The 71,472-nt window shown below is 44.3% G+C and overlaps 1 protein-coding gene and 1 pseudogene across 4 annotated transcripts; one reads left to right on the top strand and one right to left on the bottom strand.

Moving 5' to 3' along the window:
• The first annotated feature begins 32,945 nt into the window (after positions 1–32,945).
• Positions 32,946–47,665, top strand: LOC100451396 (golgin subfamily A member 8M-like). 3 transcript variants are annotated; one of them, XM_054532497.1, is made up of 20 exons: positions 32,946–34,021; positions 35,666–35,785; positions 36,687–36,746; positions 36,929–37,009; positions 37,864–37,902; positions 38,168–38,215; positions 38,304–38,388; positions 38,484–38,593; positions 39,631–39,717; positions 39,824–39,931; positions 40,127–40,214; positions 40,602–40,867; positions 41,123–41,191; positions 42,440–42,515; positions 42,947–43,038; positions 43,292–43,354; positions 43,605–43,705; positions 43,788–43,888; positions 43,984–44,139; positions 44,225–47,665. In XM_054532497.1, exons 1-20 carry the CDS (start codon positions 33,974–33,976, stop codon positions 44,398–44,400), a joined length of 1,974 nt encoding a protein of 657 aa, XP_054388472.1. In that variant the 5' UTR covers positions 32,946–33,973; the 3' UTR covers positions 44,401–47,665. The 3 variants fall into 3 exon arrangements, with proteins under 3 accessions (XP_054388472.1, XP_054388479.1, XP_063572202.1); XM_054532504.1 differs by lacking the exons at positions 39,631–39,717; positions 41,123–41,191 and having other exon boundaries at positions 32,948–34,021; XM_063716132.1 differs by lacking the exons at positions 32,946–34,021; positions 35,666–35,785; positions 36,687–36,746; ... (1 more) ...; positions 37,864–37,902; positions 41,123–41,191 and having other exon boundaries at positions 37,966–38,215.
• Positions 47,666–51,271: 3,606 nt separating this feature from the next.
• On the bottom strand, positions 51,272–52,896 carry LOC103889709 (putative GED domain-containing protein DNM1P34; annotated as a pseudogene). Its single transcript, XR_008513490.1, has 3 exons — positions 52,821–52,896; positions 52,163–52,308; positions 51,272–51,418 (listed from the first exon to the last, which is right to left on the bottom strand). The product of XR_008513490.1 is annotated as a putative GED domain-containing protein DNM1P34 (transcript).
• Between the last annotated feature and the right edge of the window lie 18,576 nt (positions 52,897–71,472).

Below are 71,472 nucleotides of genomic sequence, written 5' to 3'. Positions count from 1 at the left end.
TTAATGGTTATTGAGTTTGGTATGACATCTGAAGATACGAGTATAGAATTTTTCTTCCTATCTCTATTAATAGGTGGATTATATTAATGGAATTCTTAAAAATAAATCTCCTTTGCATCTTCAGAAGAAACAACTTGGTGCTCTCTATAATTCATTTTTGGAGTCTCTTTCCTAATGTTTTTTTCTAGAATGATTCCTCTATTTTTTCTTGCCACATTACATTGACTCTTGGAGAGTCCAGGCTGTTTGTCCTGTAGAATGTTCCACATTCCAGATTTGTCTGCTTGCTTTTTCTTGGTATTGCCAACTTATTCCTCTAGTCCACACATTCCATATAAAGTGTAAGTTAGGTCTGGAAGCTTCATTAGATTCATGTTAAACCTTTTTTTTTTTTTTGATAAGAACATACCATAGGTAATATTGTGTACTTCATATTTCAACTCATCAGGAAGCATGCAGTGTCAGGTTTTATTAGTTGTGCCTACTTTGACCATTTGATTAAAGTGGTGCTGCCAGAGAGCTCCATTGTAAAGGTACATCTTTTCCTTTGCAGTGCCACTTTACCATTCATGTGATGTTTGCAATAAGAACATAATATTAAAAATCATGTAGATTATAACTGCTGTTTTAACATTTTTCTAATATAAAACATACAATTTTAGTTCAGGAAATGTTAATCATTATATTATCATTAATCGCCATTGCATTTTCTCTTTATTTTCAACAGATTATTACTATTTTTATTTTTGAGCTGGAGTTTCATTGCGTTGTTCAGGCTGGACTACAATGGCACAATCACAGCTCACTACTTGGGCTTAAGCCATCTTCCCACCTCAGCCTCCTAAGTAGCTAGTACTACAGGTGTTTGCCACCATGCCCAGCTGTTTTTGTTTGTTCTTTTTTTTTGGAGAGATGTAGTCTTCCTATGTTGCCCAGGCTGGTCTTCTTAGTTTTAAAAATATCATTTTAGCCAAGCTTTATTGAATGCTTACTGTGTACCAGGTGCCAGGCTGGTCTTAAACTCCCAGGTTCAAGTGATCCATCCATCTGAGCCTCCCAAAGTATTGGGATTACAGGCATGAGCCATCACACCTGGCCTCAACAGATTATTAATTCACTATCACTATGATTGTTTTTGAAATTAATCTAACTTAATTTTTGTTTTTTGAGGCAGAGTGTTGCTCTGTTGCCCAGAGTGCAGTAGCATGATCATGGCTCACTGCAACTTCACACTCCTGGGCTCAACTGACCCTCCCACCTCAGCCTCCCTAGCAGCTGGGACTACAGGTCCCTGCCACCATGCGTGGCTAATGTTTTAATTTTTACTTTTAGTAGAGATGGTGTCTTGTATTATTTCCCAGGCTGGGAAATAACTTCTGGTGACAAGCAATCCACCTGCCTCAGCCTTCCAAAGTGCTGGGATTACAGGCATGATCCATTGCACCTGACCTCTAATTAATTAATTAATTAATATATTTTAATGTATATTTTTTATTTCATTTTCTTTTGGAGTACAAGTGGTTTCTGATTACATGGATAAGCTGTATAACAGTGAAGTCTGAGTTTTTAGTGCACTGGTCACCCGACTAGTGTAGATTGTGCTCAATATGTAATTTTTTAATTTCCTCTCCCCTCCCTCACTTGTGAGTCTCCAGTGTCCATTATAACACTCCGTATGCCTTTGCATACCCATAGCTTAGCCCCCACTTATAATTGGGAACATAAGATATTTGGATTTCTATTCCTGAGTTACTTCCTTAGAATAATGCTGGCCTCTAATTTAATTTGAAAAATTTATTTTACATTCTATGTCGTCATTTTTTTTTGTGGGATGGTCACACTTTATGATTCAGTTCTTTAAAAGAGTGAAATATCATAAGAATTAGTGACTTAAGTATATTGGTACTGTGTTCTTTATCTTTCTACTGAGTTAGTTATAGAATTGAATTTTATGTTAAAAGTGGATATATGGTGATTGGAAGCATTATTTAACTTAGTTCTTTCTGAAAAGTGTGTGCTTTTGGAAACTCTAAACATAGCATATGACGAATCCGTTTCAAAGGCTGTGAGACTGTGGGCTCCACTTTGGGCTCTTGCTCCATGTTAAGATGCACAATGGCACTACTTCCTGTTCTCTGTCTCCTAGCTTGACTAGTGTTGCTTTTCATTTCTAGAACAACTACACAGTGTCAGTTCTGTCATTCTCCTTATTTTCTATAGTCCTCATTTTCAATTTATAATCTTTTTTAAGAACAAACAGCACTTGTTGCACTTTCTGAGATGTATGAATTATATATACATATATACAGACTTATTTTTCCCTATAGTTTTTCCATGTAGCATTTATTATGATTTTGTAAATATTCTAATTATAAAAATAACATGTGGTCTTCTAATTATGGCAATTTAGCTATTGAAATAATCTTGCAAATTATGTGTGATCCTCCCACATCAAAAGAAAAAAAAACACAAAAACAAACATAGAGGGTGGGCTCAGTGGCTCACACCTGTAATCCCAGCACTTTGGGAGGCCAAGGCGAGTAGATCAACTGAGGTCGGGAGTTTGAGACCAGCCTGACCAATATGGTGAAACCCTGTCTCTACTGAAAATACAAAAATTAACTGGGCCTGGTGGCATGTGCCTGTAGTCCCAGCTACTCAGGAGGCTGAGACAGGAGAATTGCTTGAACCTGGGAGGCAGAGGTTGCAGTGAGCCGAGATCACAACACTTCACTCCAGCCTGGGTGACAGAGTGAAACTGCATCTCAAAAACAAAAAAACACAAAACAAACAAACCTAAAAATGCAAGGTAAAATGTAACAAAAAGACTTTGGAATACACATGGGAATGAACAAGAAAGTGAGGGAAATTTTCAAAAGTCAGAAATGGGGGCAACTAAAATCCTGAAATGGTAACACTTTAAGGCTGCCTGGGACAAGATGAGATGGTAGTTATTGCTGTTGTATAATAGTTTTGAGGTCTGATGCAATTTAAGAATAGAAGATGAGGTCTGAGGTTTGCCTGAAACAGTTAGGTGGAGCTGAGAGCCTTGAAGGCTATTCTTTTAATAAAATGGGGAATTTGAAAAAAAAAAAAGCAACTCACTTATTACCTACACAGAGAGATAACAAAGAAGTTTGTTTGTTTATTTATTTATTTAAGACTGAGTCTCACCCTGTCACCCAGGCTGGAGTGCAGTGGTGCAGTCTTGGCTCACTGCTACCTCTGCCTCCTGGATTCAAGCAATTCTCTGCTTCGGCCTCCCGAGTAGCTGGGATTACAGGCACCTACCACCACACCCGTCTAGTTTTTGTATTTTTAGTAGATACTGGGTTTCACCATCTTGGCCAGGCTGGTCTTAAACTCCTGACCTTGTGATCCACTCGCCTTGGCCTCCCAAAGTGCTGGGATTACAGACATGAGCCATGGCGCCCAGCCAGTTTGTTGATTTTTATCTTCAACTCTAGAAAGAGGGAAAAAAAGTCTTCCATATAAATTTTCAACTGCAGTTTTTTGTTTTCAATTTTCGTCATGTTTTGGGGTATGAAATTATACTTCTCCCAAACTGGGAAATTAACATAACAACCACACCTGGGCTTCTGGTTCTGGTAATGGTCGAGGAGCTGTATTGGGCTTACCCTCTTGCTAATAATAATAATAATAATAATAATAATAATAATAAAAGATCTGCATGGAATATAAAAACAAATGTAGATGGAAACTGGAGGCAACACACTACTTGAAGGAAGGGAAGTGACCTGGCTGAGCTGTACATTTAACTGGTTTATCCTGCAGATGCGCTAAGTTCACACCAAGGGAATAGAGTTTAGGCAGGAAGTGACTTCTTCCTGGGGCAAGGAGCTGAGGTTGGAATTTGTCCCTGCTGGGAAAGAGTGGTGGAGAATGAGTAGGGAAAAATCATAGTGAGAGCAGAGTCACAAAATATGTGTACAAGTTCCTCTACAGTCATTGGCTAACTTTGACATTGTGCATGTGCTGAATGACACCCTGTGGAAGCCAGCAGAAAGCAGCAGCTGGGAGGTTAAAGATTTGAGCAGAAATTCCAGCAGTTGCTCGAGCTAGGGAGATAGAGTTTGGAGGTGAAGTCTCACCAAGTTAAGAGGGGCTTGGTAAACACCTTGAATTTTCCATTGAAAGTGAGAAGGGCCATGCCACACTTTAGGACTAAGAATCATGTAACGGGACTAAGGGTTACATCCTAGGGCTAAAGGAAAAACAAGAAAAGACTAGTACTAACAAAAGGGAAAAGAAGCCTTCACAGGATTGTGGTGACTGGCCAGACGCTACTTGCCAGAACACAACTCAGTGCTCTGTGGAGGAAAATAAGGTTATCGAGAGTCTTTAGTATATATTATCCTGAAGGTTCAGAGGAGAAACTCTTGGTGACTGTGACTTAGATAAAGAGATTTTAGACTTAACACCAAGAGCATCATCTATATAAGAAAAAAGTTAATAAATTTGTCTTCATCAAAATTAAAAACATTTGCTCCACCATAGACCCTGTTAAAATGATGAAAAGACAAGATAGACACATGGATAAAATCTTTAAAAGCTACATATCTGACAAAGGACTCATATCTGGAGTATGTCTCAAACCTCAACGCAAAAAACATTCAATTAGAAAATGGGCAGAAGACATGAGAAATATTTTACCAAAGAGGCTATATGAATAGCAGATGAGTACATGAGAATATATTTGTCATTGTTACCTGTTAAAGAAAAGCAAACTAATTCTGCAACTATATGCCTATTAAAACAGTATAATAGTGGCAGTACCAAGTGCTGTCAAGGATGCTGAAAAACTAGCTCTGTACATTGCTGATGGGAGTGTAAAATTGTACAATTACTCTGGAAACATTTTGGCCATTTGGTAAACTAAACATTTACTTACCATATTTTAACTCCATATTACATATCCATATGAATATACATATTACATATTCACTTTGAGCTTTTTTTCAGAGGTATGAAATCTTATGTTCATGCCAATATCTATATATGACTATTCATCCTAGCTTTATTTGTAATAAACTGAAACTGGAAACACTAGAATGTCACTCAGTTTGTGAATGATTAAACAAACTGTGTTACATCCTTGGAATGGAATACTGCTTAGTAAAGTGAAATGAACTATTGATACCCAACAACTTGGATGGCTTTCAAGGGCATTAGATGAGTGAAATGTCATATTAATATACCATTCTTGAAATGACAGTGTGAGAAAACAGATCAGTGTGTATTAGTCCATTCTTATGCTGCTATGAAGAAATACCCAAGACTGGGTAATTTATAGGGAAAAGAGATTTAATTGACTCACAGTTCCACGTGGCTGGGGAGGCCTCAGGAAACTTACAATCATGGCAGATGGCACTTCTTCACATGGCGGGAGGAGAGAATGAGTGCCGAGTGGAGGGGGAAGCCCCTTATAAAACCATCAGCTCTTCTTGTAAGAACTTACTATTGTGAAAACAGCATGAGGGAAACCACCCCCATGATTCAGTTATCTCCACCTGGTCCCAACCTTGACATGTGCAGATTATTATGATTCAGGGTGAGCTTTGGGTGGGGACATAGAGCCAAACTATATCACAGTTGTTGCCAGGGGTTAGGTATATTGGGGGAAGAGGGAGAGTTTGAGTGCATAAGGATTACATGAGGGAGATCTTCATCATGATTGATTGGTTCTGTACTTTGATTGCAGAGGTGGTTGTGTGAATCTACACATGTGGTAAAGTGATGTAGAATTATATATGCACATTGTACCAATGGCAGACTTTTGGCTTTGATATTGTTCTATAATTATGTAAGATGTTACCATTATGGGAAACTGGAGGAAGGGCATATGGGACTTCTTTGTACTGCTTTTTCTATTCCCTGTGAGTTTATAATTATTTCACAATAAAAGTTCAAAAACACTTATTGGATGGACATCACAGAACATAATAAAAGAAAGAATCAGTGAATTATAGGTCTGTTTAATAGAAATGACTCAAACTGACACACAAAGCAAAAAGAATGAAGAAAACAGAACACAGTGTCTGAGACTTTGTGGAATAATATGATATAAAATTATCTAACAGTCACATGATTTGATTCTCAGAAGGAGATGAAAGAATGAGATAGAAGGAATATTTGAAGGAATAATTGTTGAAAATGTTTCCAAATTGATGATAATGTCAGCTCACATTCCCAAGAATCACATTGAACCCTGACCAAGTTAAACCAAAGAGGACTACATCTAGGCTTATCATAGTCAAACTGCTTAAAATCAAAACTACAGAGAAAAATCCTAAAAGCAATTAGAGAAATCCTATATAGTCCATGTTGGGAAACAGTTGTATGAATGTGTGCTGACTTCTCATTTGAAACCATAGATGCCATTAGACAGTGGAACAATATTTTTAAAGTATTCAAAGAAAAAAATTGCTATCCCAGAATTCTATATTTTGCCAAAGTATTCTCAAAAATAAAAAGGAAATAAAGAATAAAATGGGTAAATTAGTCTCCAAACTGAGAGAATTTGACTGGAGATGTTAAAATGAATTTTTCATGTTAAAGTTAAATGAGCAAATATAAACCTGGGTTTACAAGAATAATTGAAGAGTGCTATAGTGATAAATATGTTGGACAATAAACAATTTTTCATAACTTGTTAAATCTATTGTTTAAGGCCAGAAAAATGGATTGTGTGTTTTATAACATAAGTAGAAGTAAAATATATGACAGCAATTGTATAAAGGGTTGGAGGAACATATGTGACGTGTTTAATGTGAATTTTATCGTATCTCTATATTTTATGTGTATATTGTTTTATGTATATATTGTATGTGTGAGGTTTTTTTTTTCTTTTTTTTTTCTGTTATTTTTTGAGAGAGTCTCACTCAGTTACCCAGGCTGGAGTGCAGTGGCATGATCTTGGCTCACTGCACCTCTGTCTCCTGGATTCAAGTGATTCTTGTGCCTCAACCTCCTGAATAACTGGGATTACAGGTGTGTGCTACCATGCCTGGCTAATTTTTAATTTTATTTTTTAGTAGAGTTGGGGTTTCATCATGTTGGCCAGGCTGGTCCTGAACTCCTGTTCTCAGGTGATTCATCTGCCTTAGCCTCCCAAAGTGCTGGGATTATAGGCACCAGCCACCATGCCCTGTATAGCCCATAATACAGCTAATATTGTATATGTACTTACACGTATGTGAAATAGTATAATGTTGATTAAAGGTTACTTCTGATAATTTATGCATACTATTATAATTGGAAGACTATCCAGAAAATAAAAAACTGAAAAACGAGAGTAATTACTGAATAGTGAGTAGAAGAGATAAAAAGGAATACTTGGCTGATCATAGTGTGGTGGTGTTTACAACTGATTGTAACTAGTTACAGATTTGTTTCTTCTCCACTCCCACTGCTTCACTTGACTAGCCTTAAAAAAAAACAAAACTGATCTGTGGTCTGTATCCCTGGCTTTATGGGATGTATACCTCTCCAGTGTCCCCAGGACAGGAGCTTGGAAATGCCATAAAACCTGGAGGACACTACAAAACTGTCAACGTCAGGCTAGCAAATGTGATAGGATTAAATAGGTTTTTATAAAAGTTTGATAAGTTTTTTTAATAAAAGAAAAAGAAGAGCTATCTAATTATCTATGGAGAATAATATAATCTTGGTACAAAACTGGAACAAGGATGTCCAAGGAAAGTTCACGATGGAACAGTCTGAATGGTGAGTCTTTGTCACAGGAGAGGGCACAGGGCAGGGCTTAGTGCTCGGCCTCTGGAGCCAGGCAATCCGGATTTGTATTCCTGCTGCCACTACTTATCTTCCCTGTGACCTTCGGGAAAATGACTCGCCTTCACTGCACCTTCACTTCCTCATCGATAAAGGGGGAAATAACCTTTACAATAAGCCTTCTAGGATGAAATGAAATAATTCAAGGAAAGTCACTTAACAATACCCAGAACATAGAAAACCAAATAGATGTTAGCTATTATTAAGTTTTAGGAACATGAATTCCAAAATTTTAAGTAAAATAATACCAAGTTGAATACAACAATGTACACACACAAATAATGCATCATGGTGAATTAGGTTTTATTACAATAATGCAAGGGCAGAGTCAACATCAGATACTGCACTATTAGCAAGCTAGCTTCCTTTTGTTTTAAGACAAGTTCTGACTGCCACTCAGGCTGGGGTGCAGTGTCAACATCTTGGCTCACTGCAACCTCCATCTCCCCAGCTCAAGCAATCCTCCCCACAGCCTTCCAAAGTGCTGAGGTTACAGGTGCGTGCCACCACACCCAGCCCTATCTTCCTTAGTGTAAAGCAATTATCATACTTAATAGTAAAATTTTAGAAGTGCTTTTCATCAAAGTTAGGACATAGACAATGGTACCTTCTATCGATGTCTCTACTGAAGATGGCACTGGAGACCCTAGATAATGTGTTAGGCTAATGCATATGAAATTGCCATTTTTTTTAGGTTATGGAGTGCAATGGAGTGCAGTGGCATAGCATCAGAAATGTATGTAATTCAACCTATAATAGAAATAAATCAGCTGGGCGAGATGGCTTATGCCTATAATCTGAGCACTTTGGGAGGCTGAGGCAGGCAGATCACCTGAGGTTAGGAGTTGGAGACCAGCCTGGCCAAAATAATGAATCCCCGTGTGTACTAAAAAAAATACAAAATTACCCAGGTGTGGTGGCGGGTGCCTGTAATCCCAGTTACTTAGGAGGCTGAGGCAGGAGAATCTCTAGAACTCAGGAGGTGGAGGTTGCAGTGAGCCAAAATCGTTCCACTGCACTCCAGCATGGGCAACAGAGCGAGGCTCTTCTCAGAAACAAACAAACAAACAAACAAAAATAAAGAAAATTTCAAGTTTTCTCTTTACACAATACGGATGTACTTCATAATGGACTTCCTCAACATGATTCATGAGTGAAGTGACATTCAAACTTGGTAGCTTTTCAGTAGAACTTCCTTTCCCAACAGTTTTTTCTGTTCCTTTAATTATGGCAATATCTCAGAGCTCTGAACATATGTCAAGGGTTTGAATATTTTTCATGTGGCTGGAACTTTTTGCCCCGCATCTTCCAATCGCCCCCTGTGTCCTCTTGCCATGCCACTACCCTTTCTTGAGTGTGTCTATTTTCTGGCATACAGGACATTACACGCTCATCTTGTGTTTTCCCTACCCTGACCCACAATCAGCCATTACTTCAAGGAGCCCTGCTTCCATTACTGGAGAATGCTGTTAGAAACCAGGATCTGGTGCTAGGCATGCTCATTTCTATTGGAGTGTCATATAAACAATTTGTCAATTTTTTGTAGGTCCTCCCAGTGAATAGGATTAGGAAATAAAACATGCATACTAACCACACATACACACACATCTACATCTGTTTCTGTATCTGTCTGTATACATATTAAAATAAACATGAGTTGATAACGAATGTTTCTGCTTTAATCCAAGCACAGATTTCATCCTAGCCTCCCCCTCTTCCTTCTTTTTAGCCTTTTCAACAGTGGGAAGTGTGGCTCTTGTTATGTACACTTTATTCACTTATTTGTTTGACCCTAGTATCATAAAGTAGTTCCATATGCCTGTGACAGATTGACTAACTGGAGTCCATTGTTTGTGGACAGATATTTTCACCCTAAGCCTCACAGCAGGGGTGGCCAAACTTTTGGCTTCCCTGGGTCACACTGGAAAAAGAAGAATTGTCTTGGGCCACACATAAAATACACTAACACTAACAATATCTGAGGAGCTAAAAAAAAATCACAAAAAAGTTTCATAATGTTGTAAGAAAGTTTACTAATTTGTTTTGGGCCACATTCAAAGCCATCCTGGGCTGCAGGTTGGACAAGCTTGCCTTATAGTATCCAGTCAAAATGCTGTTTTCCAAAATTAGTTATTTTCTTCTTCATCCCTTTCAGTGTGGCCATTATTTATAATGCAGTTTGGTTCATTAGTGTTTCTATTCCAAAAACACCCTCAGCCTTCCTATCCTAGTTTTAATGAATTATTAGGGTGAAACATAAAAAGAGTTGGAGCTATACAGAAATGTCTACTCAGAGGTGCTTTGTTCCCTCCTATTCTGTTCCCACCACTCCTACTTTCCACTCCTTTTTCCACTGACCCTGTGAGCATCATATTTATTGTTAATGGCAGTTACATTTTTACCAAGTGCTTACTATCTATAGGCACTTGGTGTGTATTGCTTCTTCTGGTGTTCACAGCAACCTCTTGAGGTAGGCACTATTATTATCCACCCCTCCCTTTTTTTTTTTTTTTTTTTTTTTTTTTGAGACAGAGTCTCACTCTGTTGCCCAGGGTGGAGTGCAGTGGTGTGATCTCAGCTCACTGCAACCTCTGCCTCCCAGGTTCAAGCAATTCTCCTGCCTCTGCTTCCCAAGTAGCTGCAAGTACAGGTGTGAGCCATCACATCCATCTAATTTTTGTATTTTTAGCAGGGATGGGTTTTGCCATGTTGGCCAGGCTGGTCTCAAACTCCTGACCTCAGGTGATCAACCCCTCTCCACCTTCCAAAGTGCTGGGATTACAGGCATGAGCCACCATGCCCGACTATTATCCCCATTTTTTAGATGAGAAAGCTGAGTCCCAGAGAGTGTAAGGATCTTGTCCAGAGTGACATCTCTGATGCATAACCAGTACTCAAACCAGTATTTTTCTGACACCAAGGCCTGTGTGTAAACTGTAAAAGGGCTGTTTGGCACCTACTTTCCTAAAGTTGTCTGATCCCTTCTCAGTCCAGGTCTTCCTGAAGTGTGGCACTTCTGAAGTCACCTTTCTGAAAATATTCTGGTAACTGTTAGATCCCTTGTTCTAGCTATTTGTGTGTTCTGTGTGGTTAAACAAGGTTCACAGTGGGCCACCTGGCCTTTGGAACTTGGGTGAAGAGGCTGCCTTCAGTTCATCCTCCCCACCCCCATTTTCAAAACATGGGTTTCCACGTGTTAGTTGTAAATTAGGAAACATAACCATGTTTTGAGGCTTCATAGAAAACAAACGTCTGGGGTCACACAGGTTAAAGGAGGAACCAAATTCAACACTATCACTGTTCTATTCAGTAGGCAATTCTGGGGCCTTCCTGTGTCTCAGGTTCTGTACTAGTTGTTTCAGGTCTTTGGGATAAACACAAACTATCCCTGCCCTCGGGGGATTAAGGTCAGGTGTACAAGTGACTCTAATTTGAGGCAAGGCTGGATTCAGTGCTGGAAGAGGAGGGCACACCAAACGCTATGGGAATTCAAAGAGGAAATGATCAGAATGAAGAGGGAGAGATGGGTCATTCCGGGAGAAGCTTCAGGGAAAAGCGACATTTGAAATGAGACTTTGGAGAGTGAGGGAAGTTTGGACAGATGGATATAGAGGATGCAAGGCCAGGGGAAAGGTTTTAGCTGGAAAGTCTGCTTTGGCAAATGTATGGGTAAAAAAAGAAAATCCACTTTGGGAGACCAAGGCAGGTGGATCGCCTGAGGTCAGGAGTTTGAGACTACCCTAGCCAACATGGTGAAATGCTGTCTCTCCTAAAAATACAAAAATTAGCTGGGCATGGTGGTAGGCACCTGTAATTCCAGCTACTGGGGAGGCTGAGGCAAGAGAATCACTTGAACCCAGGAGGCAGAGATTGCAGTGAGCCGAGATCACACCACTGCACTCCAGCCTGGGCAACAAGAGTAAAACTCCATCTCAAAGAAAGAAAGAAAGAAAGAAAATCGCAAGGCAGTGTGGGGAATGGTGAGTAATCTAATTTGGTTGTTGAAGAGAGGATGTAGAAGGAAGTGACAATAGAGAAAGCCAGACAGGTGGATTGGGGTCATCTTAAGGGCCTTTGTGCGAGTTAGGATGTTCTAGACTTCCAGTCAGGCTGCCCAGCTCAGACTGGCTTCAACAATGAGGGGGTTTATTGGCTGTGTAATTGGGAAGTCCAGAGGTTCTAGGACTACAGAAAATTATTATTTAGTATTAGTTTGACAACAACACCTTCTGTTTTCTGGGAGTAGGAGATGCTTGTCAAGCTGTAGGTCACTGAGTTGAATATTATCATGCTTTATTAAATTGCCAAGGGCACAGTAATTGTTGAGGGGAGAAGTACACATGAAATAAAACATGAACAGCTCAGAAATGTCAAATGATTATGACGTTGTTGTAAATTATTATAATTCTTTGAGCGTCTACTAAAAGCAGAGAAACTTGAGTTCCAGGTTGTGGGCTCAGTTCCACCAACAATAAGGAATGCGGTTTTGCACGAAGCCCGTCTTACTTCTCTACTCCTCAGTGTCCTCACCTGCAAAATGAGGCCTTTATATATATAATATATATATATTATATAATGTATAATATATATTATAATATATATTATATATATATTATATAATATACATAATATATATATTATAAAATATATATATATTATAATATATATATATTATATATTATATTTATATATATTATATATATATTATATATTATATTTAAATAAAAATATATATTATAAAATATATATATATATTATAATATAATATATATTATATAATATATATATTATAATATAATATATATATTATATAATATATATATTATGTATATTATATAATATATATAATATAATATATATTATATAATATATATATTATGTATATTATATAATATATATAATATAATATATATTATATAATATATATATTATGTATATTATATTATATATATATATATTTTTTCTTTTTGAGACGGAGTCTCGCTCTGTCGCCCAGGCTGGAGTGCCGTGGCACAATCTCTGCTCATTGCAAACCCTGCCTCCTGGGTTCACACCATTCTTCTGCCTCAGCCTCCCAAGTAGCTGGGACCACAGGCACCCACCACCACGCCCGGCTAACTTTTTGTGTTTTTAGTAGAGACAGGGTTTCACCGTGTTAGCCAGGATGGTCTCGATCCCCTGACCTCGTGATCCACCCGCCTCCACCTCCCAAAGTGCTAGGATTACAGGTGTGAGCCACCATGCCTGGCCAAGGCCTTTATTATATTAGGGTTCCCACTGTTTTTTAAAATACTTTTATTAAGTCCAACATTTTTATTAGGGTCATTGCTTTTATACATGCCTATTTATGAAAAGGTTTTTCGAGTATTTACCACTTTTTATTAGAAATAGAGACAGTAAGAATGTTTGGTTTAATTGACACAGGCGTAATTCAATGGGTATAAATGGCCATAGGAAGAGAAAATTAAGTTGATTTACTCTGTTTGTTTCACTGATGAGGGAATATATCATTCAAACACCCAGGAATGAAATCTGTCCAACTCACAAATGGGGAAACCAGCTGTGTCTGTACCCATGGCCAGCCAGATTGAACACAAATCAGGAAAGTCAGTAACTTTTCCTCAGTTCTGAGGGACTTCAATGGCTGTGGTTCATTTTCCTTTTGCTTCTGAAACAGTGCAAGTTGATGCTCACCTGGACAGAGCAGCAGTGAGTGGTGGAGTCTGAAGGCCAGGTCTGTGTTGAGATGACTACACATCATCTCCCAGTGCCCAATGCATAGAAAAGACACACTGATAAGTGTGAGATGCTCAGTGAAAAATAAAATCTGGGGTTGAATCATGATGGGGGATACTGCATACTCTGTTTCCCCCCTGCAGATTTCCAATGCTCATTAGTTTATAGAGACTCTGAGAATTCTGGCAGCAAAGGCACCTGCTGAGTTATTTATGAACTAGTTTAGCTAAACCAGACTTTCAACAATTCATTACTAAAGACCACTCAAAATCTGTCAACACTCTGTCATCTCTATGTAATGATAGAAACATAGAAATTCAGGGTAAAGGTTTAGAAATTTCTATAGAAACTTGTCATTCTCCCAGCATCTGTATGTGACATCAGGGGACTTGTCTCAATGAGCAGTTACAGACCAACTCAGGTTTTGTCAGACTCGATGGAAACATGCAGAGTCTGTGAGCTGCAAACGAGTCACATGCACAGGGACCACATTGCAAGCTGTGTTCTTTAAGGATAGTTTGTCAACTATAGTATAATCTCACACATCTGAAAAATGGGAACATCTACTCTATAAAGTCTTATTTTTGCAATAATTTTAATTTTAAATCAAGCCAGTGTTAGCATTATTAGTGAAAACAAAAGAAAGTTGTATTATTTATTATTAAACCTAATTTGAGAGTGAAACAAATTGTATTAATTTTTTTAACCAATAAAAGATGCACCTTGTAAACCAAGAGATGATTATGAAAGTGATTCTGAGGAAATGAAGACCAAAAGAGTTTGTCCTGGTTTTACTCAGAAGTACTATTTCTAATGAACAGATGATCCCTGACATACAATGGTTTGACTTACAATTTTTTGACTTTATGATGGTGTGAAAGTGATATGCATTCAGCAGAAACCATACTTCTGTATTCAATAAACTACACAAGATATTCAGCACTTTAAAATGGGTTTGTGGGAGATAATTTTTGCCCAACGGAAGGTGAATGTAAATTTTCTGAGAATGTTTAAGGTAAGCTAGGCTAAGCTATGATGTTAGCTTAGGTGTATTAAATGCATTTTAATTTAATTTAATTTAATTTAATTTTTTGAGACAGTGTTTTGCTCTTGTCACCCAGGCTGGAGTGCAATGGTGTGATCTCAGCTCACTGCAACCTCTGCCTCTTGGGTTCAAGCGATTTTCTTGCCTCAGCCTCCCCAGTAGCTGGGATTACAGGTGCGTACCAACATGCCTGGCTAATTTTTGTGTTTTTAGTAGAGACAGGATTTCACCATGTTGGCCAGGCTGGTATCAAACTCCTGACCTGAGGTAATCCACCTGCCTCAGCCTCCCAAAGAGTTGGGATTACAGGCTGAGCCACTGCACCCGGCCTTAAGTGCATTTTTGGCTTAGATTTTCAACTGATGATGAGCTATAACTCCTTTGTGAGTTGAGGATCATCTGTCTTGAATTTGGTTTTACAGGCATAACTAAAGGTGGAAGGATAGAATCACAGTGTGTTACTGGCACAGGTGCATTGGCTAGTGAAGAAAGAAGACATTCAAAATGTAAGTTGCATTCATGTGGGAAGCACAAAGAATTAAATTCAAAACAATGAAACATTAGAGAAAAGCGTGGAGTTAAAAGACAACAGAATCAGATGTTTACTATTTCTCATTTTAACACTAGTGCTTTACTGGCTTCTAATAAAGTTGTACTCCAGGAGGCTAAGACTGAAAAGTGACACTAGTGAAAAATAGCGTTGAAATACTTCCTTAGAAAAGTTGGGTGAATGTGGGGCAAAGATGCCACTAAATTTTAATTTTCCATCGACACACAAATTCAAAGTTTTCCAGAGCTGGTAAGTGAAATGGAAGATCCACTCACAGGACACATGCAGCATGCGAGGGGAATGCTTTTCAGCACTTCTTGATGGATGCACAAATAATGCCAATGTGGTAAATGTCTTTGGTAAATGTGCAATGGAATGTAGTTGTTGTGTGAAGGAAGAATTTTGTTTTCAGCTTCATTTTTGATAAACACAAGCAGCTCTGGACTGTGTGAAACCATGGAGCATTGCATAGTTAACAGAGGTGGTTTGGAGTCTCTTAGCTTTGCATAAGAGGATGTTCTGATGCAGAATCTACAGTGACAGGGAACCATTCTGGACAAGTTACAGAATTAAGGAGCTTGTGCCATGATGGAAATAAATCAATGACTTCTTTCCTTCAGAAGGTTTTTCTCTGCCCCTCTGTGATGGTTAATTTTTTTTTTTTTTTTTTTTTTAGATGGAGTCTTGCTCTGTGGCCCAGGCTGGAGTGCAGTGGTGCCATCTCAGCTCACTGCAAGCTCTGCCTCCCGGGTTCATGCCATTCTCCTGCCTCAGCCTCCCAAGTAGCTGGGACTACAGGCACCTGTGGCTAATTTTTTGTATTTTTAGTAGAGCTGGGGTTTCACCATGTTAGCCAGGATGGTCTCGATCTCCTGACCTCATGATCCATCCGCCTCGGCCTCCCAAAGTGCTGGGATTACAGGCATGAGCCACCGTGCCCCAGCTTTTTTTTTTTCTTTTCTTTTCTTTTTCTTTTTCTTTTTTTTTTTTTGTTAGTCCTTCCCTCCAGTGTCATGGAGATAATCAGAAAATGTTTTAGAGCAAAAAAATTTATTTCTCCTTCTTGTTGTTAGCAAAGAAATTTATTTTTCCTTCTTGTTATTATTTATTGGCCTTGGAGACATACACCAAAAAGCTCATTCTACTTCTGAAATTTTGTTTTGATTTCCCTGGCCCCTCCCCACAAAGTATTTCAGATTAGCAGGGAGTCAAGCATCGACTATCTGTGAATAAAATATTTCAGGCTGCTTTTGCATAATATACATGCTCTTGCCTTTACGAGTCACACCTACATCTTCTGGTGTTGTAAAACACCAGGTAAGGAAGAAAACAATGTTTCTGAGTTCTGCTTTATCAGCCCAGTAGAGAACTCCTTCCTTCCCTGAACTGAAGGCCACGTCTAAGGGGTTGAAACAGGGCCAGTTACATTCTATGTTCCCAACATAATTGTCCATGCACAGATCCAATCAAGTTAAATGAGAAATAGGATATTTATTCTAAAAACAAGTTATTGCTACAATAAAAACAATACTATAGTAATATTCTAATAATAAGATATTAGAATAAAAACTGGTTATTAAAGTACTAAACAGTTGAAAATCTAAATGTCTCACAAGGTCAACCGTATAGCAAGTATATAAGATTTAGTATTAGTCACATGTTAAAAATTATATCCATAAAAGTAATGACATAGGAAAACAGTTTATTGACACAGATATAACAAATATAACTAAACTATGCTAAAATGCATTTTAAAATAATATATGCCAAAATATTATTGATGACTTTGGATGATGGTATTAATACTAAGGTTTCAAATTTAATTTGCTTCTTACATTTTAGTACTTTTATAAATTTTTAAATAATAAAATTAGTGTCTTACAAATATCAAGTAATATCTAGAAATCAGAAATAGGCATATTGCCAAAGGAGGACCGAGTTAGGAGATTTGGGGCTCCATTAAGTTTTGTTTATCATCAAAAAACAAACAAAAACCAGGCAAAAGTGGCAAAAAATATCTCACTCCCTTCCTGGAAAAGTAAATGAAACTATAAAGAATTTCCAAATTTAAAAACTATATGTCTCAAGTCTGTTCATAACTAGTGAAGTCACAGTTTCTAAAAACAATGATAAAGTTTTAATCGATATTTAATTCATATTTTTTGTTTAAAAAGCTATCAGTATTGAAAGATAAATTTCATGGGAAAAGCATTGAATCGTTAAGTTTTGCAGTCACAAAGGTAAATATAATTTGCTTAATGCTGTCCTCAGTTTACAATGAGTCTTTAGTATTTTCTAAGCTATGAGTTCACCAAAATATAGGATTGTTTTGCTACATATAATTTGCTCAGTGATAAAACACAAAGGAGTTACCTATATTAAGATGTGAATAATAAATTTATGCAAAATTTATGAAAGTGTACATTGTAAAGACAATAAAACTTTCCCTTAAATTGGTGGGAAAGGAGCTCAAAAGCTAGCCGGGTAATTCATTATTTTAATGACTTCCTGCTTTACTGCAAAACCTCTCTGTTCATTCGGTGTTGGCAGTTTGAGCCTGTGTTAAGGATTTAGGCTCACACTGAAGCTTCTATAAATTTCTGGATATCTGTCATGCTGGCATGTAGGTCATTCTCCTTTAGGAATGATGAGGAGGCTGGCAAGCGGTTGCTCCAAGGGAAGGGGTAATTTTTCAAACCTGAGCTGTCCAAGCTCAGCATGAATTGGAGTGGGCTGCTGGCTCAGGCTAGCAGAGGCAGCCATGAAACATGCAAATCTGCAATTCGTTCTGCCAGGTCGGTCCCAGCAGGTGTCACTAAAAGGCAGCCCTGTGTGCTTCTGTCACTGTGGGGCAGCCTTGACAAGGAAGGTGGAAAGGAAAAAGAGACCCAGTGCTGAACTCCAAGCAGAGATGGGGATTTTCTCTCTGCATATTTTCCCTCCCCTCCCAGCCTGCATTTCCAATAACATATTGATTTATATTTGTATTATGAAACAAAAATGGTTGTAAGCAGATGTTCTTTCCTTTTACACACGTTAGCTCCTATTTACATTCCTAACTGAACAATGTCTAAAGAGGTACTTAAACTGATGTAAAACACAGATAATCTTATGACCAAATGCTTAGCACAAGAAAAAACTTCAATTTGCAAGAGAAGTCCTCCCAAATACAGAAAGGGCCAGTATTGTACGAGGTACCTTAACTAAAATGTGGCAATGTAAGGAGCAGAGCAGGAAGAACCTTTAAGTAAAAAACTTACAACAAGTCAATTCCATAGTCAGTTTCCCTGGCCCTTCCACAGCAACCTGGGCATCTGTTTTCTCAACAATGGAGGTAACAATAGTAGGTATTTCAGAGGAGGAAATGGCTTAGAGCAGTGCTAGAATATGGTCGTGGCTATATAAAGTTTAGCTATTTGTATATTGTAAGAAACCTACAATGTATTCTTTTATCGGTAGTCAGTAATGGATTTCTTGTGGGAAAGTAGCAGCCTCCTATGGGGGGAACACCTGCAGTTCCCACTAAGTGAACACTGGTGTCTGCTAACCTTTGCCTCTATTTATCTCAATAATACACTGTCAAGCTGTCCCTTGAGTTAGCAATTTTATTTACATTCTTTTTCTTTTTTTTTTTCCTTTCCCTTTTCCCTCCACAGAGTCCCTCTCTGTCACCCAGTCTGGAGGGCAGCAGCGCCATCATAGCTCACTGCCACCTAGACGCCTGGGTTGAAGCAATCCTCCCATATCAGCCTTCAGAGTAGCTGGGACTACCTGCGCGGCCCACCACCCCCGGCTAATCTTTGTGGGCTTTGCTTTGTTTTTCCCTTCTGGGTTTCCGCCGGGCGCAGTGGCTCACCCCTGCAATCCCAGCACTTTGGAAGGCAGAGGCGGGCGGATCACCCGAGGTGGGAGACCAGCCTGACCAACCTGAAGAAACACCATCTCTACTGAAAAAAAAAAAAAAAATTAGCTGGACATGGTGGCTCATGCCTGTAATCCCAGCTACTAGGGAGGCCTAGGCAGGAGAATCACCTAAACCCAGGAGGCGGAGGTTGCGGTGAGCGAGATCACACCATTGCACTCCAGCCTGGACAACAAGAGTGAAACTCCATCTCAAAACACAGACCAGTTTCACCATGTTGCCCAGGCGATCTGGAACTCCTAGGCTGGAGCGATCTGCCACTCTCAGCCGTCCAAAGTCCTGGGATCACAAGGGGCAGGCACTACACCAGGCCAATCTATTCCTTTGTGATTAATAAATTGGACCGGGTGTGGTGGCTCACGCCTGCAATCCCAGCACCCCAGGAGGCGAGGCGGGCGGATCACCTGAGGTCCGGAGTTTGAGACCAGCCTGACTAACAGAGAGAAACTCAGTCTCTACCAAAGAAAAAAAAAAAAAAGCCGGGCATGGTGGCTCACGCCTGCAATCCCAGCACCCAGGGAGGTCGAGGCAGGTGGATCACCCAAGATCAGGAGCTCGAGATCAGCCCGACCAACACGGAGAAACCCCGTCTGTACCAAAAAAAATAAAACCAAAATTAGCTGGCATGGTGGCTCATGCCTGCAATCCCAGCCACTCAGGAGGCTGAGGCAGGAGAACCACCTAAACCTGGGAGGCGAAGGCCACGGTGAGCTGAGACCGAGCCACTGCCCTCCAGCCTGGAAAACAAGAGCGAAACTCCACTCAAAAAAAAAAAAAAGAAAAAAAAGACCATGTTTCACCATGTTGCCCAGGCCGGTCTGGAAGTCCTAGGCTCAATCGATCTGCCGCGCTCGGCCATCCAAATTACTGGGATCACAAGCGTGAGCTACCACGCCAGGTTGATCTATTCCTTTCTGATTAGTAAATTGGACCAGGCGTGGTGGCTCATGCCTGCAACCCCAGCACCCCGGTAGGCGAGGCGGGTGGATCACCTGAGGTCCGGAGTTTGAGACCAGCCTGACCAACAGTGAGAAACCCTGTCTCTACCAAAAAAAAAAGCCGGGCATGGTGGCTCATGCATGCAATCCCAGCACCCAGGGAGGTGGAGGCAGGTGGATCACCCGAGGTCAGGAGCTCGAGATCAGCCCGACCAACACGGAGAAACCCCATCTGTACCAAAAAAAAAAACCAAAATTAGCTGGCATGGTGGCTCATGCCTGCAATCCCAGCCACTCAGGAGGCTGAGGCAGGAGAACCACCTAAACCTGGGAGGTGGAGGCCGCAGTGAGTCGAGACCGCGCCACTGCACTGCAGCCTGGAAAACAAGAGTGAAACTCCACTCAAAAAAAAAAAAAGACCGTGTTCACCATGTTGCCCAGGCCGGTCTGGAACTCCTAGGTTCAAGTGATCTGCTGCGCTCGGCCGTCCAAAGTCCTAGGATCACAAGGGTGAGCCACCACGCCAGGCTGATCTATGCCTTTCTGATTAATAAATTGGGCCAGGCATGGTGGCTCATGCCTGCAATCCCAGCACCCCCGGGAGGCTGAGGTGGGTGGATAACCTGAGGTTGGGAGTTTGAGACCAGCCTGACCAATATGGAGAAACCTGTCTCCACCAAAAAAAAAAAAAAATCAGCCAGGCATGGTGGCTCACTCCTGCAATCCCAGCCACTTGGGAGGCTGAGGTGGGAAGATCACTTAAAACTGGGAGGTGGAGGTTGTAGTGAGCCGTCATTTACTCCAGCCTGGGCAACAAGAGCGAAACTCCATCTGAAAAACAAACAAACAATAACAAAAAAACAGGTTTCACCATGTTGCCCAGGTGGGTCTGGAACTCCCAGGCTCAAGCGATCTGCCTCGCTCCTGGGATTACACTGTGAGGGTTAATTTTATGTGCCAACTTGACTGGGCCACAGGGTGCTCAGATTAAACATTGTTTCTGGGTGTGTTTGTGAGTGTTTCCAGATGACATTAGCTTTTGAGTCAGTGAATTCAGTAACATAGATGGCCCCATGGAGATGGACATCGTCCAACCTGGTGAGGGCTTGAGTAGAACAAAGGGAGGAAGGGGAAATTTGCCCCCTTTCTTTCTGCCTCTTTGCTTGTGCTGGGACATCTCATCTTCTGCCCTGGGACTGGGATGTACACCATCAGCTCTCCTGGTTCTCAGGCCTTCTGACTTGGACAGAATTAAATCACCAATTTTCCTGAGTGTTTCAGCTTCCATAATAAATCTCTTTTTAAGAAAATGTGGGACATATACAACATGGAATACTATGAAGCTATAAAAAGGAACAAAATCATGTCCTTTTCAGCAACATGGATGCAGTTGGAGGCCATAATCCTCAGGAAACTAACGCAGAGACAGAAAACCAAATACTGCATGTTCTCACTTATAAGTGGGAGCTAATAATTAAGTCCTAATTCCTAGAACCTGTAAATGTTACCTCATTTGGAAAAAGCATATTTTCAGGTATGATTAAGTTAAGGATCTTGAGGAGAGATTATCCTGGATTGTCTCTGTGGGCATTAAATCCTGGCACATATATCCTTATAAGAGGGAGATAAAGGAGATTTAACTTCAGACAGAAGAGAAGGAGGCCCTGTGACCAAGGAGGCAGAGCCAGGAGTGGTGCAGCTGCAAGCCAATGAATGCCAGCAGCCACCAGAAGCTGGGAAAGTCAGAGAATGGATTTTCCCCTCAGCCTCTGAGAGCACTGGCTCTGCTGATACCTAGACTTCAGCCCAGTGATACTGACTTTGGACTTCTGATATCCAAAACTGTGAGAAGATAAATTTCTGTTGTTTTGATTCACCAACTTTTTGGTAATTTGCTCTAATAGCCACAGGAAACTAATGTACATGCCTACTGGGGTCCAGTTGTGTCCAGTGACTCCTGCTTTCCTGGGACAGGCAGGCTGCTCCATGCCTCCTGGCCATCCTACTGGGTGCTGGACACTGCAAGCTGCTCCATGTGTGCTGGCCATCCTCCTGGGTGCTGGATGCTGCAGGCTGCTCCTCCATGCCTGTTGGCCATTCCCTTTGGTGCTGGACAGCACTCACATTGTGAAATCCACTGGCCCTGTGAAAAACACCTGCAAATGTTACCAGGAGAGTGGTTAGTTCTCTTTTTGGCAACTCTTGTTATTGCTTATGGCTTAACATCTGTGCCTCCAAGATCCCTTCTCTCTGCCTTCATCGATGCCAGGAAAGCAATCACCTTTTGCCTTTCTTTGCCTCTCAGCAAGTGGCATGTCCCCATGTCACTTTAAGCGTCAAGCACACGGAGCCCAATAAGATGCTGAAAAGTGTCTGCCTACAAGGTTACAAGGTGGTGGAGACATTCTGAGCTGGTAATTCCAGGGCTCAGTAAAACAGCTACAGGAAATCTGAAGTTCAAAATGCTGAAGTGAAAAATGAGTGATCACAATGAAGGGAAACACAAGCCCCTTCTTTTAAAAACATTATGATAATAACACACAACATAAAATTTACCATATTAACCATGTGTATGTATACGGTGCAGTAGTGTTAAGTATATACATGTTGTTGAGTAACAAGTTTCTAGAACTTGCTTCTCTTGGAGAACTGAAACTATAGCCACTATACAACAACTCCCCATTTCTCTATCCCCTGGCTTCTGGAAACAACCGTTCTATTTTCTGTTTCTATGAGTTTGACTAATATCGAACCTAAGGTAAGAGAAATCATACACTATTTGTCTTTGTGTGACTGGCTGATTTCTATTAGTATGATGTTTTCAAGGTTCATCTATATTGTAGCATGTGACAGGGCTTCTTTCTTTTTTAAGGCTGATAATTTTATAATATTCTGTTGCATGGATAGACCACATTTATTTATTTATTTATTTATTTATTTATTTATTTATTTATTGAGACAATCTCACTGTGTTGCCCAGGCTGGAGTGCGGTGGCATGATCATGTCTCACTGCAGTCTGAATCTCACATTCTCAAGTGCTCCTGCCACCTCAGCCTCCTGAGTAGCTGGGACCACAGGCACATGACACCATGTCTGGATAGTCATCTTTCTGTGTAACTGGTGGAGAAATGGGAGGAACAGTAAAGAAACTGTCTTAGAATAAATCTGGTGACAGCAGAAGAGAATATGAGTCACATTGTCCTCACAGAGCCTTGAAGAGTGTGACAGTGTTTGAGGGCCACACTGTCATCTTAGAGTGAAGTGAGGAGAACCTACATTGGTTTGGTAGTCATGGGGATGGAAGGAGGAAAGAAATGTGAAAGCTCATTGGCGGCAGAATCAAAATGGCTTGGTCTTTGTAGTCAACTATTAAGTGAGAAGGAGGAATTACTGGCTGACTTAGAAGAAGTAAAAAATGTGAAATATCGATAAAACACAAAGCTCATGATTTTAGTCAGGGTAAAGACTAAGCATTGTGTAATTCTAGATAGATTATTAAGCAGTTTTGTTCCCATATTTTATATCCCATATGTTCTAGCTATGACCCTATTTCTTTGTTTCTTGACATAGACAAACATTTTTTAAACTAAGAGCTTTATTGTGATACAGTTTTTATATAATAAGCCTCACCCTTCAAGTGTACAGTTCAGTGGTTTTTAGTATATTCAGAGTTCTGCAGACATTATCACTCCCTAATTTCAGAACATTTTCATCTCCCCAAAAAGAAACCCTGTACCCACTAGCAGTCACTCCCTGTACCCGTCTTCCCCACTGTTGATCCTGGCAACCTCTAATCTAATTTCTATCTCTGTAGGTTTGCCTATCCTGGGCATTTCATATAAATAGAATCATACCAAATGTGGCATTCTGTGACTGGTTTTTCTTTACAGAGATTATAAATCAAATGCCTGAAGATGCTAAGCTTAGGAGAGTGTTTGATGTACAACTTGGACAACTGAACTTTTTTAAAGTTGAAAATATGGCTGTGTCTGTATATGTGGCATATTATCCTTAGATGACCCTAACTTCAATTATTGAGAATTTTTTCCCCTAGTAATCTTCAACTGTCTCAATATTCAGCAGGAACCCCTTGGAGACAAAGATCAGTATGAATTTGGAACACATGTTGACAAAATGAATGTAATTTAATTTAGTACAGTAGTAAAGTCAACCACTTTTAGGTGTTGATGCTGCTGAAAGTGTACATTAAGGAAAAGTTTACCTACCTTACTTTTGGTGGAGGTGCTAGAACTACTTCTGTCTTGTGTTTAGATTTCAACAAACCTTTGCATGGGCATTATGTGGTTGCACAAATGTACTTTGTTTTGACCCAAAAATGCAAAAACTTCCTTTCTTCCCACTTTCTGAGACTCTGCAACCTTAAAGGAAGAGTGGGGTACTTTAAAGGAAAGGTGGTGGTGGTTGGGTCATGGGTAACAATGTCTACTGTGTACTTCCTTTCCCAAAACAAGTCCCTGTCTACCGTCAGCATTTCCAAAATTTGAAGATCAGGTGTGGTGTTAACTCATTAACTAATGACTAGATTTTGAGCAGTTGTGGAAGCAAAATCTCACCGAGTGCCTGGATGTTCTAATTCTGTTAAGTCAGTGAGTGCATATTCCATACAACACTCTCTTAGCCCGGTGGCAGATTTAAGGAGTGGGTGATAGATTTCTATGTTTCAGAAATCAAATACACAAAGAATAAACATTTTTAATCCCACGATTCTTTGCCCAAGTTTAATTTTTTGGAGAGTTTTTCTTTTAGATTTTCTTTCCCTTCCATTAAACTTCTACTTTGAAAGGTCCCAGGGTTTGGGCAAAGCAAGTGGGAAAGACACTTGCTTAGATTCTCCAGGATAAGGGATTGAAGAGGACTTCTTTCCCTCATTTTATTATTGAATAATGTCACAATAACAGTTATTAAGGTGAATAGTCTACAGTAGAAGTTTTTAGATGCCTTCTCTGCAAAATAATTTGGTTTAGTCAACCCAAGTATGCCTTTGGTTAGCTGGAATGGAAGATGTGCAGGCTAGAGTGGTCTTGGTAAGTCTTCCAGGGGGAAATACAGCATTTGGAAGGGTAGGAAGCAGAAGGAATCTCAGGCAAGGGAAAGGTGTGGGCAGAGCCCCGGAGGACAGAACAGGTTGTGGTGGACTTGGTGTCCACATAGACCTAATTAGTGGTCTTAGCTTTTGTGTTTTCAAAATTACCACAGTTTGTGTTCTACAACTGTCATTCCCTTGATTTTATTTTAGACATACTATCTGTGTATTTTGAAATTTAAAATAACAGTAAAGGAGAAATGAAATTATTTTGTTTGAGAAAGAGTTAAAAAGTTAAAACATATGGATCTAAATAATTTTCTAATGGGAGATTTGGTACACCCCTAGAAGTTGTTTTTGGTTCAGAGAATAGTCTTTCAGATCTAGAAAGGACTTGAGGAGTCCCAGAGAGGTGCTGCCTGGTCTGAACCATTTGATGCTCACGACAGAATGGATAAAAACAATTTGAACCAGGAAACCATGCAGATGTTCATATTTTGGATAGGGTAAGGTCAATGCCATTGTCAGAGGAAAAACTCTTGGCCATCACAGGATGGGAGAGAAAGTTTGAGTTGTAAAGAATACTCAAATGCCATTTAAGGAAAGGGGTTCTTCTGCCCCTATTCTTTGGAATATTTAGAGCTAAGTTCTTAGTTTTTGACATCATAAAAATGTCAAAGTATTCTGTTCTAAGAGCCATTTCAAACAACTGACTAGAATTTCAGAGCAATTACATGAGAGTAATACCATGAAAATTTTTAAATTACCCATAGTCCTATATCCCTAACAAGTATGTTCATGTTTGCATGTTCTCTTCTCATCTTTACTGTGTGTCTACTTTCTTAGTAATGGCACATAGAAATTGTTTAAGCAGGAATAATTCTCGAGATAATATTGTATGTTTCCTTTTTTCTTTTTAAGGTATGTATTGGGTGGAGGAGCATTATGTATTGAACTTCTCACAGAACAGGTGATTATTTTCTTATAATACTCAATTTTCAACCTCCATAGAGTGTTTTGATTATGTAAGTTAGATAGAAAGTAGAAGGTTCTCTTGGAGAAATTTTAGTGTTTTTTTTTTCATAGCTCCTACTTTCAAGAATGAAAAAGGTAAACCAGTAAAATGACGCTGTTCTTGGTACTGAATCTATGCTGGGATAGGCATTAAGAGTGACCTTTATTTAAGGTTCTAATTTGCTCACGTTGGGCACTTAGAACGTCAGTTTGTTGCTTTTTGTGCGATTCTGGAAATGGTCCAATTTTACTTTCTCCCCTTGACTCCAGACTTTTTAACACTGATGGGCTGCTGTTGAGGCATATGCCATTTTGTTAGGCCTTCTCAAGTGGGAATCAGGAATGCTGCTGTGTTCCAGAGATGTTTTGTTCTTCCTGTAGGGCTGAAGCAGTGCCTACTCGACAGAACCAGTCATCATGCAAAGAAAAGCCACCTGACTCAAAGGCAAAGCCAGAGTGCAGCTTGGAGGAAAGAAGGTATTTTATTAAGAATTTTACATAAACCATAAGATATATTTTATATTACTTTGTCAGCCTTCTTCGTGTCTTGACTTAATTCTTTTTGAGAGAATTCATTTCATTTTCATTTGGTTTGTTTTCTTCTTGTTACAAAGATGATCTATAGAAAATATAGAAGTATAAGAAAATTAAAGATACTAACTCATAACTGCTTAATGATTTAGTATCTGCTTGTTTAGTCTTTGTTGTATTTCCAGTAGGCAAACATGTCTACCGTTGTAAATTTATTATTGGTATGTATACCCTAGTAAGTTAAAAGTTATATGTACTTTGAAGTTTTGCAAAATTGAGTTCATATTATAGAATTAATTCCTGATGAACTTTTATGTGCTAGGCACTGGTCTTTTTATTTAATTATTTATTTTTACTTTTTTTTTCCTCTGTGCCTATGCTTACCAAGTCTTTTTATTTTTTACTTTTTATTAACTCTTTTAATCCTCTGAATAAATTAAAAAGAGGGTATTATTAATATCTGCATCTTGTAGATGAGGTAACTGAAGGTAGGTAACTTGTCCAAGGTCACAGGTGGCAGAGCAAGGATTAAAACCAGACAGTCTGGCTGCCCAAGGCCCAACCAAGAGGAGCTGAGAGCAAGCCACTTGGCAGAAGGATGTTGGTCAGGCTGGTTTCCTGTTCAGTTACCATGAAACGTAGGCTTAACCTTAATTCTAGGACATTACCGAGAAAGCCTTCCAAAGCCATAGGTTTTTTACCATGACCATGACTTTTTTTTTTTTTTTGAGACAGAGTCTCACTGTGTAACCCAGGCTGGAGTGCAGTGGTGCGATCTCAGTTCACTGCAGCCTACCTCTCTTGACAGTCCACTGGTTAAAGCAATTCTCCTGCCTCAGCCTCCCAAGTAGCTGAAATTACAGGTGCCCACCACCACACCTGGCTAACTTTTGTGTTTTTAGTAGAGACGGGGTTTCACCGTGTTGGCCAGACTAGTCTTGAACTCCTGACCTCAAATGACCCACCTCTGCCTCCCAAAGTGCTGGGATTCCAGGCATGAGCCACCGCACCAGGACCCAAGGCCCTTAAGTTTTAATGTCTCATTCTTCAGTCAGATTTTCCTTGTTCCCGTGTGTTCAGCCAATTGTTTTTATGTTTGTGTTGAAGGAGAAACTAACAATGAAAATGGACTTGTTGACAGAAGAAAAGTAGGAATGCAGCCTCTGGTGCTGTTTGAGTGATCCCTCTGCCCCAGGCCTGGCTGTGTGCTGCTGTGTTCTGGTAAGGTGCATTGTAACCTTTCTGCGGCAGGTAAGAGTCCTGTACAGGTGCTCTGCCCACTTTACCTTTCAGGCTTCTGTATCAGCTGTTTTTCCCTTGTAGAAAGTGCCTCTGACCTGTGCCCCTGACTTCCACCCCTTAACCCTACCCAAAACATCTTTACATGTCTGACCATCAAGCCTCTTCTGGGTCATATTCAGTTCATGCTGATATTTTCCCTTCCTCCCTTCTTTAGTCCTTACTGTTTTTGCTTTGGTCATGTTATGCTATATTCCGTAAGCCTTTAAAAATTTTGTTGTATCGTGGCAGGGGAGAATATTTTATAATTATGCTTTGTGCATTTTATCTTCCACTCAATGAATGCTTGGTAAATATTTGTTTTATTGAGTATATGACCCTGTTCTAGCTATACTGTGTTTGAACAAAAATGTTAACTGCCTTGTAAGTTAACTGCTAAGAATTTGTCAAAAGTGCAGAGATAACATCCAGAACTTGTCATGAACATTACAAAAAGCTATCTAAGTGCTTGATGGAAGTCTGCAAATTGACTTCATGTGAAAGAGTGTAAGAAGTGAAAATATGAAGCATGACTGGAGCGCCGGAGTGATAAAGCAAGGGTCCCTTTCTCCAGATCCTTTGTAACAGTGTCATGTGACCTCTTCTAGATCATTCTGAAAGACAATGCCAGCTCGGAACCTAGGAAAGCATCCAGTTGGTTTCTGCAGGTTAGGTGGTTCAAACCCTCATTAGCGCCTTTGTTTTCTCTGCCTCAGTTTGCTTACAATGATGTTCTCAGTAGCTGTAATTGCTGTCTGTCTTTGAATACTTAAGCATTTTTTTTTTAGGTCACAGGGTATATGTGCATTTTTATTTTACCAAGTGTTAGAATTTTTACTCTGCCTTTGTGGGCTCTGGGTTAGCTACTTAGTTGTTTCATTGTAAAGTGATTAGCAGGAAGAACTGTGTGTGTGTGTGTGTGTGTGTGTGTGTGTGTGGTGTGTGTACTTTAAGTTTCTTAATTGGGTTGGTACATGTAAACCATTTAGAACAGTGCCTGCTGCATACCACATCCCCATCAGTATTCACGTCTCTCATATTCTATCCTCACACTTGATTGATAGTTTGCTTGATTATGTATTTCTAGGTTGAGGATAATTTTACCTTAGAATTTCAAAGTCTGTGCTTTTGTCTTCTAACCAGTCGTGGTGGTGAAACCTCATGCCATCCTGAGTTTCACTTGTTTATGCATGACTTTCTCCCTGGAAGCTTTTAGGAATTTGTCCTTTCCTTGGTGAGCTGAAATAGCACAACAATGTACTTAGTGTGGGTCTTTTTTCATTCATTGTGCTGGGTACACCAAATGAACAGGCCTATGGATAGGCTCTTTCAAAGTTGGAGTCTTGAATCTTGTCATATTTTTGGTGTTAACTTTCTCTTTTCCATTTTATTTGTTCATTTTGAAGTGTCTATTAATTGGATTTTGGACCTCATGTCTTGAGTCTTGTATTTCAAGTTATTTCTAATTTTTTTAAATTTAATTTAAATTTTTTTTTAAATTTAAAGTTCTGGAATATTTTCTTATCTTTTGACTTTCAGGAAATTTTATTTGGACTGTAATAACTTTAAGTTTTGTTTTGGTTATTTATTGTTGCTTAACCAATTTTCTCAAAACTTAATGGCATAAAACTACACATCTGTCTATCTGTCACTACTGTATGGATTAACTGGGGCTAGCTGGACAGTTTTTCTTCTGGTCTCATTTGGCAGCTCTCACTGTGCAGTTAGACAGTGTCAGGGACTGGTCATCTGGATGCTCAGCTGTAGTCGAATGTCTGAGATGGCTTCTTCACCCACAGGTCTGCTGCCTTGGTGTTTCTTGATGTGGCCTTTCTCTCTGCATAACATCTCATCGTCTCGGGTCTCTTCATGTGGCTTTTCTTTCTCCAAGAGGGTAGTCAATTCTTATGTTTGGCTTCCAGAAGCACAGAAATGAAGCTGCCAGAGGTTCTTAAGGCTTAGACCTGGAACAGCTCCAGTGTCATTTCTACCACATGCTATAGGTTAAAGTGAGTGTTGGGGCCAACCCAGATTGACTATGGATGGGCCTGTCTAAGGACATGATGACAGGAGGTATGGCTCATTGGCGACCAACTCCCAAGATGAAGCATGAGTTCTAAGAACTTTTTCTTCTCTGATTATTTCTTATTCATATTCTGTTTTGTTTTATACATGTAATATATTTACAAGTGTCCTTATGAAGTGATTTTGATACTCTGTCTTCTCCCTGGCATCTCTTTGTTCTTTAATAATTTTTTTCTTAGTTTATTCTGGTCTTATTTTTCTTTTTAAAGCCTTTCCTTAAATATCTATTCTATGTTGCTTATCATTTGTAGTCTTTTTTTTTTTTTTTTTGAGACCCAGTTTTGTTCTTGTTGCCTAGGCTGGAGTACAATGATGTGATCTCGGCTCACCACAACCTCTGCCTCCCAGGTTCAAGCAGTTCTCCTGCCTCAGCCTCCCAAGTAGCTGAGATTACAGGCATGTGCTACCATGCCCAGCTAATTTGTGTATTTTTAGTAGAGATGGGATTTCTCCATGTTGGTCAGTCTGGTCTGGAACTCCCAACCTCAGGTGATCCACCCACCTCAGCCTCCCAAAGTGCTGGGATTACAGACATGAGCCACCGTGCCTGACCTGTAGTCTTTTTTTCATTCTTTATTTGTTCATTCATATTTGAGAGAGGTACTAAAAGACTGGGAGGTGGGGTGTGGTGACTCACACCTATAATCTCAGTGCTTTGGGAGACCGAAGTGGGAGGATCTCTTGAGCCCAGGAGCTCAATACTAGTTTGGGCAACATAGTGAGACCCCATCTTTACCAAAAAAAAAATAGCTAAGTGTGGTGACACCCATCTGCAGTCTCAGCTACTTGGGAGGCTGAGGCAGGAGGATTGCTTGAGCCCAGGAGATTGAGGCTGCAGTGAGCTGTGATCATGCCACTGCATTCCTGCATTCCAGCCTGGGTGAAAGAGCAAGACCCTGTCTCAAAAAAATAAATAAGTAAAAATAAAAGTAAAAATAAATAAAAATTGATTGGGAGTTCTTTGTGGCAAAGACTTGTCAACTGATAGCTTTTAGGAGGAATGTATGCTGATTCCTAATTGTTATCCTCCATCCCTCTATCTTATCTCCTGGTGCAATCATAAATGATGGCTGGAACTACTCCATTCCTCTGGATGTAAAATCTACATTCTCTTGCCTGAGGTAGATATGTTTGCTTGGGGTCTGTTTAAGGAGATGGGGCCAGCAGTGTGTTTCAGGGCCTGGAAAACGTGTTCTCTGTCTGGGCTTTTGGTTAATCTCTGTTTTCAGTCTTGCCTATCAGTCCCACTCTCGGGGGTACCTCGTGTCTGAGTCTAGATCATTTCCAGGTTGCTGTGGGACAAATTAGCCTCGTTGTTCTCAGTATCCTCCTGACCTCCACCTTTGTTTGCTTTGCTCCATTAATTAACCATTTTCCATTTACTGTCATTGTCTAATGAAGATGAATTCTCTTCTGTTGGTAACCCCATTCCTTTTTTGTAATTGTGTGCTCATACAATGTTTATTCTTCACTGTATTTCTATTGGAGCCTCAGGACAAAGAGTAAATGGTGAAAATATGTGTTCAGTGTTAAGTTTTCCTTCTGTAAGACATCTGCAACTTGTGTTTTTCACTGAATAGATCATGGACCTAATGCATATAGAGCTACTTTGTTTGTCATGATTGTGCCTTCAATTATATGTAGAAATATAATTTGTGAATTGCCTGATGAAGTTTTCCTAATTTTGAATTATCTTTGCATTCCTATAGTAAACACTGTTAGAATGGCTATGGTAATATTTTATTTTTGCATTTTTACTTCTGTATTAAATAAGATTATAGTTTTGTTTGCTTCCTTTAAGGCTGTTATTTCATTTCAGTATCAAGGGTATGCAGGGCTGAGTTGGGAAGCTTTACATCTTTTTTCTAAGATCTAGGATGTAGATCTGGTTTACACAGTAATTTTCAATGGCAGGAGTATTTTGCCTCCTATGGGACGTTTGGAAATATCTGGAGACGTTTTTGTGGTCACAACTGGTCATGGTCGGGAGGTCTTATTGGCATTCTGTGGGTAGAGGGAATGTTACTAAATGTCCGACAACACACCAGGAGAACCCTCCAAAAAGAATTATCTGGCCCAATATATCAATATTGCTGAGGCTGACAAATTCTGGTTTAAATAAGTATCCAATATGGAGGATGAGTCTTTGTCTTTTTCCTTCTTCTGCGTATTGGTCCCCAGATTTTCCACTACTTCAGTTAGTTTTCATAACTGTAGATTCTTAAAAAAAAAAAAAAATGAACACTTTGGCCGGGTGCGATGGCTCATGCCTGTAATCCCAGCACTTTGGGAGGCCGAGGCTGGTGGATCACGAGGGCAGGAGATCGAGACCATCCTGGCTAACATGGTGATGCCCCATCTCTACTAAGCCAAAATACAAAAAATTAGCCAGGCGTGGTGGCGGGCACCTGTAGCCCCAGCTACTCGGGAGGTTGAGGCAGGAGAATGGCGTGAACCCGGGAGGTGGAGCTTGTCGTGCCACTGCACTCCAGCGTGGGTGACAGAGCGAGACTCTGTCTGAGAAAAAAAAAAATGAACATGTCATCCATACTTCTAAGGTGTTGTAAAGATGTGCAATGTTTTCACTTTTTGCATCATATTCACATGTGGCTATATGCCTTTTTCTCTTCAAAGTTTTCTTTATCTTGATTACTTATCAGAGGCTTGCCTGTTTTAATCTCAGTCTTTTGAAAGAATTCTCCTTTAGTTTTATTTTTTAAATCTAGTGGTTTTTCTTTTTTACTTTTTCCTTATGTCTTAATTATTTCCCCCTTTTTGTTTGTTTTGCTTTTCCTAGTTTAGTGGATCAATGTAATTTAAATTGCTTTTTAAACAAACATGTAAGGGTATACGTTTTCGTTGGGTGCTGTTTGACTTCATTGCACAAGTTTTAAAATCTACTTTTTAATAGTTTGTACTTTCTAAATTATTTCATTGCATCTTTTGCTCACATTGCTCTTACTATTAATTTTTTATTTTAATTAATTAATGAATTTATTTATTTATTTATTGAGATAGAGTCTTGCTCTGTAGCCCAGGCTGGAGTGCAGTGGCATGATCTTGGCTCACTGCAAGCTCCACCTCGGGGGTTCATGTCATTCTCCTGCCTTAGCCTCCCAAGTAGCTGAGACTACAGGTGTCTGCCACCATGTCCGGACATTTTTGTATTTTTAGTACAGATGGGGTTTCACTGCGTTAGCCAGGATGGTCTCGATCTCCTGACCTCATGATCCACCCACCTTGGGCTCTCAAAGTCCCAGAATTACAGGCATGAGCCACTGCGCCCAGCCCAAAAGCTTTGTGTTTTTACAGATATTAGACATGTTTAAGAAAAAAAATCTTAACAAAAACGTAGGAGAATAAGAGAAACATTTTTCCAAAAAAGAGAAATCATTGTGATTATTTTATCTTATTAGAATGTTGGATAATATAGTCTGCCTCATTAATCATCAAGCATGCTATGGGTTTTCCATTTTTATAGGATCTGTATCTCAGTTAAGGTAATACTGGTAATTTTTGTACTGTAATCAAAGATGAAAACTGTAGGCCAAAATCATAGACCTTGCATAGAAGCTGGATAATGAAGACAGCTATGGAGAAAAACATAGATACACACACACGGACACACATATATATAAAGTATACACACATATATTTTTTAAAGTTTGAAAGCTTTTAAAGCAAAAGCCGGCCCCTCTTCTCTTCCAGAGTGGGAGGCTTCTCCCCTCTCTTAGAGTGGGTGGGGACAGCGGTTGCATGGGCAGCTTTCCTTGTGAGCCACAGTTCCCTCTGGACACACTGCTGTCTGGCCACACCCCCTTTCCCTTTCATCTTTCTCATTGACCAATGGGCTTGGAGCATTAAGGCCACACCCCTATTCCACATTCTACTGGGGCCCTGGTTACGCCTCCTCTGGCTCAGTCACACAGCTGCCTGGTAGGTGACTGGAGGTGTTGATTAGTGCTCACTGGGATTTCGCTGACGTGGCCCCAACCCTGCCTCCCTACCCACCCTGCGATGGCAGAAGAAACTCAACAGAACAAATTGGCGGCAGCCAAGAAAAAGGTAAAAACGCACTAGGTCATAGCCCCTCAAACCAGCCACAGATCCCCTCTGATGACAAGACCCCTGCCAGAGTCCATACAACTCCTGAAGCACACTGGACTGGGCCCCCCAACCCCGGTGCCTCTGGGCTACCCCCACCAAAGTTTTGTCAGTCAGCCCCACCCCTTCAGCAAACAGCCCAGTCCTTGCCCTCACCAATCACCCCAGGGTGAATTGGGTGGGTGACTCTTGGGGCTTCCCACTCCATTACTGGGCCTTCATCTCCTGCTGCCCCAAGCTTGATCTCCCTGGGCTCTTTGGACTCTCATCTCCAAGGATCCAGGCCCCACCCCCTTTGGTCTGGTGACTGCTGGGACTCCCTGCTGCAGACTCTGCCCTCCCCTCCTGTTGCCTCAAGGTCGACCTCCCTGGGTTCTTTGTGCTGGCATCTCCAAGGAGCTGGGTCCCAACCCTGTACTTCCCTCCCCCATCATGGAGCGGCGACTTGGACATGGTGCTGACATGGTCCCTCCCCCCACCAGGAGGAGTGGAATGTAGTGATGTCACAGTCCACCTGTAACTGTCATTACTGCAAGACTGGCCTTTGATCTTATGACCCAGTCCCCTAAGCATTCTCACCCCATTTCTGGTTCCTCTGGTCACAGCACAAATTTCCAGCTGGAAGGGGAATGGAGACTGGGACCTAGGAGCAAGCGGTTTCAGGCTGCCTCACTCCCTTACAGATGTTGATGGTGGGAAAATCCTACACTTCCCCCGTGAACTCAAAACGTTGACAGTATCTCTGGGTGGCAATGAGAGAATGGGTTTGGTTTGGTTTTCTCCCAGGCTTCTACTTTCTAGAGAGATTTTAACATTTTTTTCTGAGTTCTCCACCTCATATTCTCATTCTCCATGGTTCTGGGACCAGACTGCCCTTCAGTCAGTGGTCTCTGAAGTGAGATTCGCTCATCTTCTGTGGAATAGATCTTGGGAAACTGAACTTGACACCTTGAATCTTCCTCATATTATCTCAACCTTGGGTACTTTGAGTGCCACAGGATAAATGTGGGACATCTTTCTGAAGCATCAGTTTCCCTTGATTCTCTTGAGATCAAGAGAAAAAACATGAGTGTACTTAGGGATGACAGTCACTTAGGTTTCTAAGAGCATACCAGACTTCTCTCTGAAATGAGGCTTGGGTTGTCCTCTTTCTGATAAATTCTGATTTAAGAGAAAGGCTGCCTTCTGCCATGAGGACACATTGATATAAAAGTTTGAGGGGTACTGGTGCACTTCTTCACACTAACAGATGTGTGAGGATGTATGACTCTAAACCACATGGCATACAGTTCCTGCCTACTTAATGTTTACTTTTCTACCTCTGCCTCTGGGTTTGGTCCCTGGCAGCTGCTGATTCTTGGCAAAACCTCAGAGCTTGGAGTCAGAAGACTGAGTTTCAAAGTTCCAGTATTGCCTTTTTCTTTTTTTTTTCTAGCCATGATATCAATCCCTCTCAGTCACTAAGTGAGTGTGACAACACCTTGTACTGTTGTTGGCGTCATTAAATCAGATGGTGTGTAAGTGTATTTTGTAAAAACTGTAAAGGAGGATGTGGCTGTAGGGGCTGACAGTTCTCATGAGTATTACTGCTCTTCTTTCCGACAGTTAAAAGAATATTGGCAGAAAAACAGCCCTAGAGTTCCAGCAGGAGTGAACAGGAACAGGAAAACAAATGGCAGTATCCCTGAGACAGCCACTTCCGGTGGTTGCCAGTCACCTGGGGATGTGAGTCTTGGCTGGCCAGGCTTCTGGGGACAGGGGGGCCAAGGGGCAATAGAGGGTAATTGTTAAGATTGTAGATGGACTGCTGGGTACTGGTTAAGAATTCTGGCTTTAGCTGGGTGTGGTGGCCCATGCCTGTAATCCTAGAAATTTGGGAGGCCAAGGCAGGCAGATCATGAGGTCAGGAGATCCAGACCATCCTGGTTAACACGGTGAAACCCTGTCTCTACTAAAAATACAAAAAAATTAGCCAAGCATGGTGGCATGTGCCTGTAGTCCCAGCTACTCAGAAGGCTGAGGCAAGAGAATGGTGTGAACCTGGGAGGTGGAGCTTCCAGTAGCCAAGATTGTGCCACTGCACTCCAGCCTGGTGACAGAGCAAGACTCTGTCTCAAAAAAAAGAAAAAAAGGAATTCTGGGTTTGAATCCTGCCTCTCCATCTGCTCTGCTAGGGCTATGATTTAGGGCAAGATTCTTGACCTAATTGGGCCTCTCTTTTCACATCTGTATAACAGAGGTGATACTGTTTGACTTCCACTTGTGAAGTTTAAATGAGATTTGTTATTGTTGTTTTTATGTTAATCCCTAGTACATGGCCTGCTGTAAACACTCAGGACACCCAGGATATGGTCATTGCTGTTTGAGTTTCCTCATCCCCAGTCTCAAGGGGAAGCCAGGACAATGAGAACAGTCACTTGCCATCAGGAATCACTGAAAGGGCCCCAGGATGGGATGGTGGGGAGATAAGAACCATGAGAGAAGTTAGCATAAAGGAGTTATGGGACAAAGGATCCAAGACAGGCAGAAAAGAAAATGTTGCCAGTTGATGGGGAAGAAAGGAAGTCAGAGGACTCAGACACTGTGGGGGACAGAACATCTCCATATGCGCTCTCATCTCTTGTAGTCAGCAAGAGATTTCCACAGGGAAGGCCCTACATCATCTGCTACCCTGAAGGATCTGGAGGTAAGAGGCTCTGGGCACAGGTGCTGTGACCCTTCAGGTCAACCCTCCAACCTCCTCCTCCAGGTGGGACTGGGTGCCCCTCTGCCAGCTGAGACAGCCCACACACACCCCAGCCCTAATGATTATTCTCTCTACCTCTCCCCCAACTCCTCCCCACCTCTTCCTCTCTGCATGTGCCTCAGAGCCCATGCCAAGAACTAGCAGTAGTCCTGGATTCAAGGTCCGTAAAAATCAGTCAACTGAAGAACACCATCAAATCTTTGGTAAGAGTCCAGTGGGGTCCCCTGATTCCACACTGCCAATCCTGGGCTCCAGTTTCCCCTTGGGGCCCTGAAGAAAGGGGCTGGGGGCCCCTGGTGCCCAGGACAAGTAGGGAGCTGGGGCACCCAGGCCTCACCTGGAGGGACCCCAGAGCATGCAGCATGGCTCTTCTTTTGCTGCCCTCTTTGCCAACTCTCTCCTCTCCAGACACCCGTGCTCGAGTCCTTGCTACACAAGCCCTGGGGTTGTTGCCTCTCGGGGAATTGGTAGCCTGACTGGTTATCAGGGGCCCTGTATTTCTGCCATGACTCAGTCCCTAATTTGCTCTTTGATTCTCAACAAGCCACCTCTCCTTTTTAGGCTCGTGTTTCCAGAGGAGGTAGTGAGTATCAAAGGTCTCTGTTAGCTCTTGAGTCTGAGATTTAAAGGCCCACTAGAAAGGAAACCTCAGGGCCAAGGGCTCCTGTCTGTCCTTTTCCATCCTATATCTGCTGTGAAGAACCATACCTGGCCTGTACGTGCTCAGTACATGTTTATTGAATGAACCCACTTTTCTAAATCACAAGCTGCCAGAAGGAGGGGCCTTTCTGAAACTCCGTCTCTAGAGGTTTATGTTGCTGTCCTCTCAAGAGATTCCAGATTCAGACTTTGAGTTCTGTGGCTGTGGGCAAAAGCCAACAAAGACCCAAATCCTCTGTCCTTGGGAGCTTGAGGAGAGTTTACCAGTTCGTGTTCCCATTATGTCTGAGAACTTTGCCTTGAAAATCCATTCCTGGCCCCTGCCTACCGCTTCCTGGTCTGGGGAATAGAGTTGAGGGGGCCACCCTCCATCACCTTAATTTGACTTTCCCCACAGAAACAACAGAAGAAACAAGTGGAACATCAGCTGGAAGAAGTAACGTGATTTCTTTGTTTGCTCACAAGATGACTGCAGGGTTTGGGGGGCACTCAGACATAGAGGCCCCAGTCTCGTCTCACCTACTCTCAGCCTGGGGAAGAAGGCTCACTCCTCAGATTCCACCCCATCCCCACAGGGCCCCTGATAACCTGGTCCCATGGGTGGGCCTGTCCTGGGGCATTGGTGGCATTCTGGGTGCATGTCTCTTGCTGTGCCATCTCTGCCTCTCCCTGGTGAGAGCTCTGTCTTCCTCTTCCTACAGGAAAAGAAAGCAAACAACAAGAAACAGAAAGCCGAAAGGGAGCTAGAGGTGAGTGGAGGGTGTGAAGTTTCCTCCTGTCCTCCGGAGAATGTTTCTTTCCTTCTCTTTCAGCACTTGCTTGGCTTTTCTCCCAAAGGTTCAAATCCGGACATTGAACATAGAGAAAGGGAAGCTAAATACACACCTGTACCACATGAAACGTTCTCTCAGATACTTTGAAGGTGAGAATCTGGGCACCCTGTCATCCTTCAACCTGGCACTTTGACAGGTCTTCAGGGGGAGTCCTTTGGGACCCATCTCAACTCTCTCATTACAGAAGAGTCAAAGGATCTGGCTATCCACCTGCAACATTCATTGCAGCGTAAAAGAGAGTTAGAGCAGGCTCTCTCTGCTGTCACCGCCACACAGAAGAAGAAGGCAAACCAGGTGAGTCCAACCACCTGCCCCATCCCCTGGGAGCCTGGCTTCACAGATGGAGGAGTGAGCCTAAAGGTCCCTTCTGCAGGATGGAGTGTCCTGCCCAGAAGGCAGCATGGCCATTTCTTGCTGCTTTTTTAAAAGGTTTTTAGTGGCAGCTTGGGGCTGAGTCAGCTGCTGTGGGTGAGTTGAGGGGCACTGTGTGGAGTGAGCACTGGACGCAGAGCTTGGAGGCCAAGTGCCTGCCCTGCCCTTACCTGGCTGTGGTCTTGGGCAAGTCCTAGGTGGGGTATTGGGTACTTGTACTGTGAAGGTACAGAAGAGTACTTCTAGTATGTTACCATTTCTATAGAAAGAGGAAATGTGTGCATGTGTGTGTTTGTGTACATACTATGATAATATACATAAAACATGTCTGCAAGCATTCATAAAAAATTCAGGAGAGAGCAACAAGTTGGCTGGGAGATACTTCCCTTCTGTACCTTCTGAGTTTTGGACTATGCGAATGTATCATCCTTTCAAAAAGTGAACAAAAGATTAATTTTCCCCTTCCTATCTGTGCCCCCATCCCCAGCAAGAAAAATGGGCTTAGAGAATTGGATAGACCTGGGTGTTTATATCCCAGCTCTGCCTAAGTGAACTCAGGCAAGCACTTAACCTCAAATACTCCATGTTTTTTCATCTATACAAAAGAGGTAATCATAGTAACTGTCTCCTATGGTGGTTGTGAGGATTAAACGGGATTGTTAGCATTGTACCTGGTGAAGCATTCCACAAAGGTTCAAACAGTGGTAATAATAACAGTAATAACAATAGCAATATTATCTGATCTCTCTGGGCCACTGTTAGCCAGCTATAAATTCAATCTCATTCCCTGTCCCTTCCAACTTTACTGAGTTCTTTTAAAAACCAGACCACGGGCTTGGAAATGCCTTGATCTTTACTGAGCAAGTTGTATATTGGGCCTAGCCCTAGCCCTTTTAAGGGGCACTGTGTGGAATGGCCCGGGCTCACCAGATTGAAACTGGTCACTCTTCACCATCCAGTTTTCCAGCCACAGTAAAGCACGTATGGAGTGGAAGTTAGAGCACTCCATCCAGGAGCAGGCACTGCTGAAAGCGCAGGTGACACAGGTGAGGTTTTCTGAGGGATGGATGTGGAAGGAAGATGACCCCAGGTGGCCAGGAGCAGGAGAGGACCAGTGACAGCCCTTCCTAACTTCTGTGCCCATTCTTGCAGTTGAAGGAGTCATTTAAACAAGCCCAATTAGAAAGAGACGAGTGTGTGCAACATCTAAAAGGAGAGAGGGCCCGGTGGCAGCAGAGGATGAGAAAAATGTCGCAGGAGGTGAGATCTGACCCTTCAGCACCCCCACCTTAGATAGGTCACTGGATCTTTCTGGGCATCTTTAAAATGGCAATAGTACAGCCAGAGGTGGTCATGGGTCTGGGCTTTGTGGAGGTGGGGTCAGAGAGGGAGATGGCAGCCTGTCCAGCCACCAGCCCCTCTCTCCAGGGCCCTTTCCCCTTGTGCTTTCGGCAGGTTTGCACATTAAAGAATGAAAAGAAGAATGATATGCGTCGGATAGAAAAGCTGGAGAGGAGCTTGTCCAAACTGAAAAACCAGATAGGTAAGATGGGGCTGGCATGACCTGGGAGCAGGATTGGCATCAGAGGGCTGTGAGGGTGGCTTAGAATGCCCCAGGGAGGTAGGTGGATGCAAGGGCTTTGAGGCAGAGGGAAAGAGGTCTGTGCCAGGAGATGGCAAGTCTTGTCATCTCAATAAGTCTCAGTGTCTCAGTGTCCCCATCAGCAAGGAGGGCCCACTGTCAGTCACCCGCAGTGCTCTTTTTTTGAAACTGGTTTGGAAGACTGGCTACCATCCCGGTGCGTGGAATCATAAGCAGTGAGGCCAAGTTTGGGGAGTCTGAGAGGAGCTGTGCACCAAGAGGAGGGTTTTTGTTTTGTTTTGTTTTTTTGAGAATCCAGAGGCCCTTATTATCTGCTTCCTTTCTCAGCTGAACCCCTGCCCCCAGAGCCCCCAGAGCCCCCAGCAATGTCCTCCAAGGTGGAGCTGCAGCACCTGAGGAAGGAACTAGAGAGAGTGGCAGGAGAGCTCCAGGCCCAAGTCAAAAACAATCAGCGCATAAGCCTCCTGAACCGGGGACAAGAAGAGAGGATTCAGGTGCAGGAAGAGAGGCTTCGGAAGCAGGAGGAGAGGCTTGAGGAGCAGCAGGAGAGGCTTCAGCAGCTGGCCAAGCCACAGAGCATCTTTGAGGAGCTGGTGCGTTGCCCCACCGGGGGAGCCTGCCCTCCTCCCTAGCCCTCCGGGCCTTTGTTTCCCCACCTCTAAAATGGGGCAGTGTAGCCCTCATGTGAAATGTTACTTCTAAGGGCACCTGTGAGCCAGGTGGCTGTGGGAAAGAGGGGATGATTTTTCTAACCTGCCTCCACCCTTCCTGGTGCCATGGGAGGCAGACACCAAGTTCTGGGGTTTCCAGCTGCAGTGGGTGGCTGCTGATTGCTTCTCTATGTCCAGAACAATGAGCACAAGAGCGCACTGCAGTTGAAGCAGCAAGTAAAGGAGCTACAGGAGAAGCTTGGTGAGGTGAAGGAGACAGAAACCTCCACCCCATCCAAGAAGGGCTGTGAGGTGGGCAGCAGCCTCTGGGGAGGGGAGGTGCCAAGCCAGGGGCAGCTCCAGCCTGGGGGCAGGTGACCCCAGCACTCTCCAGAGCAGTACTGTGACTGTTTCTTGCTTCCTGCCCTCTGACTTTTAGAGGTGGGTAGCCCTGGGCTCGTCTCAGGTCTGGACATCATCATCCCAGCTAGAGGCATGGAGCCCCCAATCACAGGGGAAGAGACGGTGGTATAACAGGCTCCTTATGCCAGGTGCAGTGGCTCATGCCTATAATCCCAGCACTTTGGGAGACTGAGGCAGGAGAATCACTTGAGGTCGGGAGTTTGAGATCAGCCTGGCCAACATGGTAAAACCTCATGTCTACTAAAATTACAAAAAAATAAAATAAATATTAGCAGGGCATTGTGGCACATGCCTGTAATTCCACCTACTCAGGAGGCTGAGGCATGAGAATCGCTTGAGCTCAGGGGGTGGAGGTTGCAGTGAGCTGAGATTGCACCACTGCACTCCAGCCTGGGCCACAGAGTGACACTCTTGTCTCAAAACAAAACAAAAAGACTCCTTAGATTAAAACTGGATTCCAGCCTGGTTCCACTGGTCACCATTCAAGTACTTTTCATCTCAAAGTCTGTTTCTTTAACTTCAAAGGGAAGTTAGCATTTTCCTTACAGAGGTGCTGAGGATTAAATGAGAAGAGGGTATGAGATTTGAGGCTGGGGAAGGAGGCATGGGGTTCTAGGAAAGGGAGGCAGTCACTTAGGCCTGGAGCAAGGGGCCAGGGGCCTGGGCAGGTGACAGAGCCCCACAGTGCCCTCGCTACCCCACTAATGGGCCCAGAATCTGGAAACCAGCCACCACGTGCTCTCATGCCCAGGATCTTCCTGCAGGTGGAGCTGAAGAGCCAAGAGGCTCAGAGTCTGCAGCAGCAGCCAGACCATTACCTGGGTCACCTGCAGCAGTATGTGGCCACCTATCAGCAGCAGGTGGCCGCCTATCAGCAGCTGACCTCTGAGAAGGAGGCGCTGCCCAGGCAGTGACTGCAGCAGACCCAGCTCATGAACCAGCTGCAGCAGCAGGAAGCTTGGGGCAAAGCGGTGGCCGAGATGGCCTGCCAAAAGTTGCAGGAGACCCAGGGGAGGGAGCTGTGGAGGACAGGGCCGTGAAGGGGATGACCTGGCAAACTCCATCCCTTCTCACTCTTTCCTGTCCCCTTAGGAGCACCTGGAAGCTACCAGCCAGCAGAACCAGCAGCTAACAACCCAGCTGAGCCTCATGGCTCTCCCTGGGGAAGGTATGGGAGACCGCTCAGAGGAAGAGGAGAGAGCCCCAGGAGGAAGGGGGGACTGTTAGCAGCATAGGATTGAGGAGTTGGAAGAGACCTTTAGAACAGCTGGTCATTATGCCGACCGGGTGCCTGCACTAAGTTCGGCATCAGTGTGTTGACCTCCTGTGAGCAGGGGGCCACCAAGTTGCCTAAGGATGGCTGAACTGGCCCAGGTCAGAAAGAGAGCAGGTCAGAACTCCCACATCGACCAGTAGTGGGAGTGTGCCTGGGTGGAATAGCAAGATTTTGATTCTTAAAAGTACAAATAAAGAAGAGCAGCTCATTCCTCTCTGGGGAGGGGCTGGCTCAGGGTTACACAGTGAGGGTGGAGGCAGAGGTGGGCCCACAGTACCTCCCTTGTTGGGTTGTCTGAAGACCCCTCTGGCCACCCCCCACAGGAGATGGAGGAGGACATCTGGACAGTGAGGAGGAGGAGGCACCTCGGCCCATGCCAAGCATCTCAGAGGACCTGGAGGGCAGGGAGGCCATGGTGAGCCTGACTCCCCCTGCACCCATTTTGCCACCTTCCTCTGTGGTCCCTCCAAGACCCCTTTATGCTCTTAGTTTCCCTGCATTCTGGTTTCTCTGGACCCTCACCCCTTCTGGGAGCCAGTGGTCAGACACCATTTCACCCGTAACAAATGTGTACTCTCTGAGGCCCCAAGGGAAGGGGCTGCACTCCACCTCTCTGCCCCATTTGCTGTGTGTATGCCCCTACAAGAATGCTCATGTCTTGCCCTCAGGTGGCGATTTTCAAGTCCGCTGGAGCCAGTGTCCAGGAGGAGCAAGCACGGTTACAAGAGCAGGTGAAAAAGCAGAGGGTGTGCTGCCAGTGCCTGGCTCACCCGGTGGCCCCTGCCCTGAAGGAGCCAGAGGCAGTGGTCCCAGCCCCAGGGACTGGGGGCAAGTCTGTGAGTGGGGAGACCCACTGGGCCCTGCAGGAAGTCATGGAGAAGCTGGCCCATGCCAGGACTCACCTCCACCTTCTCCATGACTTGAAAATGCCACCTGAGGGCAGGTCGCTGCCAAGATGTGACCGCAATATTTTGGCTCCAGAGCGGCTTTATGGACCACCTGGAGGAGAAGGCAGACCTGAGTGAGCTGGTGAACAAACAAGAACTTCGCTTCATCCACTACTGGCGAGAGAGATGCCATCAGTGAGTGGGAGGCCAGGGCACCACAGGGGGAGCTGCAGGGCCATCAGAGGGACCCCAGCATCTGAGCCCTGTCTTCTTGCAGGAAAATCCATCACGTTTCAACAGAGCCAGGGGGCAGTGCCAAAGATGCGGCACTGGGAGGAGGACATCATCAGGCTGGCCCAGGACAGGGAGGAGATGAAGGTAGGGTGTGCAACATCTCTGTGGGGGTGGGGGTGGGGGTGGGTGTGAGGGTGGGTGCAGGCAGCGGCATGACAGCTGAGCACCCCTCCCTCCAGGTGAAGCTGCTGGAGCTGCAGCAGATGGTATTGCGGCTTATAGCAACTACAACAATGGTCACAGAAAATTCCTGGCTGCTGCCCAGAACCCTGCTGATGAGCCCAGTCCAGGAGCCCCAGCCCCCCAGGAACTTGGGGCTGCAGACAAGCAGGGTGGTGAGTAGAGCCCTCAGGCGGGGTGGGCAGGCAGGAAGAGGGGTTCTCCCACTGTGCTCAGATCCCCGCCTCCCTCTCTCCAAAGATCTTTGTGAAGTGAGCCTCACCTCCTCTGCTCAAGGAGAGGCCAGGGAGGGTCCTCTCTATGACAACCCTACCACACAGCCAATCGTGCAGGACCAACAGGAGCACCCAGGCTTCGGCAGCAACTGCTGTGTGCCATTCTTTTGCTGGGCTTGGCTGCTGAGAAGAAGGAGATAAACATCACTGTCATCAAAGAGCTGCTCAAGAAATTTTTAAATAAGAAACCGAGTTATGGGGTTAATCTCCTACACAATTCATTTACTTCATTTGAATGTTAGAGTCACTCATGATTATTTGTGTTTCTAATTTATAGTTTAAGTTTATTTGTAAAAAGTTAAAAGAGAGTGGGTCTCTGTGGCTCTCACTGATGTTCACTCTGGCATCCTTTAGCATTTTTCTTTTTTAATTTCATAATTGTAGGTCATTAGCATGCATATCGAGTTTGCCCTTATGTGGTGGGAGATCAAACACACAAAGACCCACTCTTTGCAGAAAATTGTTCTCGTTGGTTTGGAATAGGCTGCCATGCTTCTTTAATGTTATTGCAGCATGTATATTCACTACAGAATTGAGACAAAATTTGCCTATGTTCTACTGTTGTTTGATCTAATCTTAATCACAGTGAGCTCTTCATTAGCTCAATATGTAGTTTGCCCCCAAGTGTGCACTGTTTATTACTTTGTAATATGCCACTGTGAGTACTGACATTTAGAGTTGTTTAAAGGCCGAGAACTGGAAACAGCCTTTCCTCCATTTTCTGTGTGTTGGTGATGGGAGTAATAACCTTTTGGGGGAGCTTTTTAAATCTCACAGAAGAGGAAAGTGGCCTCCTCTGGCAGGTATGTGCAGGACAGAGTGTGTTTCATCTGTTCCAGTGCCAAGAATTAGCGCTGTATTATGGTGGTTCCCTTAGGATTTGTATGTGCTCTGGGCTCATGAAGATATTGCGTCAGGAGCTGCAGCAGTTGTACTCTTTTTTGATGACCTAAAAAGGGCTTATTTCTGAGGAATGAAAGGTTCCCATCGTTGACTGTGGATGTGGAAAACCTTTCCTAGCTTAGAGCATTTGTGTCTACAATACATTTTAAAGTCAGAGTTCATGTTCCCTGTTTTAATCACATGACTACATGCCTCAGTTCACAAAAGGGCACTGGTGGGCGTTCTTCTTAATGTATTTAGTGACGATCATAAGAAATCCTTTATGAGTTCAAATGTCCCTGGAACAGGCATACAGGCTCTAGTCAAGAATGAATTAGAGTGAAGGAAAGCTGTGTGGTGCCTGGCGTTCCTCTCTGTTCATGGAGCTTCTTTGAGGCTTGAAGATTGATTTTACCATCTAGACATCTCTGGCTAATACCTATTCTTCAACCACCTTGGTTACTCTGACATAGGAATTTACTTCTTTTCCTTAAGTGGAAAACACTTTAAAAAATAATAGAAACATTATTATAAACTAATATATGTGACAGTACTTAGTTGAAACAAAAAGGAGTTTTAGTAGACAGTATTATACTATCTTTGAAAATCAAGGAGAAGTTTATGCAACTTAAAATGTTTCCAAACTGCAGTGCAATCTACTGTTTGTGAATGTCAATGTATTATCAGGAAATGTGTCTATACAATCACACAGTTATATTTGCTCACAGACTTCTTTACAAAGAGTGAAATATGTTTTTGTACCTCTCTGTTTCAGTCAGGGACATATTTTGTGCAATATTTATGTGATTGTGCCTATGCATGATGAATGAACGCATTTCAGTCATATATTGCCTAAATCATAACTTGATGATGCTTGGGAAAGACTCAGCAGTTAAAACTTCATGAAGTTCTAATGTCTGTGTTCCAGAACACATCACATTATTCGGATGCAGGGAGATACGTATGTGTGCTCCCTGGGGTGGGGATTTCTACTTACCAGACCATCTCCATTTTTAGCATTTGGCATCCTCATGATAATTCTATAAATATGACATTAACAGGAGAGCAACAATACAATTTTACCGATGGAATAACAGATTTGCTGGCATTCATTGAAAGAGGGCAAATATTCGATCCTTGTGACTTCAACTGACTCTTCCAAATTTTATGAATGTATCAATGTATTAGATAAACCCAGTTTCAGAATGATAAAGAAAAAATGTTAGACTAAATAATGCGGCTAATTAACAGTGGTACGATTTCTAGCCCGAGGGTTTAAAATGCACTTAAAGTCCTGTTCTTGCCTTTTGTTTTCTGAACTTGCCGCTTTTGCATTCTTTGAGTTCAGTTTAAAGACAGTTACTTTAAGAGCATTTTAAACCCTCATGCTAGAAATCAGACCACTGTTAATTAGCCACATTATTTGGTCTAACGTTTTTTGTTTTATCATTCTGAAACTGGGTTTATCTAATACATTGATAAATTATTTCAAAGATACTTTTATCATTGAAATCACTTCACTTTTACCCTAATAAATATCAGTGACTAGGAATGACCTTCAGGTAGCGTTTAGCATCTGTAACTAATCTGACAATAATGTGTTCATCAGGTGCCTATGCATTAAATCACACACTGGCATATTAAACTGAAGGTCAGTCTGGAAAATAAATTTACTATATTGACTGAAATACCACTCTTTGTGTAGGTTTTTGTCATATATTTAAGAAAAAGCTAGAAAGAATGGAAATCGTATGACAATAACTTAAGTCTTTCTTCAAAGTGCATGCCGTCTTTTGCGATACCCCATTCAGCCAAGTATTTGTGCTCTTCCTCATTCAGTATAAGGCAGCTTTCAGTTTGCTTAGAAGGCAATATTGGAATGTTAGAATTCAACAGAAACACAGAATTTTAAAATGTGAGTTCCACTGAATACATCTGAATTTCTGTAGGAAGAATCAAAACACCTATTTAAAGATTGCAATATATAATAATCATTTTAAAAGTATTTGATTAAACCTGATAGATTTTCCAGAAATGAAAAAATATCAGCTCTAAAACCAAAGCTGATTTTTAGAAAATTTGAAAATGTCAATCAGCCCTATCCATAATATAGTTTCTCTAAAACTTTATCTTAGAGTCATTTTAAAATAATATAACTATTAAACAATGTAACTGCTATCTTAATGTTCTGAAAGAAGTTAAAACATTTTAAAATATGAATACTGTAGTATAAAAGAAAGAAACAGTGGGAAGGAAAAGCAGAGAAAGAAATGCCAATACCAGTCCAAAGCTTTATTTGCCAAGTTTTCTTAGAATGAATTTTACCAATTTATGAATTCTTGTGAACAGAATGTGTCATGGAAATACTGAAAGATTTTTCCCTAGAGAGGCATTATTGACTACTGGTGTGATGCTACTGTAATGTAATAAATCATTAAATTGTTTCAAAGTGTTGTTTTTGCCTTAAAATTTTATTTTGTGTTTCTTGAAAACTATAGTATTAAAGGTATTGATACTGTGCAAATGCTGGGCATGCTTGCATTGAGATAATATGTTTCATTTTTACAAAATTGTAATACAACTATGCAAGTATTTATTAAAAGAACACAAAATAAAAAAGTTATGGGATTAAAAAAAGTTATGGGGTGAAAAATTTATGGGATTAAAAAATGTAAAAAAAGTTGTGGCAAAAAAACTTGTGGGAAAAAAGTAGAAAAAGTTTTATGAAAAGTTACAAAAAAAGTTATGGAGAAGAACTTATGTAATTTTTTTTCAAAGTCATGGAATAAAAATAAAAATTAAAAGCAGGCCCCTGTCAGCAAAGCCTGGAGAAGTGGGGCTGGAGTCTCCACTGCCACCATGTCCCTACCACCCCTTCCCAGGCACCCCTTTACAATTAGGGTAGCAGGACAAGACCTCTGTCTAATGGGGAAAGACAAACAGACCCTTTGCCACCTTGACCAGGGCTGAGTTCCTAAATTTCTGGATGGTGATGATTGCTATTTAAGAGCCAGAGGCTGGTGGAGGTGGTTTGTTTGGAGGAGGCCTGATGGCCCCATTACTCTCACAATAGCAACTTTTCCCTCAGTGGGGCTTCCTTCTTATTCAGAGAGGCAGGACAGTGGGGCTAACTGTGGACCAGGCGAGGGCACAGGCTGCTGGGGTGGCCACCCTTCCCCAGTGTACATATTGTGTCTGTGTAAGGTTTTGTATATTCCAGAGGGTAGGGCCGCCCCTGTATCATACCTAGCTGAGGTTGGAGCTGGCACATGGGGAGGAGGTTCTAATAATTATTTGTGGCTGGGAAACTTATTTATTGCTAGTATAGGACAGAGGAAGGAGGCGGGGATGGGGTCGTGGCTCCCTGGTGATGCAACTCCTGTTTATTTTGCTTTTTATTTTGGAATAAAACGGATTTAGCCAAACTGCTCAGCCTGGTGTGTTCCCATTTCCCTCACTGGGTCCTGGAGTTTGTGCCACCAAACAAGGAGTCCCAGAGTGTCTTGAGCATGTCCAGCTAGGCTGTTGGGGACCTTCCAGGCGTGTTACCTGTATGCTGCCTGGTGGCACCTGGGGGATTCCACGGTGACTGCCATGTAGCCTATGGGGTGCAGTCCGGCACTGACAGCCAAAGGCCTAGAAGCCTGATGCAGCGGTGGCAGGGAAGACAGGTACCAGCACCTAAGGGCACTGACTTCCACCCACCCCAGGCATCTTCCCTTCTATCCCATTGCCTACCTCTCCAGTCTGCACCTGATGGCCTGTTCTGTCTGTCCCTCCAGAGTGCCGGCTGCCCTGCAGGCTCCCTCCAGGCTGAGTTCATGGCCCTGCCCCCTGGTGGCCAGAGCTGGCTTCACAGGATAAGAGCCAGCTAAGCTGCAGGGGCTTTCCAGGAAAAGTGTCCCTTGGAAAGGATATGGCATCTTCACCACTCCCAACAGCACCCAACACCACTCCCAACAGCACCCTCCCAACAGCACCCTAGCACCACTCCCAACAGCACCTTTTCACCACTCCCAACAGCACCCTAGAAATGGCTTGGCCTTTCCCTTCCCCTGAGCTCCACAGAAAACACAGCCAGCAGAGTCCACACTTCCCTGTCATCCAGAAATAGGTTTGATTCTCAGCCAAGGGACAGCAGGACTGGTAGAGACTGTCAGGCCACACAGCTGCCTGCACAGCACTCCCATGCTTTGTGGGGGGGTGGGAGGGATGGCGGGGGGCTGGCTCTCCATAGGCAGAGCGTGACAGGGAAGCTCACTGGAGGTGGCGCACTTTGGAGGGGCAATGTTGGAGGACAGCTTTCTCTTATTTGGCCACAAGACTCCAAAAGGACAGCTTGGTGACTGATTCCCAGCGCTAGAGGCAAGGCGGTCGGCCACATGTAGGGGTGTGTGTGTATGTGTGTGTGTGTATACATATATATATATGTATATATATGGGTATTTATAGATATTTCTAGAACAGGGCAGGGGCATACCACAGAGGGGGGCACAAGTTTTCAGCAATGGTCACACCTGGATGTCTCAGCCCACCACTACAACAGACTAAGTCACAGATGAAGGAGGCTGGCTTTGGGGCTGGGGGAGCCACTGCCAAGTCACAGAACAGCTACCCAGGCAGGCATGGAAAGGGAGGTCTCCGAGAAGAGGAGGGATCTGTTTAGAGGTCAAAGGGGGGCCTAGGGCTCTCAGGACGGGATGGACTTGCCTGACCCGATCGGCTGGCAGTTGGAGAGAAAGCAGAGAGAAAACAGGAGAGAGAAAAGCGAGCAGAGAGCTGGTGAGGCAAGTGCAGAGCACAGGTGTGCCACAGCAGCTGTGGGAGGGCCAGGGAGGGAAGGGCGCACGTGCGGGTGTGGCAAGGTTCCTGGAAAAGAGGGGTTGGAAGGGAAAGGGGAGGAAGACAGAGGGAGGAGCCGGAGTTTCACAGGTAGTGCCTGGGGGCTGTGGCAGCCCTCCCCACCCCACACATGCTGGCCTCTTCCACGGCACCAAGTGCACCCACTGTTAAGACTGATGCTCAGCCCCTTTGGGCTTCCCTCTTCTCTGGTCACCCTGTCTTCCAACCCACTTGTCCAGGGCCATCTCTTGACTTGGGGAGCCCAACGCAACAGCCACCAGGCCTGATAGAGAAGGAACGCTGCTTGAACCAGGATGATGAAGCTAAAAGGGATGGATGGCTGGAGTGATCGCCGGAGCCCCCTCTGGGTGGTCAGAAAGCCCAGGAACGCTTGAAGGGTCCCTGGGGGAGGAAAAGGGCAGGCAGCTGGATGTCACTGGCTATAGACTTATAAGTCTAAGAGGGGAGCCTCAGCTTGGGGGTTGCAGGTCACATAGGTGAGGCTGGGCCCTTCCTGCTGGGAAAAGCAGAAGAGGGAGAGTCCATGGCAGGGGAGGTGGGTGGGCTTGCTGGTTGGAGGTCAGCTGGGCCAGCAGGCACTGTGGTCCCCTTGGCTGAATAGCAGAGGTGACCTCTAGGAGCAACACGCCAAGGTCAGTGAGCCTGCTGGCTGGCAATAGTGCTTCAGCGGGGGCCAGGGACCCTGCCTTCAGTCACACCCTAGCAGCTATGATGGTACCTGGGAGTGAGGGAAGGGGCCTGTGTTTCCTGCCTGGCCTGTGAGGTGTGTTGTGGGTTGACCATGTGTATGGATCTCTCAAGGTTTTGTACTAGATCACCACTGGATTGCCGACAGATAGATGAGGTAGGACCCTGACTATCACCCCTGCTCTGCAGTGGATTTGGCTCTCAGCACTCCCAGGCTGGGAGCTGAATGCCCTGCCCTGGCAGTATGACTCAGTCTGCCCAACAGGTACGGTGTGCCCAGGAGGACTATCCTAGGCTTCTGGCCGCCTCAAAGTACAGCCCCACACACAACCCCCTCCAAGCTCTCAGCCCTTACACCATAAACCATGAGCTCTGTGATGGCTCCAGGGAGCACCCAAGTCTACCAGCTTGGGCACGGAGCCTGTTTCAAGAGTCCCCAGGCTCAGCCTTGGGGGCTGGGGGGCTTTGGGGCCGTGGGAGCCAGCCTTGGTACCTGCATCTGGCAAGGACGCTCTGCACCTGCAGCCAGGAGTTGTCCATGGGCCCCCATGTGTGTGCTGATGGTGGTTGTGTTGATGATGATGCTGAGTGCCTCCTTCAGCACGTGGTACATGCACAGTATCTCATCGTGCCACTGTGCTTGCTCTGCCGACTCTTCCATCAGCGTGTTCTGGTCCCCACGTGAGTACAGGTTGGACAGCAGCTCTGAGAAGATGAACTCCTTGGTCTGAGAGTGGGCAAAGAGGGAAGGAGGTTGGGACCTGATGCCTGTGCTGCCCTGGCCTCCTGCCGGGCCCTGCTGGGACTGTGTGCTGGACTTGGAGCCCTGAGTATGGCTTTTCAGATGTGGCTTCTACACTGCTGAGACTCAAAGATCTGCCTCCCCACTGTCCTTTTCTCACTCAGATAGGGACACAGATCCAAAGGAAAAGTCACCTGTCCAAGGTCACAGATCTGGGAGGGGACCCAGGACCTATCATGCCACCAGGACACCAGTCTACTCAATTTCTTAAAAATGTTTTTTTGGAGATAGGATCTCACTGTGTCGCTGGGCTAGAGTACAGTGGGCAAGATCACCACTCACTGTAGCCTCAATCTCTTGGGCTCAAAGTGATCCTCCAAAGTCAGTTTGTCGAGTAGCTAAGACTATAGGCAATTGCCACCACCAAGCCCAGCTATTTTTAAAAATTTTTGTTTAGAGACCAGGTCTCACTATGTTGCCCAAGCTGGTCTCGAACTCCTGGGTTCAAGCTATCCTCTTGCCTTGGCCTCCCAAAATGCTGGGATTACAGGCATGGGCCACTGTCCCCCGTCCCACGTTGTATTTCTATGAGACAGCTCTGGTCTGGACCATGCCTCCCTCCCTGGACCTGGTCCCATAGGGCTGGTCAGCATCTCCCCCAGGCCAACATGGCCACCTGCATCCCCAGTGCCACAGGAGCCGCCTGCCCCTATGAGGCGGTGCATGCACATTGTTGATCATGATGTGCATGATGGTCTTGGGTGTGACACCAACCATGAGGTCCCACACGGTCTTGTGGACAATGGCCATGTAGGAGTCCACCAGGTTCTGGGTGGTTTTCATTTGCCGCTCCAGCTGTGGGTCCATGGAGTGGACTTAAGATTGAGTCTAGACCTAGACTGCTGCTGGGCTTTGCAAAACCCAACTGGGGATGGGTCCTGGGCTGCTCTCTGTGGTTCTGAAGCACCATCTCCCACTAGTGTGGCTGCTCCCCCTTAAACTGCATGTCTAGGGTCTCCTATACAGCCTCTGCCAGAAATTCAAAAGCAGAGAGGGCTTTTATTTTCTATCTTGCAAAATAAATTTCAAAGTATTATTGGCAAACTTGAATAGTAACTTATATTTCATAATTTTTCATCGCCTTTTGGTTTCATCTTTGGACAGTTTTTTAAGTTATAAGAACTTTTCTTCCCCTGAGAAGTTGATGCACATAAACCCCCTTGCTTGCCACATTAGTGGCAAACCCTTCTTTCCCCTCCCCAATTCCTGCAGGGGCTCTCCAAAAACCCAGCCTGAAATCTAAGCATTAGGAAAGAGCCCAGCCAATCACATCCCAGTGGTATCCCCACCCTTCTTCACCTCTCCCAGACTCTAGACTTGCCCTAACCTCTCAGCCACCAGGGGCACTCACAGGGAATCTTGTTTATCTCATTGAAGAACTTCTCCTTCAGTTTGGCAAACATGTCCTCCTGGCTCTACCCAGCACCCCCACTCTCGGTGGAGTTGTCCATGGGTCTAACGGGTATCATGACGGTAGTGGTGGCAGGAGCCACAATAGGCTCCTGGTTCCTTTTGAAAATGTTCCTCATGGTGGCAGAGGGGACAGCTGGGGATGAGAGGGGAAGAGGGCAGGATGAGCATCCCAGAGGTCGTCTTCCCCTCAGAAAGCCCTGCCCAAAGGACCAGGAGGAGCTCTTTATAGATCAAAGATATTTTGCATAATATTAACAACTGTAGTAAACCAATAATAATAGACATCATCCAGTTAGTACACAGTCAGCCTGGGCAGCATAGCAAGACCCTATCTTTAGAAAAAAATTTTTTTTTAATTAGGCATGGTGGAGGCTGAAGTGACAGAGGATCATTTGAGTCTAGAAGTTTGAGGTCACATGAGCTATGGGTGACTAAGTAAGATTCTGTCTCTTAAAAAAATAGTAGTACATATATGTGCCAAGCATTATGCAAAGCACTTTCCATGCATTATTCATCTAATCCAAAAAATAACCTAATGGTTTCTATTGTTTCCATTTAACAGATGGGGAAACAGTTTCAGAGAGCTAAGAAAGTATTTCCAAGGTCACTTATCTGTAAGTTCTGAAACTGAGGTTTGAACTGGTCTGCCCAACTCCAGAGCCTGCATAGCTAATCACTCTCCTATATCTCATTTAAATCTAACCTCACCACTGTAGGAAGGAGACAAGGTTTTACACTGAGGGCTCCTCCTTCAACCTCTCTCCTTGACTTCCAAGGATTTCTAGATATTACTCTGCCTAGAATCCCTGCCCAGCTCCATGACACTTGAACTCTCCTCATCCCTGACTCCAATTCCTCCTCCTGCCCTCCGAGACTCCTCAGACCTCTGCGGTTTCTTCACGGGCTCCCTCAGTGACCACTCAGGGTTTGTTTTGACCTCTCCTGTAGGAAGATGGCACCCGCATCTCCATCTCTAGCCCTTCCTCCCCGGTCTACTCTGTAGCCCCTACTCCAAGTTCATCTCTAGCCCTGCCCCCACATGCAGCTGCACATTAGCCTTCCTGCATCAAAGATGTGATGTTTATTAATAACATAACCCAGACTTACTGCAGAAAATTTGGGGAGAGAGAGAGAAATCCCCCCATAATTCTACCCTCCAACGTCAACTAGCATTTGGGGCATTCTATGCTGGTATTTTTTCTGAGTATGTTTTACATGTTGAGACCATGCTATATATAGTTTTTTTGAAGATTATTTACATAAAATTTCATCATAAGCCTTTTCCTTTATTGTCTTGTATTATTAAATAGCTACAGAATATCCTACTACATGGTAACACCATAATTTGTTTAGCCATTCCACTATTAGACATTTAGGCAGTTTTCAACTTTTTGCTAGTAAAACACTGAGCATAAATGTTGGTCTTCATTTAAGGCAATGTTCTTATGAGCTTCCAAACTCTGCCCCCTATAATTCTGTCCTCTCCACCAAGCTCTTTCTGCTCCTAGGGGCTATGCACTCATTTCTCAACTGAAAGTCCCATGAGGGCAGATCCTGCATTGGCAACAGCACCCCTCGCGCCAAGCACACAGTGGGCACTCAGGGTATTTGTTGACTGAGCTCCTGTGAGGCAACATAGCAGTATACACCCACAGGTATTCCAGGATGCAAGAATAAACAGCACAACTCCCTGAAGCATCCGTTTTACTGAATGGCAATTTACAGTATTTTTAAATTAAAACAAGCTGGAAATATTGAGTAGGATGCATACAGCACAAGAATTTAAAGAAAACATGAGACTTTTCTCACTGTATGTTAGGGATGAGTTAACTCTCCTCTGGACTCAGGGTTTTTCTGAAGGAACATTTTAGGAGCTCTTAAGTTCTGTCCCTTCCTTTAAAAACCTGCTGAGATCCCCTCCCCAGCCCTGGAGACTGCTCCAGCCTTAAGTACTTCTGGTGACCTGTACATGGATGCAATGTAGGTTCATTCACCAAGCATTTATTAAACTCTTACTACCTGCCATGTTGAAATAGCCTTGACCCCAAAACTGGTCTTAAAGTGAAAAACCAAGGTCCACTGGACTTCACCTCTGGGGACAAAGAGATGGGTCTGGTTTGGTGGGAACTGCAAGTAGCCACACAAGGGGATAAAGATGTGTGTCCAGGGCCTTCCGCCATGTCCATCTCCTCTCACTTCTACAAAACTGTTTAGGGCTCTGTGACCTTTTTTTAAAAAACAGCTTTATTGAGATGTAATTCATATATAAGTCACCCATTAAAGTATACAGTTCAGTGCATTTTATTGTATTCACAGAATCGTGGAACAATTAGCATAACCTAAGTAGAACATTTTTGCCACCTCAAAAAGAAACTCAGTCCCATTAGCAGTCACTCTTCATTCCCATCCTCTTCCCAGCTCCAGCAACCACTAATCTACTTTCTGACTCTATAGATTTGTCTATCCTAAACATTTCCTATCAATGGAATTATAAAATATGTGGTCTTTGTGACTGGCTTCTTTCATTTAGTATGATGTTTTCAAGGTTTATCCATGTTGTAGCATGTATCAGTAACTCATTCCCTTTTTAATGCCACATAATATTCCATTATGTAGGTAGAACACTTCTTTTTTTTTTTGAGACAGGGTCTCACTCTGTCAGCCAGCTGGAGTGAAGTAGTGCAACCATGGCTTACTACAGCCTCCACCTCCAGGGCTCAAGTGATCTTCCCACCGCAGCTTCCTGAGTAGCTGGCACTACAGGTGCATGCCATCACACCAGGCTAATTTCTTAATTTTGTGTAGATATGGGGTCTCCCTATATTGCCCAGGCTGGTCTCAAGCTCCTGGCCTCAAGCAATCCTCCCACTTCAGCCTCCGAAATGTTGGCATTACAGGCATGAGCCACCGCACCTTACCTAGAACATATTTTATATTTATCCATTCATCAATTTATAAACATTTAGGTTATTTCCACTTTGGGCTATTTTATAACTAAATATAGCTAATAATATCCCACTTGTGGGATATTATGAATAATGCTGCTATGAACATCCATGTATAAGTTTTTGCATGGACATATGTTTTCATTTCTCTTGGGTATATACGTAGGTATGGAATTGCTGGGTCATAACTATGTTTGACATTTTAAGGCACCAGCACCAATTTATGTTCCCACCAGCAATGTATGAGGGTTCCAAGTTTTCCACATCCCAAACAACACTAATTTTTTTTAATTATACTTTAAGTTTTAGGGTACATATGCACAACGTGCAGGTTAGTTACATATGTATACATGTGCCATGTTGGTGTGCTGCATCCATTAACTCATCATTTAACATTAAGTATATCTCCTAATGCTATCCCTCCCCCCTCCCCCCACCCCACAACAGTCCCCAGAGTGTGATGTTCCCCTTCCTGTGTCCATGTGTTCTCATTGTTCAATTCCCACCTATGAATGAGAACATGCGGTGTTTGGTTTTTTGTCCTTGAGATGTTTGCTGAGAATGATGGTTTCCAGCTTCATCCATGTCCCAACAAAGGACATGAACTCATCATTTTTTATGGCTACATAGTATTCCATGGTGTATATGTGCCACATTTTCTTAATCCAGTCTATCATTGCTGGACATTTGGCTTGGTTCCAAGTGTTTGATATTGTGAATAGTGCTGCAATAAATATATGTGTGCATGTGTCTTTATAGCAGCATGATTTATAATCCTTTTGGTATATACCCAGTAATGGGATGGCTGGGTCAAATGGCATTTCTAGTTCTAGATCCCTGAGGAATCGCCACACTGACTTCCACAATGGTTGAACTGGTTTACAGTCCCACCAACAGTGTAAAAGTGTTCCTGTTTCTCCACGTCCTCTCCAGCACCTGTTGTTTCCTGACTTTTTAATGATCGCCATTCTAACTGGTGTGAGATGGTATCTCGTTGTGGTTTTGATTTGCATTTCTCTGATGGCCAGTGATGATGAGCATTTTTTCATATGTCTTTTGGCTGCATAAATGTCTTCTTTCAAGAAGTGTCTGTTCATATCCTTTGCCCACTTTTTGATGGGGTTGTTTGTTTTTTTCTTGTAAATTTGTTGGAGTTCATTGTAGATTCTGGATATTAGCCCTTTGTCAGATGAGTAGATTGCAAAAATTTTCTCCCATCCTGTAGGTTGCCTGTTCACTCTGATGGTAGTTTCTTTTGCTGTGCAGAAGCTGTTTAGTTTAATTAGATCCCATTTGTCAATTTTGGCTTTTGTTGCCATTTCTTTTGGTGTTTTAGATATGAAGCCCTTGTCCATGCCTATGTCCTGAATGGTATTGCCTAGGCTTTCTTCTAGGGTTTTTATGGTTTTAGGTCTAATATTTAAGTCTTTAATCCATCTTGAATTAATTTTTGTATAGGTGTAAGGAAGGGATCCAGTTTCAGTTTTCTACGTATGGCTAGCCAGTCTTCCCAGCACCATTTATTAAATAGGGAATCCTTTCCCCATTTCTTGTTTTTGTCAGGTTTGTCAAAGATCAGATGGTTGTAGATATGTGGCATTATTTCTGAGGGCTCTGTTCTGTTCCGTTGGTCTATATCTCTGTTTTGGTACCAGTATCATGCTGTTTTGGATACTGTAGCCTTGTAGTATGGTTTGAAGTCAGGTAGCGTGATGCCTTCAGCTGTGCTATCTATGACAAAGCCACAGCCAATATCATACTGAATGGGCAAAAACTGGAAGCATTCCTTTTGAAAACTGGCACAAGACAGGGATGCCCTCTCTCACCACTCCTATTCAACATAGTGTTGGAAGTTCTGGCCAGGGCAATCAGGCAGGAGAAGGAAATAAAAGGTATTCAATTCAGAAAAGAGGAGGTCAAATTGTCCCTGTTTGCAGATGACATGGTTGTATACCTAGAAAACGCCATCATCTCAGCCCAAAATCTCCTTAAGCTGATAAGCAACTTCAGCAAAGTCTTAGGATACAAAATCAATGTACAAAAATCACAAGAATTCTTATACATCAATAGCAGACAGACAGAGAGCCAAATCATGGGTGAACTCCCATTCACAATTGCTTCAAAGAGAATAAAATACCTAGGAATCCAACTTACAAGGGACATGAAGGACCTCTTCAAGGAGAACTACAAACCACTGCTCAATGAAATAAAAGAGGATACAAACAAATGGAAGAACACTCCATGCTCATGGGTAGGAAGAATCAATATCATGAAAATGGCCATACTGCCCAAGGTAATTTACAGATTCAATGCCATCCCCATCAAGCTACCAATGACTTTTTTCACAGAACTGGAAAAAACTACTTTAAAGTTCATATGGAACCAAAAAAGAGCCCGCATTGCCAAGTCAATCCTAAGCCAAAAGGACAACACTTGTTATTATGTCTTTTTGTTTATAGTAATCCTAGTGGAGGTGAAGTGGCATTTCATTGTAGTTTTGATTTGCATTTCCCCGATGTCTAATGATGCTGCATATCTTTTCATATGCTTATGGGCCATTTGCATGTCTTCCATAGAGAAATGCCTATTCAAATTCTTTGGTCGTCTTAAAATATTTCATCTTTTTATTACTGAGTTGTAAGAATTTTTATATATTCTGCATACCAGTTCCTTGTTGAACATATAATTTGCAAATATTTTCTCCCATTCTAGGGTTATATTTTCATTTCGTGTGTGTGGTGTTTTTTTGTTGTTTGTTTTTGAGATGGAGTTTCACTCTTGTTGCCCAGGCTGGAGTGCAATGGCACAATCTCAGCTCACTGCAACCTCCGCCTCCCAGGTTCAAGTGATTCTCCTGCCTCAGCCTCCCAAGTAGCTGGGATTATTATAGGTGCTCACCACCATGCCTGGCTAATTTTTGTATTTTTAGTAGAGATGGGGTTTCACCATGTTGGCCAGGCTGGTCCCAAACTCCTGACCTCAGTTGATCCGGCCTCCTCGGCCTCCCAGAGTGCTGGGATTACAGGCATGAGCCACTGTGCCCGGTCATATTTTCAGTTTTTAATGGTGTCCTTTGAAGCAAAAAAGTTTTCAATTTTGATGATGTCCAATTTAGCTATTTCTTTTGTTGCCATATTTTTGGTGCTATATCCAAGAAACCATCACTAAGCCTAAGGGCACTAAGATTTACTCCTTTGTTTTCTTATGGGAGTTGTATAGTTTTAGCTCTCACATTCAAGTCTACAATCCACTTATTTTTTAAGACAGGGTCTCACTCTGTCACCCAGACTGAAGTGCAGTGGCATGATCATGGCTCACTGCAGCCATGGCCTCCTGAGCTCAAGTGATCCTCCAGCCTCAGCCTCCGAGTAGCTAGGACTACAGTCATGTGCCATTACACCTGGCTAATTTTTAATTTTCTTCTAGAAATTAGGTTCCACTATGTTTCTACAATCCACTTTGAGTATGGCGTAAGGAAGGGGTTCACATTCATTCATTTGTATGTGGATATCCATTTGGTATACAACATTCGTTGAAAAGACTATTCTGTCTTTTCAGAATCCTCCAGACTCTCAATTCTATCTGTATGTCTAACCTCATGGCAATGCCACACTGGTTTTATTTTTTATTATTTTTTTAATAGCACCTGCCTACTATTGACCATACTGTCTTGTTTACTGTAGCTTTGTAGTAAGTTTTGAAATCAGGCAGAATGGGTCTTCCATCTTTGTTTTTTGTTTGTTTGTTTATTGAGCCAAGGTCTCACTCTGTCACCCAGGCTGGAGTAACAGTCATGTGAACATGGCTCACTGCAGCCTTGACCTCCCGGGCTCAATTGATCCTCCCACCTCAGCCTTCTGAGTAGCTATGACTACAGCCCCATGCTACCACAACTGGCTAGTTTTTGTATTTTTGTAGACAACGGGTTTCACCATACTGCCCAGGCTGGTCTCCAACTCCTGGGCTCATGCAATCCACCTGCCTTGGCCTCCCAAAGTGCTGGTACTACAGGCATGAACCACTGCACCAGGCCTGTTCTTCTTTAATCAGGATATTTTGGCTATTCTGTGTTCCTTGCATTTCCATATGAATTTTAGGACTAGCTTGTTAATTTCTACAAAATACCTGGAATTTTGATAGGCATTGTGTTGAATCTGTAGATCTGCTCAGGGTTCATATCAACAATATTGAGTTTTCCACTATTTTCCCACTTATTTAGACCTTTAATTTCCTTCAAGATTGTTTTGTAGTTTTCCACTACAAATCTTGCACTTCTTTTGTTCCTAGGTATCTTATTCTTTTTGATGTCATTATAAATGGAATTGTTTTCTTAATTTCACTTTCAGATTGTTCATTGCTAGTGTATAGAAATATAATAGATTTTTGTATCTCAGTCTTGTACCCTGCCACATTGCCGAACTCATTGGTTCTTTTTTTTTTTTTTTCACACAGAGTCTCCCTCTATCGCCCAGGCTGGAGAGCAGTGGTGCAGTCTCGGCTCACTACAACCTCCGCCTCCTGGGCTCAAGCAATTCTCATGCCTCAGCCTCTCTAGTAGCTGGGATTATAGGCATGTGCCACCATGCCCGGCTAATTTTTGTATTTTTAGTAGAGATGGGGTTCCACCATGTTGGCCAGGCTGGTCTTGAACTCCTGACCTCAGGTGATCCGCCTGCCTCCACCTCCCGAAGTGCTGGGATTATAGGCATGAGCCACTGCGTTCAGCCTGAAATCATTTGTTCTAATAATTTGTGTGTGTGTGTGCGTGTGTGTGTGTTGGTGGATTCCTTAGGATTTTCTATATATAGAATCATGCAAATGAAGACAGTTTCCCATTTTCTTTTTCTTCCCTAATTGCCGTGGCTAGAACTTCCAGTCTACTGTTGAACAGAAGTGGTGACAGTGGGAATTCTTGTCTTTTTCCTGATCTTTGGGGGAAAATCTTTCAATCTTTCTTCATTTAATATAATGTTAGCTGTGGGTTTTTTGTAGATGCCATTTATCAGGTTGAGCCTAGCTCCTCCATTCTACTCTTGCCCCTGGATTGGCAGTCCTCCCCTTTCTGCAGACAGCTCCCCACAGCCAGTCCACGGTCCCTACAGCACCCCACCCTCTCACTCTCCACTGCAGGGCGGGCAGGAGGCAGCACGAGCTGGGGGAAGAGGCTGAATGTAGTCCCAAGAATGCCAACCACTTGTCATTTGACTCCAAACAAATCCCTTTGTGAAACTTGATTTCTTCAATATAAAATTGTGGAAAATAATACCTACTTTTCAGAACTGCTGTGAAAAATTTAAAAATAAATTTGGTTGTGTCTGGCACATAGAGGGCATTCAATAAATGTGGGTTGGATGTGAATCCCAAAAGTGTTCATTGAACCTTATCTGAGGCACCTGGAAGTGGCCCTGGCACCATAGAGGGACCCAAGGTTCATGGTGGATGCGGGCTTTCTCTCCAAGACTGACCATCCAGAAATAGTCCTGTAGCAAAGTAAAGCTGCTTGGAGTGAAATAAACCAGCCAGGAATGAAGATGTTTAATGCTCCAGAGGTTCAGGGAACCTGCAGGCCAGGAATGAGGGGGGAGAACTGCATCTCAGGAGTGTTGGAGTCCAAGAAAAGGAGATTAGACTTCCCTCTATACCCAGCAGGAACCACTGAAGGATGCTGAGCAGTTATAAGTGGGGTTTGTGAAGATAGCTCCATGGGGAGTGGAGCAGGGAAGTTGGTTCCACAGACCAGGAATGGTAAAGACCTGTACTAGGGTGGGAAGGTAAGGAATGGAGTAAAGAGAACAGATGTGAGAGACACATTCATTCATTCATTCATTCATTCATTCAGTCACTCACTCAAGTATTTATTGAGCGCATATCATGCTTCCCTCATGGAATTTATCATGCACTTCACATAAGTGCATATAAAATTGTAATTATGAGAAGTGCAAGAAAGGAGAGCCATCTGGTGGTGGTGAGCATCTATAACGGGGCATACCTGAACTAATCTGGGAAAGCAAGAGTGCTTTCTTGAAAAATTGATGATTGAACTGAGACCTGAAGGGTGAGTATTTATCCAGGTAAAGAGGAGATGAAAGGGCAGCCTAGGCAGAGAGCACAGCCTATGCAAAGGCCCAGAGGTGGGATGCAGTGTGGTGAGTCCAAAGCCTGAGGGAAGGCCAGGGCAGCTGGAGTGGATGGAGCATGGTTCAGGGTGAGGCTGGCAGGCCGGGCAGGGCAGGATCAGGGGCACCATAGGCTGCATCAAGGAGTTTTGTCTTTCCCAAAGAGGAATGAGAAGCTGTGTGAGGCCTTTTAGGGTGGGGCCGGGGGTAACATGTACAAATGTATATTTTGAAAGTTTCACTTTGGCTGTCGTAAGTAAAAAGACTAGGATGGAGCATAACTCCAGAGGAAAGGGGGGAAAGAGTTGAAAACAGCCAATAAATGTCATCCCTGAGCTCTTATGAAAGACAGACAGTGTTCCCGGGGAATCCGCCAGAGGAAGATAACTTAGAGCTGCAGAGAGGGAATGTGGGGAGTCCATGAAGCAGCAGCAGCAGATTGGAGGCTTTTCCAGACTCCAACAAAACCAGGAGGCTATAGCTGCCCAGACAGCAAGGGAATAGAAGATGCCTGAGAAGGAGGCTCTTGGTCAAAGGCAGGCATGGGCAGTGAGTGGGCCCAGAGAGTGGATGGGGTGGATTCAGGGCCCACCTCTCAGTTATGCACCCAGTACATGGCACCAGGTGCTGAGACCAGAAGCCTTGGGGTCATCCTTCCCATCCATGTGGGGTCACCCCCCACATCCCAGGTGTCTGCAAACTCATCAACAACCCACAGTGCCTTCCAAATCTGGCCACTTTCCACCCTCCACCTGGAGTACCACAGTAGCCTCCTATCTGGAAGCTTCCACTCCTCTCCATTCAGCCTATCTCCACACTGCAGCCAGACTGATCTATTTAAAACCCTCCTGTGGCTTCTTGTCACATTTAGAATAAGATCCCTGCTTGGCCTGGCCCCTGGCTGGCTCCCATAGGCATTTCCTGTCCCTGGTCTCAGTCACTCAGTTCCTGCCATGCTGGCTTCTTGCTACCAGCCACAAACCCACCAAACAGACCCCCATCCACAGCCTGGGCACTTATTCTCCCTCAGCCTAGAATGCTGTTCCTGGAGAAATCTCCCTGACCTCTCCGGGCCACCATCAGCCCCTCTAGTCTTCTTTTCCCACCATAGTCCATGGTGCCTACAACTTGTTCGCAATTCCCTACACTCCCTTGGCATTTTTGTGGTATTCACCTGGCAAAGTGCCAGCCCTGGAGAAATCCCACTGACAGCTTTCTCCTTCTCCATGGCTACCCCCGACTGCTGAGCCCCCTGGTGAGAGTCCCTCCACAGTACGAGGGCAGCCCATGCCCCATCAGTCCCCAGGATCACCCAGGCCCTCTGCACTGCACAGAAACTGCAGGAAACACCTCCCCACTAGCTTTGCCTCCTCCTCCACTTTCCACAGACCTGTGGCTCCCTCACACCCCTCCTCTCTCTTTGCTGTTATTTTAAAGAAAAATAGAAGTGAGAAATCTCTCAAAATGTCCGAACCTCGGGTCAAACCACAGACCTTTCCTCCTGACCCCTTCTCAGTTGAGGGCTTTTCCTCTGGTTAAGCCAGTTCCCGCTCCTGCACAGGATCCCTTCTGACTTCTCAGGAAGTCTTTGCCATCCCTGCCCTTTCTTGTGCCTAACATTTCCCCCTTCCCTTGGCTGAGACTGGACCAGTCCAGTTTATCACATCACCCACCAAAAATGAGCCCCACCTGCTGCCTTGTTCTCCCCTTCCCTTTGTGACCACACACACACACACACACTTGCACACACATACACATATGCACACACATACACACACGTGCACACACATGCACACACATACACGCACACATGTTCCCCATTTCGTCACATGCGCCTCACTCATCAGCCCCTCCGTTGTGGCTTCTGCCCCATCCCTCTGCTGAAGTAGCTCTTTGTAAAGTCATGGATGATGAACACAAGGTCACTAAACCCAGGGCACATTTTCATTTTCCTTGAGCTGGACCCCTGAGCTGTGGTCACCAGCTGGCCACTGCCTGCTTTCATCATAACTGTGACTGCTCCTCCTTCGGTTGCCTCAGGCTTGCCCTTGAGGTCCTTCCCTTCTCAGCCATGGTGTCTCCTGGGTGTTTCCTTCTGCACCCTGGCATCAGTGCCATCCTCTTCTGTCAGAGTCAAGCCACTTCTGAGCTCCAGGCCCACAGGTCAACTGGCCCCTGACATAGCTGCCTGATCTGGGTCTCCTCTTGCTCCTCACCTCCAGTCAGCTCCGTATTTGCCACCAAGGCAATCTTCATAAAATGCAAAGCAGGTCATGTCGCCATAATGAAAAGCCATCCCAGGGAGACAGGCCAAAAGCCCCAGCATGGCCTACAGCCCCTCACGCTCTCCATCCAGCAGCACCTTGGCTTTCCCTCCCTAGGTTGCTAACACCAGCCCATACTCCTTCTTTTGTTTCCCCTAATACACTGTATTACCCTCCTCGGGGCCTTTGCACATGCTGTGCTCCCTTCATGGAGCCAAAGCCTATGATATAGTTTGGATCTGTGTCCCTGCCCAAATCTCATGTCAAATTGTAATCCCTGATGTTGGAGGTGAGGCCTGGTGAGAGGTGATTGGATCACAGGGTCAGATCTAGTGATAGTGAGTTCTCATGAGACTGGTCATTTAAAAGTGTGTAGCACCCCCCAACCCCCACTCCCCTGCCTCTTCCTCCTGCTCTGGCCATGTGAAGTGCTGGCTCCCTCTTCACCTTCCCCCATGATTGTAAGTTTCCTGAGGCCTCTCCAGAAGCTGAGCAGATGCCAGCACCATGCTTCCTGTACAGCCTGTGGAACTTCGAGCCAATTAAACCTCTTTTCTTCATAAATTATCCAGTCTTAGGTGTTTCTTTATAGCAGTGCAAGATCAGCCTAATACAGTCTACACATCTTTCTCAGCTCAAACAGCACTTCCAAGAACACCTTCCTCCCCACACCCATGGCTCCCTCCTCCCCTACCCGGCATCAAGGCCCCAACCACCTGCTGTACCGGCTCTCCATTCTCATCCCCATGGTAATCATGCAGCTTGTGACTGTATAAGCAGCCACCTCATTTGTCTTGCTCACTGCTGCTGCTCTAGTGCAGGCATTGGCCAATGGCAGTCCAGGGGCTAAATCCAGTCCCCCACCTAATTTTTGTAAATAAAATTTTGTTGGGACGCTCACTTGTTTATGCATTTGTTGTTGTTGTTGTTGTTGTTGTTGTTGTTGAGATGGAGTCTCGCTGTCTGCCAGGCTGGAGTACAGTGGCACAATCTTGGCTCACTGCAACCTCTGTCTCCTGGGTTCAAGCAATTCTCCTGCCTCGGTCTCCCAAGTAGCTGGGATTACAGGTGCCCACCACCACGCCTGGCTAATTTGTTGTAGTTTGGTAGAGATAGGGTTTCACCATGTTGGCCAGGCTGGTCTCAAACTCCTGACCTCAAGTAATCTGCCCACATTCAATAAATATGCGGGTCTGTAAATGATCAAGCAGGACAGACTTGAGATTGGGTTACATTATGTCATTTCACAGAAGACACTGAATTCTGTGGGGAAGTGGCCTTCCCAGGGTCCCCCCATGCAGTACAGGCTGGCTCTGGGCCCAGGGCTCTTTCCACAAACCATGTTAAGACTCAGTCGTCATCAGGCTATATCCAGGGGCACCCACCCAAGCATAGATTGGGAAGGAACCAAGGCCTGGTGTGAGTGTGTGTGTGTGTGTACAGTGAGACCCCAAAGCTGGCATGGGAAGTGGGGGCATTGCGCACAGCTTTGGGAACTGCCCACCCTTCCTCTGCTCTTGCAGCAGGCCTAGGACCATAGAGAGTCAGACGTACCCCCTCATGAGCCATCTCACCTCACGTGGTTTCTTTCACCTCTCTGAGAGTCAGACTTCTAAACTATTGGAATGCAGCTTTTATTCCTAAACCCTCGAGTTGAGGCTGGGATTAAATGAGATGTTGCATGGGTGGAGACCGCATGTCCTTCCCACAGCCCACATCCACCCAGCATGTAGAGAACCACTGCTTATTTTTCCAAGGCTGCCCTTGGGTTGCATTTCCATCTTCCCTGGGAGACACGCCAGTAGCTGAGAGACCAAGATTCCCTCGGCTGACTCTCCTTCTGATGTGACCCCCTATCACCTGGCTCTGCTGTCCCTTCTAGAGTCAGAGAAAAAGAAATGTAAAAAGAAGGAAAACAGCAGGAGCCCTTTCATAGCCCGCATGCCACCCAAGACTCCTGGAGGCCTGGAGAAGTGAAGCCAGGTGTCCAAGGTGGCACAGGCATTTGTTGGAGGAAGAATCTAAATCCCTGGACCCCTAGTCCAGTGCTTCCTTCCACAGCCCAGCAGCCTCCTCCACCTCCAAGACTATTTCTCCCACTCTAGGAGGCAGGGCTCCCATGGCTGGGGAGGAATGGTGGCGGGAACGGTGTGAGGGAGAGCCAAATTATTGGGAACTCACAGCTGCCTCGCCTCCCGCATAGCTGGGAGCTGCAGTCCCAGGGAGAGCAGCCAGCTGGAAGACTCGAGGATGATAAATGGATCAGGGTGTCAGGGCTCCCAGGACACAGTGAACTCCTCTGTCTGGTCAGAATCACCCAAGCAGGAAAGCATGAAATGGCACCATTAGGTGAAGCTGCAGCTGTCCTAATGGGAGGGAGGCTGGGGGTGGGGAGAGATGCCTGCTCCCAGCCTGCTGGGCCACAGGCCAAGGTCTGAAGAGGTAGGGGCCTGGGAGGCCCCAATAAGGGAGAAGACATACAAGGGAAGGGACTGAGGAAGGGTCTCTCAGGCTTGGCCTTCATCAAGACCCCCTGGGGAGTTTGTTAAAATGTAGACCCTCTGCCATTTTACCCTGTCTCCCAGAGCCTAACTCAGAAAACTCAGTGGACTGGAATGTGCCCAGGGATCTGCATGGTAACAAGCATCCCCATTTCTTCTCATGCAGGTGATCTGGGCACCACACTTTGAAAAAATGAGGTTCTAAGTAATTCAGAAAGACTTGCCAGAGAGGTCAAAGTCCAAGCCCAGTTGCTGGAAGTAAAATAAGCCTCAAAGGCACTGTGGACCTGGAGGGCATCAGGGCAGAGCAGGCAGGAGGACATTGGTGGCAACAACAGGTTCAATCACCATAGCTCTGTTTGGTGAGCACACAGATGTTCTCATCTAACCCACGTGGGAGGAGGGCACAATTACCAGCATCATTTCAAAGACAAGGCAAATTCTGCTCAGACAGGTAGTAAGTGACCTGCCCAAGGTGACACAGTTGATCAGAGTAAAGATCCGGGTCTAAATTTGACTGAGGCCAGGTCTCCTGCTCAGGAACAAGGTAGGGGGCCCAGTCCTCAGGGAAAGCTCAGGAAAGGGGAGTCTCCAATAGTGGGAAATGAAGCTGGAGAAGCAGGCGTAGACCAGAAGCAAGGTCACTAAACAGAATCCACGCAGGAATTCCCTTCTCTCCCTGGTCTACTGGCCACTGTCCTTCTGTCTGCCCAGGATGGCCACTTGGCCCCCGTGACAGTGTCAGTCCCAAGCACTCAGGCCTCTGCAAGTGGCCCCAGGGCTGGGAGCAATGAGTCCAGGAGGAACCATGCTTGGCATGCATGTCCCTGCACAGACCCTAGAACATACCGGGGTCTCGGAGTACTAGTTAACTGCATCCAGCTCCCTTTGGTAGGGAGAACAGCCACATTTGGCCTGGGGTGGGTGAGGAGTTGGGGAGCAGGTGACAACCTGGTTGGCTTATGCTTTATCTTATCCTTTTCTTTCTATCATGTAGAGAGCTGTCAGGGCAGAAAGCAGGACTTCAGGTGAGTATCAAAAAGAATGCTCTCAACAGAGAGCCTAGGGATACACCAGCATGGGGAGTGCAGGGGGAAGGGGCCACCACCTCTCCCCCTATTATGAGCCCTCTTATAACAAGCAGAAACAGCATGTCTAGAGGCTCTCTCTTTCCTTAACTCCAAATGCCCAGATGTGCTCAGAGCTCAGCCACAGTTCTTGTACCTAAACTAAAGGGAGACTTGATTGACAATCAAGTTGAGTAGGAGGGAAGGGGAGCTAGGCTGGAGGAGGAAGGTGGGGTGAGACGACCTCGCACACTCACCCTCACACTCTCAGTAGTTCTGGGATGTTCTGTTTTGAGGGTCTTCACTCTACCCATGGTCAGCCCACGTGGGAGACTCACAGAAGGCGCAGATGCCCTGGAGCTTTGCTGTGTGTGGGTGAACAGGGAATGATCTCCAAGGGAGATAGTGGAAGAATCGGTGTGCAGGGGAGTGAGCATGATACCTGCGTAAAAGGGTGGGGGAGAAGTATATGTATGCTTGTATGCTTCTATATTCACAGCACGGCTCTAGAAATGTGCATAAGGAATTGATGACATTAGTTGTAGTTGCTTCTGGGGAGCGGAGTTGGGAAAGGAGGAGCTGGAAAATATTTCACTGGGTATCTTTCTGTATCTTTAAAATTTTGAACCCCACGAAAATCTGCCTGTCTCTTCCACCCTCTGGTACTTCAGAACCCTGGAGCTGGATACTTAGCCTTGTGAAGGAGAAAACAAATGAGGAGGGTTTGTATGTTTTTAAATTTATTTTATTTTATTTTATTTTTTACAGACAGTGTCTCACTCCATTGCTCAGGCTGGAATACAGGGGCGTGACCATAGCTCACTGCAGCCTTCAAACTCCTGGGCCCAAGCAATCCTCCCACCTCAGCCTCCCAAGGAGCTAGGACCACACACATGCGACACCGTGCCTGGCTAGTTTTAAAATTTTTTGTAGAGTCAGGGTACCACTATGCTGCTCAGGCTGGTGTTGAACCCCTGGCCTCATGCGATCTTGCCGCCTTGACCTCCCAAAGTGCTGGGATTATAGGCATGATCTACTGTGCCCGGCCAAAAGAGAGAACAAATGAGTGGGTTTGTGTAGCTCACCCAGAAGTCGCCTGACCTGCTGCAGGTGGGAGGCATGCTGCAGAGAGAATGCCACCAGGACCTGCCCCCCCCCACCCCCCCACCCTCAGAGGACACCTGGGCTCTCACCTTGCCTCTCTTCTTCCCTACAAAAAGTCGGGAGACTGGAAGCCCTGCTGTCTCCTCTAGCAGGCTTCTGGGATTCCCTTGGTGTGCCGCCAAATGAGACTGCCTCCAAAATGGGATCCTGATGCCACATGAAAGATGAGTAAGTTCGATCCTAACCCTCACCAAAAGCATATGTGTGTGCCTGTGCACATGTGTACACACACTCACTCACCATCAACTGCCACCCCAAACCAATTAAATATGATCTGGGGACTAGGCACTTCTGTGGATTATCCCACTCAGTACTGGCCTTGATTAATGCAGATAATGGAAAGCTGACTGGATATAGCTTACAGTATTTAATCTTTCCCGGCATTGTATTTGCAGAAGCCAAAGTAATGAGATGGAAATAGGTTAACCAGCAAGACACCTGTCACCGAAGCTCGCAGGCTAAAAAGATCAATACTTAAGGAGAAATGTATGTCTTTATGTTTTGCACCAATGCTTCAGTCCAACATTTGGTCCTGGGAGGCTGAGGATAAAGTTTTAATGAATTAATTTTCTAGCTCATTCCGAAAATAAATTACCCATTTCTTTGAGTTCCTTGTGTACTGAGGCCTGATGAGCCTTCTTGGTCTGTCCACGCACACCTCCACTTTGGAGCGAGGTTGTCATTCCGCACACATAGAAGCAGAGTCTGTTCTTGACTGGCTCTGGGGAAGCTAACAACTCCCAGGTTCCTGAGAGTTGGAATGTCCTTCTAGTGTCTAACTTCAATCTCTCCTGCTGCAGCAACACTCATTTTCCTTCTGTTGCATCTATGCTGAGATCAGCAATCCCAGGCCACCTGATGGGCACCTCAGAATCCAATGGCTGAGGATTGAGCCCTTCCTGCATCAGTCTTGGGCTGGCCTGTTAGCCTCCCTGCGCTTGTGCAGCTGTGTGTGAGGGTTAAGCATCCCTGCCCTCCCTGCCTTAAGGACAGCTTCCATGATCAAAGGTTAAGGTTCCTGAGTAAGGCTCTGTAAATCTGCAGCACCTCACACCTGCCTCGGATTATTTCTCTCTGAACCTAGACCCCAGGCATGGATACCCTTAAATCACAGACAAATATTAATAAAACCCAGCCTGTGGGAGCTGAGGGACTCTTATAGACAACGCAGTCCACAGCCTCTTTTCAAAAACAAAGATATCAAGGCCCCAAAGGGAGGTGGCTTACCTCCATCACACAAACAACACCGCTAAATGGTGGCAGCACTGCCTGAGTTGTCAATTCCTGGATTCCAGGCCTTTGTCGCCCCTCAGGCCACCCCACCAAGCCCTAGCTCCATTTAATCCTTGGCTAACTCTTGTAGGGTGCAGGGGTAGCAGTGGTGAGGGGGCAGAGGGATGCCCTGGCCAGGCAAGCACCTCAGCACACCCTCCGCTCTGCCACCCCAGCCAGGATCACAACTTGAAACAGGACAGAGGAGCCCACCATCCCCGTGGGAGAAGAGCTGGAGTCCAGGCTCCCTGGAGAGGGAGTTAATACTGCAGCACGGCACATTCTAGCCAAGGCGGAGAAGCTGCTGAGTCACGGTCCAGCCGCCTGGCCAGCCCTGAGCTGCCTACTGGGGCCCCCAGCTGCTCCCAGCCCAGGGGGCTGCCTCTGGCCCCCAGACAGGCTGCCTTCCCACCTCCTTCTCCAGAGACTCAGAATCTTGGGCCTCCAGGGTTCCCCACTCCCCAGCACCCCACAACATCTCCCAAACCCACAGGCAGCTGTCCTGGGGTGGAGGAGAGGGTCTTCCATTGGTTGGGTGTCAAGATGCTTGGGAGCATGCCAGGAAGGGTGGGGGACCCCGAATGAGTGATTGAGTGGGGACAGATGGAGGCTTGGGGACCAGCGGGCCCTGGGCTGCCTGGTGTAGGATACGGAAAGTGTGGGGGGGGGTGCACCCGTGGGCCCCAGGAGGTCTGTTGTGCGCATGCTCTGAGTGTGAGGGAGGACGGGTAGGACCGTGGGGGTCTGCCCTGGTCGTGCTCCCAAGAGAGGCACTGCTTTCTGCAGAGCGCGTGGGCAACTGCCAGCTGGGGGAGCGCTCACCAGGGGAAAGGGGCGCTCTCTGTGGCTCAGCAGTGATTAACCCACACAGTCAATGTATCCTCCAGCCACAGTGTGAGCAGCTCTGCCTCATGTGAGGCACACAGCACCTTCCAGCACAGTCCCGGTATCTTTCATGCCAGACGCACATCTTCAATTTCAGCTACAAACCTTTACAAATTGATGCATTTTCTTTCTGACTAAATGTTGCAAGGTTTGAACACACTAGCTCGGCCGATCACCGCCCCTCTAAGGGATGGGTTTAGAAGTTTGGCACGAAAGCAAAAGCCTTTTAATAGGAGTGCGTGAGTGTGGTGGTGTGTGTGTGATGTGAGTGTGCATATGTGGTGTGTGCTTGTGTGTGGTGGGTAGGGGTATATGCGGTGGTATGTGTGTGTAGGATGTGTGTGCTGTATGT

Source organism: Pongo abelii, chromosome 16 (assembly GCF_028885655.2).
Source record: "Pongo abelii isolate AG06213 chromosome 16, NHGRI_mPonAbe1-v2.0_pri, whole genome shotgun sequence".
NCBI lineage: Eukaryota > Metazoa > Chordata > Mammalia > Primates > Hominidae > Pongo > Pongo abelii.
This window is presented reverse-complemented; position numbering and strand designations above follow the sequence as displayed.

Coding starts and splice junctions, on each gene's coding strand:
- LOC100451396 (XM_054532497.1), top strand. CDS start 33,974: ATGGCAGAAGAAACTCAACAGAACAAATTGGCGGCAGCCAAGAAAAAG. Junction 38,216..38,303: donor AAGCCGAAAGGGAGCTAGAG/GTGAGTGGAGGG, acceptor TTTCTCCCAAAG/GTTCAAATCCGGACATTGAA. Junction 40,868..41,122: donor AGAGCATCTTTGAGGAGCTG/GTGCGTTGCCCC, acceptor CTCTATGTCCAG/AACAATGAGCACAAGAGCGC.